This window comes from Medicago sativa, chromosome 1 (genome assembly GCF_051527215.1).
Source record: "Medicago sativa cultivar Bolivia chromosome 1, Bolivia_mono, whole genome shotgun sequence".
Taxonomy (NCBI): domain Eukaryota; kingdom Viridiplantae; phylum Streptophyta; class Magnoliopsida; order Fabales; family Fabaceae; genus Medicago; species Medicago sativa.
Genome location: NC_140749.1, coordinates 80,539,671 through 80,599,537, shown reverse-complemented (window position 1 = coordinate 80,599,537; position 59,867 = coordinate 80,539,671). Strand labels below are relative to the sequence as shown.

Below are 59,867 nucleotides of genomic sequence, written 5' to 3'. Positions count from 1 at the left end.
CAGCAACTTCCTTCCTTGCCAAAGCCACTTCTGGCCTCTTGACCTCTCTCCCAAACTTAGCTATGTTAACCACCAGCTTTGTATCCCCCATCCATACCTCCCTCAGCCTATTACCGAGCATCTCCACGTTAGTAACATCTAGAAACTTGACAAACCCAAACCTCCGACCCCGTTTATCACATTTCAGTGGAACATATACTTCATCAACATTGCCAAAACGCAAGAAGATCGTCCACAACACTGAAACCTTGAAGCCTTCTGGTAGATTCGTAAAGAAGAAGGAGACCGTAGGTTGCTCACGGTTGTGAACATTACGTCTCTTCTCTTTGCCAAACTCTCCTCTCTCATTTGTGACCCTTGTTGTCCCATTCCCCCCCTTACTTTCTCTCTCTACGTTTCTCTCACTCTCTCTCATGATTTAACTTAGCTTTTATTTTCAGTCAAAAGCAAAAAAAAAAAAAAAAAACTAGTTAAAAATTATTTTATATATTTTGTGTGTTAACCCTCCCAAGCTCCAGTAATCCGAAGTGTTTGGCGATAAGTAAAGCATGGCCATAATCTGAAGTTGCCAGTTGCCAGAGTTGAAAGATAAGTAAATCCTAGCAAAAATTGTTTTTGATGAATAATTTATCTATTTTGTTAAGTATTATAAGAGTGAGAATGTTCTTTAGGTTCCCCTAATATCATTAAACGCCCCGAGAGTGAAGACCCATTTTATTCGGTCCCTATCTATAGTAAGACATTGCAATAAAAAATTGATACAATAATATAAAAATTAAATTAATAAACCTGAGAATAAATTGATAAACCAAAATATTATGATAGACCATAATCTATCCATTTGGTTAGAAAAAGAGGAAAAAATTTGAACTATATTGCAGAGCCCTCTATGTAGAGGACTCTTCCAAAAACTAGCGTATGCCGCTAAATATGACGCTGACACGGTATTCTTTAGTAAAAGGCGAAAGAATAGTTCGCTATGTCATCATCACACGGCTCCGAGGTTAAATCAATTGGAGATCACTTCGTTTTATATGCAAGCAGCATAGTTTCTATTATGCATTAATCGATGTGGGACATTGGTCAGAACATAGACCCATTCCCTTTCTTTCTTCCCTCCAAATGCCGTTTTAAACAAACATTTCATGAAATCAATTGCATGGATCAATGTCTTTAATGATATTTCATACAGCAAACTTGAGATATCAGAGGAAGTTCATGAACAGGTAAATTTCAATCTTTTCCTTTCCTGTCATTTGTACAATTATATTCCCTTGCTGTGATTTTGAATTTCTGCAAAGCATTGTTTTTTTGCAAGGATAAAAAGGAAGCATCGATTTATTCATATGATGACTACAAATTATCTGAAAAAGAATCTAGTGACGTTGATCTAATGGTGTCATTTATGATTAATGATAAACTTTGTACTTTCTTTTGCAGATATATGAAAGATCCTGCTTTCAAAAATGGCTTGATGCTGGTCACTGAACTTGCCCTTAATACAATACACGGCAGAAAAAGGAGCATGTTGGTCACTGTACTTGCCCTCGAAGTTAGGAGCATGTTGTTACAAAGAAACTATAGTAAACGTGGGAGACAATTAAGTTTGTTATAGTTGATGCTAACATTTCAGAAGACAATTAACACTGCAAACCACTAGAGTGAAACTAGTAGCATTTCAAGCTCGTTCTATAAAAATATAAACCAACATAAAATCGAGTCTACGCCAGGGGCGCACCTGTTCAAAGGCTATGTGTGGCTAAAGCCACACATCCAACTTCTCTATTTTATTTATTATAAGTATGAAAATAGTTATTTTGGTTTTGAATGTATAATCACAATTGTCCCTTAATGTATTAAAATTTTAAAATAGTTCATGATTTTGTACTTTGTTAGTCAAAATAATCCCTGAATGAAGTGATAATAAGTAAGTATATTGAAGGACTAATATGACAATATTAACAAAGTATTTTAACATTAGAAATTATTTTAACTAACGAAATGTAAAATCATAAACAATTTGAAATTTTGATACATTGAGAAACTATTTTAATTTCACATGCATCAAATGCCTAGATTCGCCCCTATGTAAGTTTTAATCAATATAGTCTTAAGTTTTTACAAGGAAGGAGCACTTGCAATAATATTTGTATATGCATACGTAACCTAACATAAAAAAAGAACGAAAAATAGAAAACTAAACAACCCTGTCGAAATTTGTAGAGTGGGAATAATTAACACGTGAAGGGAACTAACATTATATCAATTATGCAAGGATTATTTTTATTTAGACGGGTAATATTTTAAAGGTTAAAATATGGTATTGGTCCCTGCAAAATAGGTCAGTTTTGGTTTTAGTCCCTGCAAAAAAAATTTATGGTTTTTGGTCCCTGCAAAAATAGGTCAGTTTTGGTTTTAGTCCCTGCAATTTTTTTTTATAGTTTTTGGTCCCTGCAAAAATAGGTCAGTTTTGGTTTTAGTCCCTGCAATTTTTTTTTATAGTTTTTGGTCCCTGCCAAAATTTTTGTTTTTGAAAATAGTCTCTGACCCCAATTATGTGATGATTTGTCACTTTTGTGCATATGTGGCATATGTGCTTACTTAATAAAAAGAATATTATTTTTTATAATTTATATAACAATAATTATTTTTTAATTAAAAAATAATAATAAAACAGATACAATAATTATTTTTTAATTTATAAAAGTGACAAATCATCACATAAATGGGGTCAGGGACTATTTCTAAAAATAAAATTTTTTGCAGGGACCAAAAACTATAAAAAAAAATTGCAGGGACTAAAACCAAAACTGACCTATTTTTGCAGGGACCAAAAACTATAAAAAAAATTGCAGGGACTAAAACCAAAACTGACATATTTTGCAGGGACCAATACCATATTTAAGCCTATTTTATAAATCAGGATTTGCCTAATCTCTTTTAGTTGTAGAAATATTTACATGATAATGTGGTAAAGAGAGTGTTTGAAATACCATTCGAAATGTAGTTTTAGACACCATTCCATTTTGTTTTCTTTTAAGTCATTTATGCAGTGGATCGTTTAGATAGGACATGGTTACAATCTTGTTAACCACATAGGACCGAGGCCATCTGATACCTTTGATTTAGGGACATTAATCCAAGAACAAATTAATGGAAACAAGTTTCTCCCCTTAAGTAAAATTTTCAATTAAAATGAAAAATAAACTTTAAAAACAAGAGAATATGCACCCAAAGCCTAGGCCATTTTGAATAAAGTGCGATGATTTAAGGAAGAAGTGACTAATTAATTATCTAGAACGATCCAGATGAGTAAACAAACATATATCAAAACAAAATCGTTCTTTCTTTTTGTATTTCATGTGCGTTGTTGGAAATAAGATTTAAACATAGTAAATGTTCACAAGCATCTAAAGTACGCCAAATGGTAGTTAATTGTCATTCGGACACTTTTAAAATTGGTTGAACCTATTTAAAAAAATGTTAAACGGTAGTTAACTACCGTTTTGGAGCGAACAACAATTAACTGCGGTTCCGCAGATATCTGTGAGCAAATGCCACCTAGGTGCCTAAAGAGCAATCTTCAGTACATTTTATCCTTACTTTTGGCCTTTTGAGATTCCGTTTTTGTAAGCAACTGTGATTAAACTAACTACCCCAAAGCTTGTTATAAATAAATTTATATCAAATAACATCCTTAATCAAGATAATTTTAATAGGAGAAAAAGTGACACTTGAATACAAGCAGTGCACAAGATGAGCTACTAATAATTGTGGCAGCAATAAAATCTGAAGCCAAGTTTGGTGTGTCGTAGCAGCTTGTTAACTTCCCTACTTATACTATATCAACAAAAACCAGCTTCATTATCAGAACCCCCTTCCAAGATTACAACACCTTTGCTATCATTGCTTGGTCCTTTAGTACCAAATTGGCTCGGCATACTACCAGCGACATGACAAGTCGATAGTTAACTAGAAGCAGTAAATAATGCATCAAATGTCATTTTTTATTTAGATATTTTTTAACAACTAAATAACATTAACCTATTAAAAAAGTAAATAGTAATTGACACGTTTGTCAAACACGTCCATTTTCATTGTGATTACTGTACGAAGCAATATAGTAAGACTTCTTTTTTCCAATAAGTTGATTGTGATGTTGATAATTTGTAATTGTAATGAGAAAGGCGTATATAGACTGTTCAGCCTACATAGACGAGAAAGATTACTTTTGCAAGTGTAGAAGCAAATTGCGAGTCCACTATTACAGCATGTAAAAGCACAATCAATATCATAGCAAACCCAGATTAAAAGAATAGCAAATTGTGAGTCCACTGTTTCAACATAACAAACATACTTTATGAATACGATAAAAAGAAGATGACAGCAAAGCAAACATTAATCAAATTGCCTCAAAGCAATGACTTTAATTCAACCATCAATATTACTGATAAATGACAATACAACTCCACCACATATCTATGTTACAAGAATTGATCCCAGAAGTTCTGAAGCAAAAGACAGAAACATGTTGTAATTCAGAAGTCGTCTAAGCAAAAGTTGACTCCACAAATGTGATTTACCATAGTGGTGATACCAGACTCTCATGATAAACGTGTAGTTTCAACGCAAGTTTGCCTAAAATCGTAGGATAGTTATACATACCAGTATTTGTATCATACCGAACTAAATTGGAACATGGAGTTTTTCCCAAAATAACGCCATTTTCCAAAATGCACAAGGGTCTAAAAGAACGCTGATATGTGGCTTGCCAGCCATCTCCACGAGGGATGATCATCAATTTAGTCCAAGACTCAGTAACTCCATACTCTTTCATCAACCATAGAGTTCCACTCTCGTCAAAACACACACATAGGCAATTACTCAAGACATCTAGTACAGGATTGAAAATACTGCCACCGTTATCTTGTTTAGGTAGCGACAGTTTCCCATAAGTCTCCTTCACCAAATCAAAGGTAAAAATCACCCATTGATTACAATCAAAACCTTCTTCTCTCGCAAACCAATTCAAAGTACCGTTGACATGTTTCCCAGGTCCCGTAGGAGAAGTACCGGGGAAATCCTGAATGGTTTTCCAAGAATTTTCACCGAAGGTATAAAGTTTAGTAGCAGGTTCATTAAAATCACCCATAACTACTAGCACTTTGTACTTGTGATTAACAGGATCATAGCCAAAGCCATAACATCTTATTACAATATCATCAATCACAGCACATGTTTTGGACATCAATCTAGTAGAAGGGTTCCACAATCTAACACAACCTAATTGGAATTCATATAAACAAAGTAATCCATTGCATGAACCTAGAATATGGTACCTGCCGTTCATCTCAACGATAATGGGTACAACAGGGGATGATGGGTTTGCAAATAGCGGTTTAACAGGGAAAGATGTGATTTTGCAGGTCTGGGTGAATGTTGAAGACGCCAAATGTTGGTGGGCTATGGTTGGATTCGCGGTTAAGGGTATGTTTGGATAGAGAGAGGAAAGAAAGTATAAGGAAAGAATGATTAAGGAATGAAAGTGAATAGAAAGAGAAAGGAAAGTAAGATGATTTTTGAGTTGTTTGGAATAAGTGAAAAAGTGAAAGGAAAGAAAGATGTATATCTATTAAATGACAAAAATATCCTTATGAAAAAATGAGTTGATGTATTTATTATTTATTTAATATAACATGATCATAATATTAATAAATTAAAATTGATGTGTTAATATATTACATGAGAATGAATATTTAGTTGTAGATATATATAAAGGTTAATACATATACTATTTATCATATATTTTATTATACATTTTTTAAGAGATATATAATATCATAGATAATATATTATATTATTTATATATATGGGTAATGGGTAAAGATGGAAAACCAGCGCTTCCCAACCTTTCCGCGCAGTAGAGAAGGGAAAGATTTCTTAGGGTGGGTCCCGCCTATCTTTCTTTCCTTAGTTATGGTTCCTTTGAAACAAACCATGGAAAGCTTTCTTGATCATCATTCTTTCCATCCACAGCCTATCCATCCTTCTTCTTTCTAGGGAACCAAACGTACCTTAAGAGTTGAAGTTGGTTTTTTGCGAATTGGGGATCGGAGATTAGGATTTTCCATGATTTGCATACACATCTGAATTGAAGAAGGGATCTCACCGGAAGTCTGAGGAGGATCGCGGCGATGATGTCGTCGGGAAGGATTGGCGGTGATTCATCGGCGATCGGAGAATGAAGATTGTGCCGCTTGGTGGCGGTTCCGATTCCCTGTTGCTTCGGAACGGTGTGGCTTTGTTGGTCGCAGAGAAGCATCATCGAGTTTGTGCTCATAGAGAAGAGGAGTACTGGAGTAGTATTAAGTTTTTTTGTTGCTTAAATATGCAATTCGGCAAACTTGAGTTTTGATACTTGTGATTACTGGTTGTTTCAAACAAATCTTATCTTGTTAATCACTTTCTTCTTAACTTGGTCCATGTGCTCATTTTCTGCTTGCTGATGTGATTTGTATTTGTTGATGTGTCCATGATGATCATGGCGGAGCAAGAAAAAAAATACTTGGGTGGGCCACTAAGAGTGGTGGAGTTAGATTTTTTAGTCAATTTGTTGGTGGCCAATTTATTTAGTACATTAAAATTCATATTAGTTTTCAACTCAATCAATGTATTAGGTCTTTGATCGAACAATTAGGTTATCAATTAAACTGAAAAACTCTTCTATGTAACTCAACTTTTATTATAAAAAAATATAGATATCAAATCATATTGAACTGAATGACCAAGTCTAATTTTTTATTAATTTATTAAAAAAAACTCATGACATACACTAATATCAGTAAAATCATTGCATGATAAATTATATTTATAATCAAGTAAAATAGTGAAATTTGTCCAAAAAAAAAAGAAAGTAAAATAGTGAACAAAGAATATAGTATTTACAAAATTAACTATTTGTATGATATAAACATTATATAAGAATATTTTAACATTTATATTATATGTGTTTTATTATATTACACATAACGTGTTTTTAAATTGAAAAAAGTTGTGTTTTATAAATTCCTATATAAAATGTGTTTTTTTTTTTTACAATCCCTCTATAAAAAGTTGTGTTTAAACGTGACTTCATTAATTGATACCCTATTTCCTCAAAAAAAAAAAAAAAATCAATTGAGACCCTATACATCGCAGCCGATACATCTATATCTGCGATGTATAGGGTCATGGCCCACCTTGTCCCATGAAGGGCTCCGCCCCTGATGATCATTCAAAATTGGCTTAAAAGGATAAATTGTCCTTAAATTTCACCCATAAGTAGGGAGTCTGAAATTTGAACTCGACGCTGCATATTACAATATATTGTTCCATTCTAATTGAGTTATGCTCACATGAACAAATAGTAGTATTATGCTATTGGATTAATTATTTAAATTGACCTATAATGTACTCAAAATCTAAAAAAATAACTTTGTAACATAAAAATCACACATTCTAACTTTATAATTTGAGATTTTCATTATTTTGACCCTATAATATATCGGAAGCTTAAAAACACGGACAATAGGTTGAATTTTTTTTCATAGTTCTTTACATGCATATAAAAATATGGTTTTACACAAACAAAAAAAAATAGAATTTCTCGACTAGGGACGAATTAATTATGAATGTTTTAAGTACCAAAAACTCAAAAAACAACATCGGAAATCTCGACTTACAAATCGAATTTTGAGTTGATTGTTTATAGAAACATCTATAAAAATACATAAAAAAAAGATCTGCAAAGTTCTATAGCATTTCGAAGATGTTTCGATTTAGTTTTAGTTTTCAATCAAAACATGCAAAATTGCAATTTTGTTCCGAGTAGCATATACTCGCGGGTCAAATTTCGTTTTTTAATTTTGTAGACATGGTTAGAACATCATAAGAATCTTCATCATAAAATTTTGCTACATTCTTCATTTTTTTTTCCGATTCAATCATTTATCTTTTTAAATATTGACATTATTGTCCTTTTATAGAATCCGGAAAAAAAAAACTCATAAAGTTATGTCACTTTCATCATTTATCATGTTCAACATCATTTAAAGAGGAAAAATGATATTTGTACAATTATTTTAGGACGATTTTCTCTCTCGTATTTTCATTGTGAACTTACTCTCTCTTCTTCTTTCTCTCTCATATTCTCATATGTTTAAGAGAATGTTTGATTTAGCTGAGCTGACATGTATGCTTTAGGATGGTCAATCGGGGTGGTTATTTGTGTGGGAGGACGAGATGTTTGGGGAATGTTGTGAACTTTTATCTAACATATTCTTGCAGGATGGTTTGGAAGATACGTGGCAGTGGCAACTAACACCTGATAAAGGCTATACTGTCAGTGAGGTTATTGCTTATTCACGGCGGTGGAACCGATGCAACAGAAGGAATTTCACAATTTAATTTGGAACAAATCAGTTCCGTAAAAAGTCTAGATTTTTGCTTGGCGATTGTTACAAAATCAGTTACCAACTAAAGATAATCTGATAAAGCGAGGAATTCTTCAACAATATGTCCGTGTTTGTGTTTCTTGATGCGGTAATGATAAAAACACCGACCATTTATCTTTAGGATTCATAGTCTTTGGAAGCATATGGTCATTAGTTAGATAGCGGTTGGGTATTCATACAATTAATCTTTTAAAGGTATCTGATCATGGGTTATTCTTTGGCGCGCTCGGTGGTTTCTCAATAAAATTCAATAGGTGTATTGTCCAATCTTGGTTTTGTTCATGAAACATTCAAGAAAGACTATTTGTAAAATTATGTCTGAAAATAAGGAGAAAATGTGTTTAAATAATAAAGTTTGGTGTCGTAAGTACGGACGTTACTTTAATGTTGAATGGTAACGTAAGCAAGTTTCAACAAAGTTGGATGAGAAACATACGACAGTATAAATATTTTATGACTTTTAAGATTAAGCATCAAAATAAAATAGTATTCCTACATGATCATAGTCACTAAACGTGATCTTAATTCACAAGAATGATCTAGAGAAAGGAAAGTCACCCTGATCATAGTCAGTGACACGGTTGATCTTAATTCACTTAACACTACTTGATATTAGTTGCGTTGCTATTAATAGATCATTACATTTTTTTGAAGGAATTAATAGATCCTTACATATTTAATGGAATAAATTATTCAAGCCACCATGCTGAAATAACAATATTTTTTTTTTGGTAATAAAAGAGGGCTGACGCCCAGAAAACCAAAAAAACTACAAAGTTACATGAATGTTTTTAGACATACTAGTCCCAGAAATGTCATCAAAAAGAAGACTACAGACCTCACTAGGAGAAGTATCCATAACATGAAGGTTAAAAGAGTCCATAGAAAAATTAAGATTGGCTAGCCAATCAGCATGAAATAACAATATTATATTGGGTCTCATATATAAAAAATTTCTTTTTTAAATTTATTGAATGATTATTGTATTTAATTTACACTACGTTAATTATTTAATGAACCAAAAAATAATATTTTCTTATACGAGACCAGAGACTATATGAAAAGTTGTTTACATCATTGTTTATTGGTTAAAGAAACCTTCTAAGATTAGTGAAAATTTCATTTCATAATAGGGATATTTTAGTCATGTTAGGATGTAAATGAATATTTAAAATGTGTTAATAGGAAAATTATTCAATATTTTCCTTTTTCGGTAGAGAATTAAAAACTGAAGCTTGACTAATCTGTTTTAGTTGGAACTAATCTAACGATAAATCTAATTTCAATAATATAGATATAAAAGGTACCGTTAAATACTCCCTCTGTTTCAAAATGAGTGTCGCTTTAGCCAAAAAAATTTGTTTCAAAATGAATGTCGCTTTTAGTTTCCAATGCAATAATAACTTTTTCTTTTCAATTGTACCCTCCAATTAATACTCTGCACACTACTTCCAAATTATTACTTTTAAAACTAACCAATAGTTAATAAGGATAATTTGGTAAAATAATCATTCTTTTTCTTTTAATCATTGCATTTCTTAATATGTGTGTAAACACCTAAAACGACACTCATTTTAAAACGGAGGGAGTAATAGTTTTGGACAAAGGCAAAAAATTAGTTACTAGTTATAAACTATTTTATTAAACATTATCATATATATCAAATAGACCGACTTTTTCTCCCTGGGCTCTTCCAAAAGTAGCGACGACTCTCTAACACAATATTTTTTAGTAAAAAAGCCAAAGAATATGTGAATACGTGATCATCAGACAAGCACAAATAGACACAGACACACAGGAAAATAAAAATTGAACTATATTGCAGAGCCCTCCATACAAAGGGCTCTTCCAAAAACTAGCGTATGCCGCTAAATGTGACGTTGACACGGTATTCTTTAGTAAAAGGCGAAAGAATAGTTCGCTATGTCATCATCACACGGCTCCGTGCTTAAATCAATTGGAGATCACTTCATTTTATATGCAAGCAGCATAGTTTCTATTATGCATTACTCGATGTGGGACATTGGTCAGAACATAGACCCATTCACTTTCTTTCTACCCTCCAAATGCCGTTTTAAACAAACATTTCATGAAACCAATTGCATGGATCAATGTCTTTAATGATATTTCATACAACAAACTTGAGATATCAGAGGAAGTTCAAGAACAGGTAAATTTCAATCTTTTCCTGTCATTTGTACAATTATATTCCCTTGCCGTGATTTTGAATTTCTTCAAAGCATTGTTTTTTGATAGGATAAGAAGGAAGCATCAGTTTATTGATAATTATATTCCATATAAAATTCATACTTTTTTTTTATTGCAGACATATGAAAGATCCTGCCTGCAGGCAAAGAGGAATGCAGATAACCGAGTATGTATTGCCGAAGCAGAAGCAATACCGCTTCTCAGAGAACTGTTGTCCTCCACGGATCATCGAACTCAGGAGCATGTTGTTACGGCACTTCTCAGTCTTTTGATCAACGAGAGTAACAAAGGAACTACAGTAAACGCATGAGCTATCCCAGATATTGTAGCTGTACTGAAAAAACGGAAGCATGAAGGCTAGAGCAAATGCAGCCGCGACTCTCTTTAGTTTCTCGGTTCTAGACAAGAACAAAGTTGCAATAGGAGCACCAGGAGCTATCCCGGCTCTTATAAAGTTACTTTGTGACGGTACTCCAAGAGGGGAAAAAGATGCTGCTACTGCTATACGTAATCTCTGTGTTTATCAGGGAAACAAAGCCAGAGCTGTAAAAGCCGGGATAGTTACTCCACTAATACGATTTATGAAGGACGTGGGGCGGTGGGATGGTTGATGAAGCACCAGCTATTTTAGTTTACGTTATACCAACTGGATCTCCATGCAACCGGGAGAATGCTGCTGCTGTTTCGTGGTTGGTATGCAAGAGAGATCTACTGCAATTGAAACTAGCTAGCAAAGGAACATGGAGTAGAATTAGCACTTCAGCGATGATCCGAAAATGGAACTGATAGAGCTAAGAGAAAAGCTGGAAATATATGGAGTATAACTGTTATATCGAATTGAAGATAGCTTGCAAAATTCCTAACCTCGTGTGTAACTTTATCATTCAAAGTTCAAATATAGATATGCTTGTGCAGAAACTTCATAGTAATAATGTTTGGATTAATTAGCTTTAAAAATGCTGAGTGAGGATTATTAATAGATTAATTTTTTGCCATTCTCTCTCAACAAAGTTGGCAAGTATGTTATATTATATGCTAATTTTTTTCAGGAGACAATTAACACTACAAACGACTAGAGTTGAACTTGTAACATTTAAACAAGTAATTTCCAATTTGTCTCCCACCAAATTCTTCCCTCCCTCCCACTCTAAGTATGAATTCTAAAACAAAACTAACAGTTTAAATTAAGCAAGGATTTATTTAGACGGGTAACATTTTATAAATCAGAATTTGCCTAATCTCTTTTTTCTTGCAGAAATGTTTACATGATAATGTGGTAAAAGGAGTGTGATTGAAATACCATCCGGAATGTATTTCTAGATACCGTTCTATTTTTTTTTAATTATTTATATAGTGGATCAATCTTGTTAAAAAAAAAAATCCATTTTGACATCAGTGGTATTTGGGTTCAGGATAATGAATATATGATTTTTCTTTTTGTTTTTGGAATAGAGATGTTTAATATTCTATAATTAAGGAAAACAGTGTTTTTTTTTTATAAAGGAATTAAGGATAATGGTGTTAACATTTAAAAAGATAAAGGATTGAATCAAAAAAATAAAGGGTTAAATGTGTTTTTGGTCCCTATAAATATACCAACTTTTCGTTTTAGTCCCTCTAAAATTTTCCTTCAACTTTTAGTCCCTATAAAATTTTCAATCACTACTTTTGGTCCCTATTTTTAAGTTAATTTTTGTATTTTTTAATGAAATTGTGCAGAAATGTGTAGAATATTGAAAAAAAATTCCCCCAAAAAATTAGAATTTTTAACAAATCATAAATTAATTATGAATTTTTAACCGTCAAACATATAAAAATTCATATTAAATTCATGTTTTGTTAAAAAATTCTAATTTTTTTTTGGAGAGATTCTTATAATATTATGAATTTTTCTGCAAAATTTTATTCAAAAATATGTATTCTACATATGAGTTTACTTTAAAAGTGGGACCAAAAGTGAAAATGGAAAATTTTTTAGGGACTAAAAGTTAAGGAAAATTTTAGAGGGATTAAAACGAAAAGTTGGTATATTTATAGGGACCAAAAACATATTTAACCCAAAAATAAATGATCTATTTACAGGTAATATTTTAATGCTTTACCACTATTAAGCTCGAGTGGAAAACAAATCGGTCAAAATCTTAGAAAATTTGAGGAAGAAAATATATTAATTTTGATGTCATCTCGATGTGATTTTGAAAAATGGAGGAAGAAATTATTTGTCAATCTCCCTTCAAGCTCCCATACCACACTGAAGGTATAATTAGTAGAAATATTGTAAAGGGGGATTTCAAGGTATGGAATAAACAAAGCAGCCATTTAATTTTCCAAGGTGGGTGACGGTCTGTTACTTAGTATATACAATCAAAATCAACAACACACTTCCTACAATGTCCAATCATTTGCCATAAACTGAAATAGGCTACAGACAAAAATAGTTCCCATGCAATTCATTCCAGAATCCCAGATGGTCTTATTGAAGAACAAGATTCCTATCTTTCCAATTAAGTGACCCTCTTACAAAATCAACAGAGGAAGATTTTATAGCACCATAAAGCTTTCATCAGAGAGCTCAGTGCTTCATCCTAGACTAGAAAAACTCTTAGGCATAGCATTGGTTTGACATCATCAGATTAACTTGCTTCTCTGAACCAAGAAAAGCCTCAAAAGACAGAAATGCACGCATTAATCAACCTAGCTTTTCCATGAATGTTTCAACCAAGGTTTGGCCATTGACTATTTTTGTTGTTGCAATAATTAAATCATATGCCATGTTTTCCTGCAAGACAAATCATATAAAAAATTAGGAGACAAAAACAAGAGAATATAAACCTAAAGCCTAGATCATTTTGAATAAAGTGTTATGATATAAGGAAGGGGTTACTAATTAGTTTTCTCTTTTTGTATTTCATGTAATAGTTTTCTCCTCTTGTATTTCATGTGTGTGATGTGTTGGAAATAATATTGTGAACTGGAAGATATATTCTATCCCTACTTTGGGCCCTTGAGGTTCTGTATTGTAAGTAACTGCCATGAACTAACCACTGAAAAAAGCCTGTTTGATGATAAACACAAATGGTTTTATATAAAACGTTCGTCCTTAGTCAAGAGTTCCAAATGGTTCAAATCAACTCAAACCACCAGTTTTTTCCTAGTTGATTTTAACCTTCAATATTAGAGTTATATTTACTATCTAGATTAAAGGGTATGCTGGACCAGATGAAAGCAAAATGATGCATACGACATAAGCAATATCATTAGGGATATCTTAGCAGGAAATCATTTACAATAAATAACCCAAACCAACTTGAGGAACTACAAAATCTTGAACCAGCTGCATTCAAGAGTTCTGTTGATCTAATTTCTAATCTAAGTTTAGTCTCCGGGGTTGCCTAGGTTTGTCACCCGTCGTCTCTCATAAATATATCAAGAAATCATTCACGAAAATAAAGCTTATGAGAATGTATTTGGAAATAATTTTATTTTTAAATGAAACTCTCTGTTTGGGAAGTTACAAAATAAGAATTGATTGACTTGATGGTTCGGGTGAATGAGTTAAGGAGAGAGTTAAAAATGGGAAACAATAAACACACCTGAGCACTGAGAAATCGAAGAGCAGAAATCTCCGCAAATGTAACACCCCCAACAAAGACAACAAGCACCAGGGAACGCCTTCCATCGGGTACCCTGTAATATGTGTGGTGTCAAACTAAAAGGGAACTTGACAAAATTCCAAGATTTCTTCATTTCAGATTACAAATTGACACACCAATGTTAAATACAAATCATCCGGTTCTAATAACACTTTTCAAGAACTTACGCCCAAAAACTGAAAGCAAATGAAAATGATAGAAATCATTCCCACAGTTGGGATATTTTTCCAGGCAATAAACCTCAGCTATGATTCTAATAATATCCTCCTCCTCCACAATCACAACTCACAAGTAAAAAGTTTTGGACAATTTTGAAACGTTTAACTTTGCGATATGACAAAGACATTTACACAGATTCGTAAGTACTGAATTATTATTATTATTATTTATAAAATAAAATAAAAAATAAAAATAATAAACATTTTTCTGATGGTTATATTTGTAGGCATTTAATTGATGATTAAGAGAGAGATGCAAAATCTCAAAAAGTGGCATTGTTCGAACATACTTATCTATGCTGTTTGAAACCCCATAGAAAGTATCAAATGATGGGCTGTTTGAGAATCCACCCTGTACGTGCCATAAAGCAAGCAAAACATAAAATATAATTAGGAAAAGGAAATGGAATGTTAGTCATGATGTGACCTTCATTCAAATAAACTTTCAAATATAACATGAGAAAACACATTTGAAAAGAATTGCAGTAGATCAACTTGACAAGTACTAACCCTTCTAGTTTCCAAATGAGGTCCAGGCAACAGTTTCAAAACTTCTTCAACAGGACGCCTGAAAGATCAATTATTATATTCAGACTTGAATCGGTTTCATTATCCAAACATAGAAATTCACTTCAAACTTTAACGCAATTAATTAACTAATCAATAGGCAGCAAGGAGAAAGCAGATAGTATATATTTAGTATCCAAAGCTTCACATTTTCCCTTTTGGTGTACTATACTTAAAATATACTATCTGTTTTCTCCTTGCTGCCTATTCATTAGTTAAATATGATAAAAAGCTTCATATTTTCCTTTTGGTGTACTATACTTAAAATATACTATCAGCTTTCATGACAGATTGTTTGGAGGTGTTTCTCTGTTAGATTTTTTTTATGAATATGCAGTCGTGCAGGAAGAATTCAGCATGCCTTGTTGCAGGACTCTCAGTATCTTAGGCTATGTTTGGGAGTTTAGAAGGAGAGGAGACGAGACAGCTTTCGGAAAAAGGAAGGAAGGAAAATCCCCCAACTTGAAAGGGGGGTCTATTTTTCCTCATAATACAAAATGTCAGGAAAATCCCCCAACTAAGCAACTTGAAAGGAGAACTTCCAAAACATATTTGAGGAGGATTTGCAGGGGTTTGAATAAATTCTTAAAATCCTTTCAATATTTTTATAATACTCTCAAAACTAAAAATATATTAATCATAAGGTGGAAAATCTCTCCCCTCCCCTCCCTTCCCCTCCAAACACCCAATCATAGCCTTAGTTTCTAGGTGTTTCTTTTGAGTTTTCTTGTGAAAATGTATTATCTTCTATAACTATACTCTTCTATCCATCCTTTGCAAAAAAATCCTTTCAGTCAAAAATAATCGTCAGACTTCAAAATCTAAATGAGCTAAGCAGCTGAGCACAATGACATGCATCAAGTAAACATTGGAGTTCACTCTCAACATGCCTAATTCATAGCTCAAAATATACCGCAAACGGTATCAGGTATTGAGATATCATTGTTTGTATATTTACACCAAAGACCTGATTTCTTACTATAATTGAAAGCGCAGGATGTGTAACATTGTAAATTGTAATCTAGAGTTCTTTACGGTCAGCACTTGATAGAGCAGAGATATGAATTGTAAAATTAAGCGATATTAAAAGATGAAAGAGATGAATTTGTATTATTAATGGGTGAAGAAATAGATGAACAATCTGCAAAATGCAGCCAAGAGCAATGCTCCTCAGTGAGAAATTCACAGCCTACCCATATCAGGTTTAACAAACTCAATCCTAACTTTCTCATTCCCCTCACAAACCTACTTATTAGGAGAATCTACTACTATGTGCAGCTCACCACTCACACGTTCTCCACACTATTTTTCTTCTTTTTCCTAGTGTAAACCCTCCATACTTTGGGCCTCTCATTATTAAAGCCCACCAGCACATCACCCTCAACAGAATCCGGCCCAATCTAAACTCCTATCAGCACTGATCCACTGCTACCTAAGATTTCTAGCAGTAACGCATTCAACAAAATTTTCAGTTCCATGAGCTATAGTTCTTTATAAATTTTTAAATAAAACTAAATTTGTAGGTAAATTTTGAATTAAGAAAGTCAAATGCCATGCACAACAAAAACTGGGAAGATCTCCAGTATTAAAAACCGATCATTACCATCCAGATCGAATGGCGTGCTGGATAAGACGAATGCTAAGAGGTGCATATCCCGAGAAGACGTAAGCAATATCGTTGGGGCTGTCCAGTAGAAAATCATTACAAGAGTTAGTAAAATAACTCAAGAAGTAGAAAGTGACAATTTGAAAGACCATGTGAGAGACTTCACAGAATTGTGCGTCTGCATATGAACCATGTTCTATATAAACCTAAACAATTTAATAAAAAAAATATAAGTGCAATAAGCATCATAAATTTTAACAGATATGGACATGTAGAAAGATTTGGAATGCTAAATCCTAAATTTTCTATTATTTCACAATGTACAAATACGTGTACCATATTTTATTTGAGTCACATAAATATCCATCACCATGTTTCCATAAATGATCTAAATGGTGGCCATGAACTTAATACGGAATTTATGAACATAAAAAGCGTCTACGGAACACATCATCTAGAAGATATTACTTGGCTGTATCAGTGTCTTCGACCACAAGCTGCAGGGTACGTTTTATAGTAAGCCAGTTGCTTTTTGACTCCTAAAAGGATCAAGTGAAGATTAATGTTAATTATTAAACAACGAATATATAAATGGATTTTTCCTTGCAAGTAAAAACTAGTGTATTATACCTGCTTTTTGAAGAGTCCGGCTTTCTCTAAATTATTTAGTGTTGCTATGTGCTCAAATCCATAGCTGTGCAGAAGCTCTCTCCTAAATTAGAAGTTACAAATATATAAGGCAACATTAAGTACTTAAAGAAAATCTGATAGTATAGTGTACAGAAGACAAAATGAGAATACAATCATAGGTTAGTCATTCCAACGACCTAGAAAAGTAACAAAATCGATAAGGGCTAGAATTAAGGATCAACAAAGCATGCAAGCTTGCCTGAAGTAGTCAAAATGCTTCTTTGGCAACCCAGCATTAGTGATAGAAAATAGGACTAGAAGACGTAGGACTGTTGTTAAAGGCTCCTGCTTATGGATCAATTCTTCAATATACTCAAAGCATCTGCATACATGAATGACATAAGTTTTATACTATAGAAACTTCCGTACATAAAAAATCTAAGAACAATAATGCATCACCACCTAGTCAACTACAGTAACCTAGATAACAATGTAACATTAATTGGTTTTATCAAACCTTTCATATTCTAAATCCATTCTATGTAATTTCGAGTCCGCATGTAAGTATAAGTTGCTAGATCTACATACAATAGGCTAGAAATTAAATAAATTCAAGTATTATCAACAGAACAAAGAGTTATTGTTTATTATACCCGAGACTGTTATAGAACAACAGGTATTTTAGGCTCTGTTTGGCCAAAATATGGTAAAAATATAAGTTAGGAAATCAACTATCACCTAACTCATAGTGAAGGATAAATGAAAAACATGTGAGAGAGTGGTAGAGTTTATTTTTATTTTTAGTTTAAAAGAGGGTGAAGAGAACTAAAATCAAAATAATAATGGTAAAAGTGAGAAAGATATAGCCATAAGTTACAGCTCAAATGCTACTTGAGAGGTAGCATTTAGTTAAACAAGCTTATAGTCATGCCAAATAGACTACAAAGTAGCTTATTGACCTTACCAAACAGAGCCATATCCAATTTTAAAACTTAATTTATATAAACTACTCTAATTAGCAGTTAGAAGTAAAAAACATAGGATACCGACACTGATACATACTCCCTCCGGTCTAGAATATAAGCAAAAGGGTGCTCATATCTTTTGGTCTAAAATATAAGTAAATATACCTTACTTTCACTCTACTTAATGATGTATATCCTAAAATACTATGAAGCACAGACACCTCTATGTTTATTAACCCATCATAAACTTTAGCATCAGGACCTCCAAAACAGGATAACAAAATTGCCATAGCCCGCTCGAATCATAATCATATATAGGTATCTAAATTCTATCAAATTAAAATACAATACCATACAAAACTAACTCACATGTCATAACTCTGGGACTCAATAATTGTATGCTCCATATCAAGCTGGCCAAGAAAAGAAGGCTTTGACGTGAACGTTGATAGATGCTGAGCGAGATTTATGTGCCTCTGGCAAAAAATGTAAACAATATTATGATCTGATTCTTATTATGAGGATCCTACTAAAGAAATTTCAACATTATAATGATATTTTTTCTTACTGTCATCTCTGGCAATGAGTTTAGCTTTTTTACAAAGTCCTTCAACTCTGAAACTGACTGCGTCTGGATATCATGAAAAGAAATATATCAGAAACTACTTACAAATTGATTTTAGTATTCAAAAGTTTATAAGAACTTCTTTTTTTTTAAGGAAGGAACTTATTTAAATATTGCTGAATTCTAAAGCCACCGAGTTTTAAAGCACAAACACCATATGCAAATCTCAAACAGCAATTTATTTCACTGATTAAATATTGCTTCTATCAAACAAACATACAACTGTATAAAGTATAGCAGTAAAACTATTAAGAGTACTTGATGTCTTAGATCTCCAGAGAAAGAAAAGGAAATACCAAACTTGAGTGGATTCATTGGGATTAATTTACATGAAAAGTGGATCTCAGAATATTTTTCTTTATTTTTACAAAATCAACAGTAAAATCAAGGCTCAAGTGTAAGATCATCTACTCACTGTTGTTGTCATATCTGTATAGTCTTGCTTCATGGATGTTGCTTTTTGACGCAAAATCTGCAATACTGCAGACAGCAACTAAGAAAATAGATCTACAAGGGAACCAAAGATACAGCATGTGTGTGCGTGTGTGTTTGAAAGAGAGATGGGGAGAGAGAGATTAAGACAAAACTATGATATATATGAGGTAAAAATGAATCAACCTGGACAACAACTTCAAAGTTGAGATCCCGTATCTCCTTAAAAAGCTTGTCACTAACACAGACATGCAAGTAAATATTATTTTAAGAAATAATATCAGCAAAAGGTAAATGAAAAAAAAAGAAAAAACGTGTACAGAAACAGAAAATGGATGTCTGACTAAATACACAAGCGCCAAAATAGAACAAATGCCACATCAGCATATTGCTTGTAACTGCCTCAAAGTTAGTTATCAGTGGTGTAGGATTAGTTTCACTGTGGCGAAGGATAAACATCTATATAAACACTCCGTAACTTGATCTTCGAATCAAGATTTTCATATCAATCAATATCAAAACATTTCCTTTACTTTCTCTAATAATAACACAGACCATGCAAGTAAATTTTATTTTAATGAATATTACAAGAAAATGAAAAATAAAAGGTGTAAAGAAACAAAGCGGATTTTGAGCTATCGTTTGAAAGAGGTCTCAGAGAAGAGAAAAGGAGCACATCTAGAAACACATATTTCTTTTTAATATACATATACAATAACATAACAAAGAATAATAGTAATGAAGGCACAATTAAAGGTTAAAATACTTTTTTACTAAATATCATGATATGGAGTGAATATGAATTTCCTTTAATAAAAGTAAAAATGTAAAGGATGATAGAAGTGAAAGCTTCTTAAAGTTAACTCATTTTTACTACAACAATAACATTTACCCAAAACCAAACCTTATCCCATAAGTGGTGTTGTTCAACATAGATTAATTAATGTCATTGGGCACTAAAAAAGAATGCAACATATAGTTGTAATCCGTTTGTTTGCTTGAGTTAGCTTCTGAAACATTGTATATGCATGAGTTTTGGTGCGTGAAATAGTTATGCAGAAAATCATTCTGAAATTAGTCATAATATAGGTATCAGCAGGTATCTAGAGGGATTCAACATTTGACAAAGCAAACTATTGTTTTTTTTGTTTTTGCATGTCTACTCTACAGCCTCTCTGAGTGTCGTTTGCGAAAGGCAGTCATAGGAACGTGCGCTTCTAGGGTTCCAATGATACCCCAATCACACACCTAAGCGTTAAGTGTGAGAATATAGAAGTTGCAGTTAGTAAGGTGACAACCAATATCGCTGTAACTAACTCACAGAGTTGCTGTAGATTAAGTCATTGTTAGTGAATGATAAGGCCAGCTATATATAACTATTGGCACCATTTGTAATTGTAATCAGAATCATTTCATTACAAACGAGGTTCTGAAATTATGACTCTCTTGAGGATTGGAAGAGTGGCAAAAAAAATGATATATACCCCTTATGTCATTGAAAAAATGCATTACATCGCAAACTAGATGAGCAAGCGAATAAAGTAACCTACCTTGAATTAAGTGGGACTTTCGTTTTCTTTCCTTCTTGTTGAAGACCCAAAATAGATGCATCAATCTCAACAGAACCATTGTTGATGTGCAGAAACTGCAACGATACAAATTCAGTAAATAGAAGTAAAACAGCCGTGTTTTCAAACCTATTTGCACGTAGTATAGTAACATTTTTCTCATGACCAACTCATGGCAGTACAATAATCCATCAACCCAGTGTACAACTTTAAAACTCCTTGACCGAACACCGTTAGAAAATTTTCCTTATTCAAACTTGCAATATCAAAAAGGAACAAAGGGAATATTATCAAGAGAAAAGCCTAAAAAAATAACAGTGATAAAAAAAAAAATTATGCAATAAATATTCGTTCCAAAGATGTAGGCTGTTTTTGCATTAACTTGCCTCGTCAATTAGCCCCTCATACGTTAACTGGGAACACAAAGGAGTAACCATGTCCACCTGCATTCAAAGCATAAGTTAAACAACCATCATCCGTGTTGAATCCAAACAAATGTAATAGCAAGACCTTAAAAGGACATACAATTAAAAATGTAAAAGTGCAAGTGGAATTACCTCTCTATCTAAGAGGATTACTGTATTTATCTCTGGCACAGCCATCTGAACAAAGAGAAGATAATAATAGGATTACGGTGTATTTTAAATGACTACAATTTCATAAATTTGCTTTTGTTTATTCTTTGGCTATAAGAGAAAACAGAGTAGTGCATGATTACATCAGATGAGTTAACCGGTTCCTCAGCTTCCATTCGGTTTAAGATGTCTGCAATACGCACAGATGCTTTTCCTTTTGCCCTCACATGTGGTATCACTCCAAAAGAAAACTAAAAGATAAAATCAAATGAAACAATCACAGTTAACAAAACACATTAGAATCATGTTAGACTTCATGTTCATGATATGTTGAATTGAAGTTGATGTTTATTCAAGGGAGAATTCTATTGGACTCTCTCTTTTTGTTTGATGTTAAATGTTACATGGTTAAAGCTTCCGCGTTAAAAAAAACAAACAGCATGATGGATTCAAAACTACAACCTCTAGTTTGTGAATGGCCTTTGCAATATGCCAAAGTGAGCTTGCATCACCGTCAACTTGGCATTCCTAGCACATAGAGAAGGCAAACAAGCATAAATAATTAAGCAAAATACTACATGCAAGAAACTAGAAAGTTAAAAATATAACACTGAAAGAAACACGATAAATCAATCACAAGCAGTAGTAATAGCAGCATACTTTGTAAGAAAGATCAAGTTCAAATGATAGTACATCCTCATCCATTGCCACCATATACAAGGGATATTCCCCTATTGTAATCATATGATGTAATTTTTCATCCTCGAGAACCTGCACACGAACAACAATCATTTTACATTGTCCACGTCAAGATCTCGTGCTTTAAAAAGAAAAGCATTATGCTAAAGTCAATGTAAAATGATTGATTTCCAAGGAAAGCTTACTTTCTCGCAGGCAACAGTGCGTCGGGGAACAAAATAAACATGATATTCTCTTTGTAGTCCTTTTGATATGTCGTCATGAATATTAGAGCATATGAATCTCATCAAATTAAGTTGAGAGCGCACAAGGAAAATCACTTTGTTACAGTCACTTTGAATTGGCTCAGCTGAAAGATGCCGCAACTCAACTCCTTGCTCCTGTTAATGAGTTAAATGTCATAATTCTTTCGAGGGTACACAGAAATGTTAAATCATATTATAACACAATAAAAACAACGAAGGGTCTGTTCGAATTGGCTTATTTGAACTTAAATAGCAGCAAAACCACATGTGATACTGTCTGGGAGAGCTTTTAGAAACAACTTATGACATGTTCATAAGTTGTTTTCAGCTTAATCTCCATAAGCTCTCCATATACTGCTTTATCTTATGTTTTGTTACAGAAATAGCTTATACATACACACTAATAAGTTAAATGCTTAATTACGATATTTATCAAAACATGATGTAACTCTAGCATTGTATTGACTAGAAAATAAGAATTAACAAAATAAAAAACAGTAAATGACAAGTAAGGTAAAGAAAAATGCCTTGAGAATGGAAGTTTGTATGGTAAGCGAGAGAGAGTCACCAAGCTTGGGATCAATCACCAAACACTTCTTTCCTCGAACCTGCAAAATCACAGACGGTTCAGAAATCAATGATCAGTGCCGTAAAATGAATAGAAAGCAAAATCAAACAAATTTCGGAGTTCGGAAGAAATTACATTCTTGAGGATGTTGATGAGTTCCTTTTGAGATTGTTCCCTGAAATGCAATCAAAAAATTAAAATCAAAATGAAAAGTTAGATTAAGATTAAGATGAAAAGTGAAATTGGAATTGGAATTGGAATTGAAATTGACCTGATGGATGTGAGATTAACGGGAGCATTATCAAGGTTCGGAATCTGAGCCATTGTTGATAAACAATTACAAACTTCGTTTTACCAAGCTTCGATTCGATTATTCAATGGAGAATCATTTCAATTTCATCTTCAGTTCTATGTTCAACTCGTGTTACACAAATAGATTCATTATAGAAAAAATACGTAATACTCTTGTTTGAAAAGTATATATAATACTAAAACAAATAACTAAACAAAAACGTCGCTTTGGCCGAGTGGTTAAGGCGTGTGCCTGCTAAGTACATGGGGTTTCCCCGCGAGAGTTCGAATCTCTCAGGCGACGTAATTATTTTATTTTTTGCGAAAACTATTTATAATTTCGGGGAGAGTCTTTATTTTTTTCTTTTACCCAATTTCGTGCGGAAGGAATTTATTAATTTTATACTGAGAGTATAAAATCTTCACCCAAAAAACTTTTTGGGCAGCATATATATTATTATTGTTCTCCACTGAGTATAAAAATAATCACCGTAGGCAATATATATAATTTCACAAAATTAAAATATGTATACATTTAAATATTATTTTACATTTTATTTTTAAAAGAATCAAATCAATATGCATCATAATTGTTCTTTATGTTTTTCATATTTCGATAACGCTCAATGATTTTTTTTCAATTTTAATGTCAATGAAAATCAACAAATTGAGAAAAATTTAGAAGCTCTAGATTCCACGTGTGAATCAACGAATTTAAATGTCTCTTCAATCAACAAATTTGAAAGAATTTGGAAGCTCACTCTTAAATACTTTTAAGCTATTATATAACCTTTATAATTCTCTTAATACAAAGAATCCCTTTATTGGATCCAAATAAAGGGATGTGTAGACCCAAATATAATAACTGAGGAATTCCCCAGTAGAATTACTTCCTTTTTTTCAATTCTCTTAATACAAAGAATCCCTTTATTAGATCCAAATAAAGGGATGTGTAGACCCAAATATAATAACGGTGAGGAATTCCCGAGTAGAATTACTTCCTTTTTTTTCATGCTATCAAGGGGAAGAAAAGTTGGACAGTTTGGTATGGGCATGAAAGAAAGAGACTAATAGTCGAGCCAAATTTCCTGGACAAAACAGAGATGAACTTTCTGGGTTTGAAATCAGCTCACGCGCACTACTTGACGTGGGTGGATGCCTAGCATAGGCAATGTTGGAGGAACGGTTGAGGAAGTATACGGAATCATTGGCTTCGGTAGAGTGATAATGGTAGGATGCTCATTGCTGCAATTTTATTCATAAATATGTAAGGTACATCACTTGTATGCTATAAGTTGCCTAAACTAACATCATTAGGTTATTCAGGCACATTATCACCATTTACAAATTACAATACATACATTTCATAAAGCTACCACCAATATCCCAACCTCATGCATGATCATATGAAAAGCTCATCCGCTTCCTATCTAGTTTAATTTTTTTACCCAATTCTTCTAAAATATGTAGCTATGTTTCATGATTGATTGCGAGAGCCTCTGTGTGGCATGATGTCAAACGCTCTAGAAAGTCTGTGGCTATTCAAAATATTTCCCAAGTAATGCCCCGTGCATCAGAATCCAATAGCTCAAATCAAAAAGGCATTGGCCAACTCATTGATGATAGCTTTAGATTGTCCAAATATGAATAAGCACGAGGATGATTCACAACTCCAACAAATTAAGAATTAGCTTTGTTAACTCTTCCTCCCAATGCTTTTAGATTTGTCGGATTTAGCTCAATGTACTTCCCTAGCCTGAAATAAAAGTACAACAAATGAAAACTTGTTAATCCATTTGTACCAAAAAAAAATTGAAATATTATTGTTGGAATTCTATTTGAATATCGCTGTTACTACTGAAAAGACTCCCTTGAGAACTAAGGAGTAAGGACAATTAAAAGCACAAAATTTACCCAAGGTCTGGTGGAAGTCTAAAACCACCGATGCGAACTCGCTTTAGTGAATGAATCTGAAACATGAAACAGAATCTCGACAAATTAATGTATGTATAGTCACTCATTTATCTTGGGGAGGAGATAAAAGCATTTACTCATTTAGCATGTTATTGATCTATAGATCTATAGACATCATACAAGGAACACAAGTATCTTATTACAAGAAAAATAAGAGAATTTGTGGATTACAGTATCACAGAGGGTTTGCACCTCCTAATGCCAAAAGCCCCCGAATCCAATGATAAGATACCTCACTCTTAAATCTTAATCCCCTTTATTATATGTTGCCATCACATCATGTCAAATTTCCCCTTTCTAACTCTCTAATGCGCCCACTTAGGGCTTCCTATATGCCACACCAAAAATCTTTAAGCTTGATTTTTCTGATGTATTTTACATAAAGCAAGGCTGCTAACAAGAATTTATTCAACACCATAAAATATAGACAATGTCAAACAACATGGAGAGTATTATATTATGGATCTAACAGTTTTGTTAATATATGATGTGAGAAAAATAGCAATTAGCACAATCAAATAAACTCCTAAGAAATGTGAAACACGGAAATATTGTCTAGTATGAGAACTTTGGGGATTTTCACAGTTTTAATCATTCACATTTTACACATGCTCAAGCATTTGAACTTTGGGCATTTTGAGGGCCATTTAACGAAGTATATGTATTAAAGGTTACCTCAAGTCCAGCACTTTTAACAAGTTCACGAACTTCATGCTTCCTTCCATCATGAACCTATGAGAATCCAAATTAAATCAAGCAAGCATTTGTCAACTAAGTTCAACTGTTTTTTCATCATCTAACAATTCGTATGCTCTAACAAGCATATTTAACCGACTAAAAAGAAGCCATCTTGATAATTCAGATACGAGGATGTCAATGGCCTGTATTATTTATTGCTTAAATGTGAACCAATTTTACCATACGACATGCCCATTTTCACGTTAACGGTCAGAGTTTTTTTTAAAAAGGCTATATCTTTAGTGTTGAACATCAAGAGTTCTAGAACAAAATGGGGCATTCAGAAAAAAGAAAAAAAAAATTGAACATTCACTTGGGAGTTCCTTTGCTTTGAAGTTTAAATAAGAGGTGGAAAATTAAAATATTAAAAATCATATAACTATTACAACATTTCAACCTATGACTGCAGTCAAAGAAAATCAAGATATCTACATACATGTGGCAGCATATACTAGAATTGATCCAAAGTAGTGTCACATGAAACATAGTCAATAACTTCATGCTTACGGTATACCATATTCCTAAAACACTAAGTATGGATTAAAAGACAACTTCATTAACGTTATGCATCAAGAAACTATAGTTCAAGATATCATGTCATAATCAGCTAATGTGATGATTAAAAATTCACAACCAGTGTTGGGTAGCATAGTTGATATAGTAGATCAAAAATAGATATATTTACCACAATACGAAGTCGAGATCTTTGTGTATCCGGCATACGTGGAAGTAACTCCACACTATCAGGTACACAGTGGACACCCTCAATTGTTGTTCCCTCACTTATGGCTGTTAAGTGCCTCTTATGAACTAGTCCATTAACTGTTGCAATGTATCTGATCAAATAAACTTAATGTTTTAGAAAATGAGAGAAATCACAGGAGTGGAGAACTTTATTTATCTTAGAAATAATAACACGGACCAAAAATGAAAAATAATATAAGCCATGCATAAAACGTAATAATGTAAGTTACATAAAAAATATCAAATTAGAAAGCCTTTATAAAGTCCTAGCAAAAATCTTGTGAGAGGTATTCTTTCTGTTCCTATACATGCGATACAAATCCAAACTAATGAAAAAGTTCAGGAAAAAAATACACAAATCAAACTAAATAACTCACTCTTTTGAAAAATTAGATGACGGATGTGAAAGTTTTTGAGCAAAATCTCCTGCGAACAAGAACCATTGGATAAAGTATTAGATAAAAATGTTATTTCAATTAACAGAACCACTATTCACTCAACAGAGATAAAATTGCTTTCACAAGAAACCACATACCATCATTAGTCACAATAAGTAACCCAGTAGTTGCAACATCAAGGCGCCCTACAGTAAATAGTCTTGGTGGGGGTACTCCTGGATGCTTTTTATCCTGGAAATAAAATTGTTTTCAGGTGATGGAGAGAACATTATTATAAATGGAGAAATATAAAACTACATCCTAAAAAGACAGAAAATTGTACATCATCTCAAAAGATTTCTACCAAGTAAAAGAAAAAATAAAAAACACTATCTTTAATAAAATATTAATAAAGCTCAAAGTGACACATACCCAACTGCTCAAAAAATCATCAAATAGACTTATAACAGATTTAGACTCCTTTTCCCCAGATGAGCATATGTACCTGTGAAAATGTAATTGCATCACTTATCAGGATAGGATATCATATTACATACCCTTTTGAATTCATTTGCATAGGATATCATATCATTTTACATACCCTTTTGGTTTGTTCAAGGCAAGATAAACTTTGTGAGGCTGCCTCTTGGGAAGGCGGCTTCCATTGACATAGATATTATCCTTTGAGGGATCCACTTTAGTCTACACACCACAAAAGTGTTTTTCTCATAAGCCAAAAACATTAGTTTCTAGAAGAAGAAAAACTGAAAAACAAAATCATATAGCTTTTTTAAAAGCAATGTTAGATATAGTTAGATATTAATTAAAATTAGTAGTCAATATTGTTTAAGGTAGTATTCTAGTTAGCTATGATTGAATGAACAAGTTGATATGATGACGTAGGATGCACCTTATATAGTGATCCTAATGTATAACTAATATAACCAACTTCTAACTATCATAACTAATTAGTATACTACCTTAAACAATCTTAACCAATTCTAATTAATATCTAACGGGTTAGATAAAATGGACATAAAAGCTCTAATCCATGAAGTCATGGTATGTTACACTAACACTATGCTGCTAAAAAACCTAATTTGGAGAAATTTCATAATGGCAGGGAACAAACCTGAGGTGTATTACAGACAGAACCGTTAACAGTAACCTTGCCTTTAAAAATTAGCTCTTCGCAGCTTCTCCTTGATGCAACTGAAAGCAGAAGAGCATAATTAGACGTTTAGTTACACACATTTAGTCCAGTACTTTGGATCATCAGGTGTATTTGTTGATTCAAATAACTAAGCCTCTCTACTTTTCAAGCTAAACAAATTTGATTACATTGTTATTTCTGTTATTTTTTTTTTTGGAACCCCAGACCTTGCATATATTATGCATTGTTCTTACCAATTGAGCTAAGCTCACTGGGACTGTTATTTCTGTTTTGTATAAAAGCATTAAATTCTGATATAATCCTAATATTATTAAACAATTTTGAAAAGTTTACAACTTTACACTTTACAAAATGATTTAGAAGTTATGAAGCACACGCAGACAGCATACACGATATTGACACAGAAAATGACATAATTGAATGTAATCAGAATAGCCAGTGTGGTGACGGAGTCAAACACCGAACACGCTTTTAATAAAACTGGATAGAAATTGAAAGTAAATGGTAACGAAATATCACCTCCGGATGCGGCGAGAACCTTACTGAGACGAGTACCGGAGTCCTCCTTAATATTTTCATTATAGAATCTCCTAGCCGCTTTAGAATACTGTGGCGGCGCTGTCACCGCACGAATCTTGGTTTCCTTTTCACTCTTTTTCTTGTTTTTGGTAAGTTGGTCCTTCTCTGATTTTTTGGTACCGGTTTGAGCATTAGCCATTTCTTTGAGAAAACTGGGAGGAGGCTCTGATAGAAGCTTGAAGTTGCCATCTTCGCCGCGAACAATCCACGGAATCATCAGAGGACCTTCGTCATCGTCATTGTCGGGGGTTTGGGTTTTGGGCTGAGGAGCGGGCTTAGGTTTGGGATTAGACGGAGAGAAAGAGATGTTGAATTTGGAAGAGGAGGAACAAGTGAAGCGGGGGAGAGTGCGGAAGGTAGAAGTAAGTTTGGTTGATTTGATGGTGGTAAAATAGAGTGCTGTCATTGCCATTGTTGCCGCTGAACCCATTTCTTCTTCGAATTGCTGCAGGGAATTAAAACTGGGAAATGTATTTGTAGCTGCTCTAGTTCGTTTCTATCTTATCCCGTTGGCTTTGCATACCCGGAGAATAGTATGTATGGGTTCCCTCTCAGTAATACTATCTTTTTTTTTTTTTAGGAAGTAATACTACATTTTTGATAGCTCTCAATTGAGTTATACTTACGCCACTTATTCAACATAGAAAAATATTATCGTTTAGTAATTGATCATTAAACACTACTAATATTTTTTATTTATTTATTTATCATAAATCATAATGTAAAGATAGTCAACAATTTTGGTAGATTAGTTTATCTTATTAAAAAAATGTAAAATAGCCAAATGGAATTGCGCGAATGAATAGTACTACATTTCAATTGTGATTATATTGTTATTACTATTTATACGACAACTAGTAAAGAATATTACTAGTAAAAGACAGTGAAGAGTGAACGCATTATAAAGTTTCATAGTTTATATGAATGTTATTATTGTATACGACTAAAGAAACTAACATGTTTTTCGTAATAAGCATGATGATATTTTTTACGTATATTGTTTGTTTATTAGAAAAGATCTTTTTAGGGACAGATATGGCATGCCAAATTATCATTTTCCATAATTTTGTTTGATTTTCATCTTTTGTTTCTCCGTTGTTTTTTGAGGGTTTTGGTTTGGTCCCCCTCTCTCGTACAGATATTCCTCTTTTTTTAATAATATATGAGTGAGTGCCAGACCTAATTGGGATGTCTAAGTTTCTCCATGATGTCTTGCTCACTCTTAGTTCGTAAAAAAAAAAAAAAAAAAAAAAAAGATTAACTTATTTCAGTTTAATTATTGACATAAGTTTTGTAAGACTTGAAAGAATTTATGAAAATAACAATTTTCATAAGCTTTTTTCAACTTATTTTATACTCTCTCCAATATAAAACAACTTACAGAATATACAAAAACAATTTAATACTATTTTTGTCTTGTTATAAAAATAGTTTATGCAAGCTTATACATAAGCACTTACAATGATAAGCGTTTATGCAAATAAGTTGTTTAGCCATCCAAAATCCTGTTTCCTTACCATAATAAAAGAACCTAGTATCTTTTTCTATTGTATGTAATGTAACACAGCTTAACATGCAGATAATCTCGATCCATATAAACGTATCATGAAGCACTTCTTCGCTTAAGTAAATTTTCAATGTTAATAAGCATCAAATATTATGGAGAAAAGGACAACAAAATGTACAGATCAGAGTCAAACCAAAAACATAACCCTGAAGTCCTTATCTCATGGACAACTTTGGCGACGTAGAGAGTCTAATCAATCCCAAGAAAATTATTTTGGCAGGTAACTGTGCAAAAAAATCTATCCAACTTGCAAGCATTATTTTTGCAGGCAAATTTGAGACAAATTCGTGTAGAAGTTTGATTTTAAATGTGTTTAGCCACTTTCTATGGCGAGCATTGATCAGCAGAAATGAATACCAAAATGTTTGTCAAGTGAAAACTTTCTTCACATTCATCAAAGTCCTCAACCTGAGAAAAATTACACAAAAATTAGATAACACTCTATCAAAGTGTATGGTATGTGACTGAAGGCCGCCATCATCAAAATATCGTTAGCAGATATGTGTCGTTTTTTGCACTTACTAACTGTGCTTCCCATCATGAAATTGGGCATTTTTTGAGGATTTAAAAGTCTTCAAAAAATCTGTAGCCTTCTGCAGCTCTTCCTTCTGCCTTGATTTGTCCCATTTGTGCTCATTTGCCAATATTTCGATCACACGAGGCAATGCCCTTCTTGCTGCATCAGTTTCAAGGAAAGCAAGACGAGTCCTCCTTGCAATGAAATCGATAGCAGATTCACAGTATTCATTACGAGCACAGTAGGCTACCTCTGCCTCCAGATATGGGTAACCGTGGGCAAGTCGCTTGCCCAAATTTTCATTCTGAAATACAAAATATAGAGTCAATTTTCTGAAACGAAGAAGCTGACTAAACTTCTATAACACCCATGAAGCTGATAAACATTATTATTATTATTATCATAAATAATACTACAAAAATACCTCAAAAGAGGATGATGTAATATCAACACCACTGCTCCCAAAGAAAAGATAAAAACGCAAGAGAATTGAAATGAACGGCCTTACTATGGTTTACAAGATCTTTTGCATGATCTAGAAAACCACATCAACCCGTCACCAGACTGTAATATGAAGTCTTGTGACTTGGCAAAATGATACACCTTACAACAATAACAGCAGAGTTTTTTTTTTTTTTTTCCAATTGCGTGGGATTGGTTATTCTTTAAAAAGATCATGCCTAATGATTAACAGTTTAAATCTAAATCAATTTTGATGGTTCAACATACGATTTTTTTAGTTTCCCTCAACCTTAAATTATCAGACTACTCTTCATCTGATGCAACCTCCTCACCAAGGCTTTTTAAGCTCTTTTCAACACATGCCCAAATCACCTAAGGCAAAATTCTATCATCTTTTCCATGATAGGTACTACCTCAATTTTCACCTGATGCATCATCATTTGTATCCAAATTGCATGCAAAAGTGTTTTCAATTTTGACCATGGTACTAATGGTGTCATTTAGGCAAATTCTGGTTTTACCGACTTTGAAATTCTAAAACAATGCAAACAAGTTCAACTAAAATAGAAAGCCGTTGAACTATTTTAAACCAAAATTATAGCGACACAAGGATAAAGGTACATCATCATTAAATATAAGAAATGGAAAGAAAAACACAAAGCAGAGCACTGTGTTCTTCTTTAAGTGTGAGAATCCCAAGCAGTAACTGAAAAGTTGTAAACATAACTCCAAATCGAAGATGGTACAAAATCACCCGGTCCATTTTATGTAAGATACATATGTAAATGTTTTGTTGCTTAATGAAAATAACAATAAGAAATAGAAAGCAATAAAAGCAAACCTGAGCAATGGCAGCCACGCGCTCAGCCAATGTTCCATATGCATGAGACAAATGCCTTGCAGCAGCAGAGTCCATTACCCCAGGAACAACTTTACCACTATATGTACTTTTCATGCGCTTATACTGTTGAGCAAGAACTGTAAAAGAAGAAGGCTCCCACCCTTCACCACCAACAATGCAGAGATTGTTGGTCACGCATCCATTGACGGGGGTCAGCTTTCCAGACTTTATAGCTGCATCAACAGCATCTTCTGCCATGCTGAAACACATAGAGATCATAACAATATTAATGTGCATAGAAACTTTTGTGTGATGTAAATATAAACTAGAGTAAATAGATTCCCAACACAATGACATATCATGCCTAGTCAGTGAAACCACATCTAAACAAACTTCAACAAGCTGCTGTTAAATTACCTACGATAGGTAGTCCACTTGCCGCCGGTGATGGTGACCAAACCAGGGTAATCCTCACAGACAACATGATCCCTTGAGATACTCTCAGTACTTTTTGCTGTTGGATCCACTGCTAATGGGCGAATGCCACTCCAAGCAGAAAGAACGTCAACGCGGCGAACCTAAAAAATTTCCATCGTTATTTATTCCCTGTTAGCAAACAGTGTAAGACCGAAAATGCAAAACACACACACACACACACATATATATATGCTAGCTCCGTCCCTAAATATAGGATCTCCCCTTGAGTAAATCACGGGAATTAAGGAAGTTGGTTGGTGTATTAAATTTGTTAATAATTGGTATTGTTTTTACAAGTTCATAATTCAAGATAAAGAATTAGTTGATGTTTATATTAGAGTATTTATTACAGATTGCAGAAAAAGATGTAAATTAATTAGGGGTATGCTAGTTAATAAATAATTAAAGTAGTTGAAAATTCAAAGATGGGGTCTTTTAAAAAGGAACAAAGAAAAAACCCATGAAGGTCTTATACTTAGGAACAGAGGGGGTATATTTAAAATGACATCTAGATTGATTGGCAGCTCAGCAGCATCAGTTGGCTTGCATTTAATCAAGAATCAAAAGGACAATCTAACATACTTACAAATAAGTAATATCTCAGAGAACTTGTAGTTATTAATCTAAACATCAGAAATAAGAGTAAAAAAACATAAAAATAAAAAATAAAAATAAAACTACAGCCTTTCGTACTAGGTGGGTTAGCTGCATGAATTAAACAACATCGTTGTGTTTTATCCATACCAACTCTTCAGAAAGTAAGAACACATAATGAGTTAAAAAAAATTATCTATACCGGCGGGTACAACGTACCTTAACATTAAGGTAATCAGATATTGCATCCAAAATAAATTGTATTTCATCTTCATGCGGTTCTGGAAGATATGTAATGCTAGTACTAGAATCTGTAGTTCCAGCAATGGTTCGTCCCATCCATGGAAGCATGAAAACAACACGTCCATCCTTAGTTTTAGGAACAATTAAGCCCATTCCCTCAGGAGAATAGTAATCAGGAAGTGTAATATGTACACCACTGCTAGGAGCAATCATTTCTTTTGCATTTTTATCGACCATTTTCCTTACAGCGTCACAAAATGGCCCGCTTGCATTCACAATCACTTTTGCATATGTATCAAACTCTTCGCCTGCATTACATAAAATAGCAAGCAAACGTAATTAATTATCAAGGTAAATTAATTAAATTTTACTTTTTATTCTTAAAAGAAGCTGCATTTATTTTATCATGCATCCCACACTGACGGGAAAGTTATCCATCTTTCAGTTCATATTAACTATAGTATACCTTTTGTTAGATGACATTGGTCAATTGCTTAGTAAGTGAAAAAACCCTATCGATAAAACTAACAACCTTGTATAGAAAAACTATTTTGAAGTATCCACAAAACCAAACACTGGTGTTTCACATTTATTTTACAACATGACCAACTGTTCTACTCCGGCTGCAGAGGTTTATTCTCTTATGGGATGAGGGTGTGGTAACAATTAGAAATTAAAAGAAAACTTACCAGTTAAATTATCTCGAACTCGTGCGCCAATTATTCGTTCTTCAGCATCATCCTTCAGTAAGGATACCACTTCCGCATGGTTAAGCACTGCCGCGCCAGCTAAAGCAGCAGTGCAAGCCACTCCAACATTAAGACGTGAATCATTCATCTGCCCGTCATAATAAACAACTGTGCCCCTTAGGCTTCTATCCTTTCCCTCCCTTAATAGAGTGGGGAAGAGGTCAACAGATTCTTTTGTAGAATAATATCTTGATAAGTGCAGCAGTTGTCTTCCTGCGACCAAATCGTACATTTTCAAGCCCGCCCAGTAGTACACTACTTCAAACCAGCTAAAACATGGTGTCATGCACGGCAATGCATGGCATAGGTGTGGTGCATTTTCAATAACCCGTTTACGCTCATCAAGTGCATGAAGTACTAACTTGTATTGTCCAAAGTCAAGATTAAAGACGGCTTTCTCCAAGTAACGAACTCCTAACAGTTCACAAAAACAAGACTGATATTAGAAATGGGAAACAAGGGATCAATTATTCATAATTCATTTCAAACAGGGTTCAGTTGAAAACCAGAGGTAAAATAATAAAAATTCTAGTCATCAACCTTCATAAAAGCTTAAACTATTAGGTGTAGAGTTCATGAATGGTTTTATATATAACATGTTTCCTCGCACAAAAGCTCTTTTGACTAAAAGCCTGAGCAAAGCATATATGTCAATTTCTCCACGTTCTGAAATTCAAATCTACTTAGAAGAATGGGAGCCTACTTGGTCATAGAATCTCTAATACCATGTCAAAAATCAAGTCTCCTAGAAAAGCTAAGCTATTAGATGCAGGCTCATGCCTGATTTACCTAAAGCAAAGAGTTGAATCAGAAGCAATGTCCGATCTGGAAAATACTCAGTTCAAACACAAGTTCGTGCTTCTACATTTGCATATTTCCACACCACATTGTGCAATTTGTATCGTTTGCTTTGAAAAATTCGTTTTCAAAACATCAGTCGGCAAAACACAATATTACTAGGCACAAGATCCCAAAACAGACAATAATATGAAGCACGGACACAGACATGTATAGGACACGAAATGGACACCAACGGATCGACATTGATGATAATTTGAAAAAATGCATAATTCAATGTGATCACAAGTGTCAGTGTCGTGTCTGTCAGTGCACGTATCTCTGTCGGAAACTGACATGTAGACACTGACACTAGTCCTAATAGGTATTCGATCAGAAGTGACGGTACTACATGACAATGTAGTTGGTTTTATTCGGTTACAGATATTTATATATTCACAAGTGTTGCACTGCACACTCATACACATAAATTTAGATTCATAAAATAGATTAAAAAAAGAACATGTTGATCTATTAAGCAGAAATTATATTATTATATACAATTGAATATTTTAAATTGCAGACTTCATCATAAGTCACAATCACAAGTTAAAACTATTTGTCAAATTAAAAACAAATGAAAATCCATTATCTAAAAACGCATGATTCATTCATTCATTCATTCATTCATTATAATTATATTGTAAATTTGCAACCAAACTTGCGCACGTTACGTACCTCCATGAAGAAGCTTCGTGGATCGCGACGAAGTTCCGGAAGCGAAATCCTCCCGTTCAACAAGCCCAACCTTGAGTCCACGTGTCACGGCATCAAGCGCGGCACCGGCACCAGTGGCACCACCGCCAATGACAAGAACATCAAGAGGATTCGTCTTACTAGCAGCTATCAACACCGACTGTTGCGTTTCCCTCGACGGAACGACGGCGTCCGGAGAGTGTAGCTTCTGCCGAAGAGCTTGAAGGGAACCGGAGTCGCTGGAGGAGATTGAAGGATTTTGAAGGATCAAAGCGCCGCCGTATGTGGTGGCGATTACCGCACCAGCGGCGAGGCTGAATTTTTTCATTCTCGTCATGGCGGTATGAGAGAACGGAAAAGCGCGTTTGGAATAAGCGCGGTGACGGAACGGTGATTTGTTAATGTTAAATTAAAAGTGAATGAGAAAACGGTTATTTAAGATTATGAAATTGTGGAGCGGTGAAATCACGAGTGTGTTGAAAAGTTGAAAGTGAAAGAGAAAGAGAGGATATTCGTATTCATGTGTTCAACATCGGGTGTGTTTGTGTGACGTGTGAGTGTTAATACATTTTGTAGGGTCAAAAGACAAGAACTAAAGTGTAGGAGTTAAGACAAGTGTCACACACTTTAAGGACAGTTGTTTTTTGTGTTTTCTACTTTTAAATAGGTCAATGTTCATTTTTTAACCTTCAAATTGTTGAGAAAGTCAAAAACTCATGTTTAATCAAGCTTCTTTATTTCTCTTTCATTTTTTTTTTTAAGTAACAAGCATAGTTAAAAATTCATATTAAAGTCAATAACGAGAGGGCGCAAAGTCTCTTTTAGTTTAATCAAAGTTCATAATCGAATTTACTATTGAACATGCAACAGTGTTAAAACTTTTAGGGAAAGTTTGTCCAAAGGATATAACAATCGGAACAAAAAATTAGCTTTTTTTCATTTTTCTTAATAAACGGTATAGCAATCTGAAATTAACACACACTTAAGACATTCGACCTAATAATTTTCATATTTTTATCAACTGAATTAAAACTTGTAGACTATTTTTCATTACTTTATTGAGAGATTATGATACTTTTTTTTTATATGAAACGAGATTATGGTACTTTGATTTTTCTTGATTTTGATGGTATGGAGAGGTTAAAAAAGCTTAATTACAATTTTAATCCCTCCATTGTAGCTATTTCGTCAATTTGATCCACCTTTCGGGTTTCAACACTATTCATAGTATAAGCACATTAGGATTTTTAAAATGTTCAAACCCTACGTCACAATGTCACCTTAATCTCTTCCATTATATCCTCAAATTACCCAAATTATTCATAACCCGTTTCTCGTCTCCTTTTTCCTTCCTTCTCGGCTCCAACACTCGCAATGAACAAATAAGTTTGGAGGGGTGATGAAAGAACACCCCAACCACTCCATGACCCGCGCCTAGACCATTTTAACCACCTCACAATGAAGAACAAATGCAACAAAGATTCTTCAAGTCTATTACACAACACACACTCAGTTGAAGCATCCATAGGTAAAATGCTTCACCTAGCAAAACGAAATCTAGTGGGAATCCGATTGAGAAGAAGTTTTCACGAAAAAGCTATCACTTTTAAAGGTGTCGGGCTTTTCCACACATGGCCAAAAACATGTTCCTCCATTGCGCTCCTATCTCCCTTCAAAACCAACAACCTTTCTAACTTCCTATAGGTTGAGTTCACCGTAAAAACTCCTCCCTCCTCGGCCCTCCAAATGCAACCATCCTCCTCGTGAGACCACCTATGACCCTCCAAATCTTCCAATAATTTTTTTAAGAAGGTTACCCTCCCAAACAAATAAATTCTGCCGCCTTATAAATTCCAATTTACTATTCACTTATGCAATCCCCTTCACCTCCTCCACTGTTGCCTCCTTTTGGTTCGATATTGCAAAAAGTCTCAGATATTTCAAATACAAAGGTGTTCCCTCCTCAGGACTTTCCAAAAACTCGTATTCCTTCCATTCCCCGTCTTTCATACCACTTCGTCGTCGAACCAACTTACTCCAATGTAATGTAATCTTCTACGTTGACAATATCATTTCTAAAAAAAAAATGATGAATATCCAGCTGAGCCTTCAATTAAAAAGTACATTATCCGTGATATATTGCCAAAAAAATAACTATTTCACACACGGGAAGGAAATGCATTGAACTGACAAACCTAGAAACACTTTTTCAACAACCAAAAACAATTCCTCCTGCATCCCTTTATCAATAAATTATTGACTTTTCAAAAAGTAAAAATTAATTAATTCACATAACAATTAACATATGTGTGTGTATGTTGTGCACATCACTTAAAAACTAATGCACTGTGAACATCACTTGTGTGAACTTAGACTAGACTCAAAGTTAAAGATAATATCAAGTGCCTGGACAAATAAGAGTATTAATAATAAAGTCTGATATTTTGGATGTCTGTGAATGCACCACTTTAAAACTAGTGCACCATAAATGTCACATGTGGCCACCAAAACATGAAAAGGAAACACAAACAGAAATAAATCACTTTGCAAATCATATTATCGGGTCACTTCTGTTGCAACTGTGGTGTCTATCAATGACTAAAACAAGGAGGGACCCCTGAACATTTCAACAACAATATCATATAACAGGGTCAATTTTGCTATTACAATTTACAAGACTCGAATCTCCCCAAAACGCTAAGGACTAAAATGTAATAATCCTTTGAAATTGAGTAACATGTTACAACCAGGCTTATCTTGGTGGTTCAGGGCTGAACTGCATGCAATAGTACTTCACCTTCGAATCCACTGTTTCCAGTATTTATCTTCTCCTCGTTCTCGAGAAGCTTCTTACCTGTTGACATAAGGAAATCAACATTGAAGTTTCACGAAAAAAGAATGCAGTGCGATACATTGATTAATCCAATAGCGTATCATGTTTGTTCAAAGAATGTATTACAGCATAGCACTAGCAGATCATTTGATGAATGTGTACGCTGAAGTTTTCGTCAAGTGTAACCAAACTAACCTCTTTCTTCTTCATCCGTGTCGCAATAATCATCACGGTTGCTAGTTCCTTCAAGCCACTCCTCTAGTTTAGCTTCTTTATTAGCTTTAAAGTCATCAAACCTTTCTGACAATGACAACAACTTAATGCTGATATCACTTTCATTGGTCTGTTCGTGTTGAGACTCGTCTTCAACCTGACTCGATATAGGCAAATCATCAGGTTCGGTTCCCTGTAATGATGAAGTTCTGCCATCTGATGTGATTGACCGTGGCAAATCAGGATATCGTAGCTTCTCTTCGTTGGAATCTACTGATCCTTTACCATCAGGCTGTTGCCACTTGAAACTGTTAACCTTCTGTTTCGCCGACTTTAAAACATTTGAAAAATAGTTACTCTTTTTATCATCCCCTTCCTGAGCATAAAAAGCATGATTGCCCCAAAAACGAGTTCTTTCTGTCTGAGAATTTGGTGTTGATGTTGATGAATGGATTGGCCCTTTTTTTGGTTTTTTTGTTTTCAAAATTTCCAGAGATTTGTTTATGTCACCTATCATCTCATTGACTATGGAAAATCCACATTCTTTCATTGATCGAACGGCTGTAATAGAGTCCTCCAAGTCTTCAGTGTGCAAAGTTGTTTCATGAACCTTTTCGACAATATTTTTGTCAGCTTTAATGACATTTGGCACTGCATTTTGAGCATGTTGTTGGATAAAGTAAAGCCCCACAGATGGTTCGTTAGCCACGTATTTGATCATATCCGCCATGCATTCACTTATCTCCACAAAACCATCAACGGTAGAGAATTCATGCATCTTCCTGAAGACAAAATACAGTTCATTACTGACCAAGAAAGAAACATAGTAAGTTGACTAGGGTAAAACAAAAGACTTTAAAAAGCCTAATCAACATTTACTGATACAAAAGGCTAATTTAGACAACCATTGGATTGATACATTCAATTGTTAATCTCGATTCAACTCCTAACGCGTATTGCAGCAGATGAACAAATTCAATTGAATGGATCATATTATATATGATGATGATGATGGAATTTTAAACTGATAAGGATTTCACGTTTTAGTGGAGTGATTGGAGGATAACTTATCGTAGTAAGCTTCACTTAAGTTTGACTAACGACTACAAAAAATTTAATTCAGACACACATATATCTACACGTGAAAGAATTCCATAAGAACTTTATCACTCTAGTGAGATTGAGCTGAAAAATTGAAATCAAAGTTCTTAAACTTAAAACACAGATTGAAATATGCCTACAGCTGCCGCATCGTTTATGTGTGAGATTGAACAAATGAATGATTGACTAGACATAAAGAGGAGTATTTATATAACTATTGACCACACACCTAATAGGATTCGCTTTTCCAAAAGGAGTCTACAAAGCCAAAAAAAGATTCCAAATCATAAATCTCGACCCATGAATGTTCTAAAAGAACTGGAAATTCCAAAACAGATTCAGGACTTCGGAAAAACAGAAACAGCAAATAAGGACATTATACAATTCAGAGAGATGATAACGGCAGAGGAAAATATTTGAAAAAAGAAGACTCCCCTGAACAAATATCTTTCCATTTACAAAAATGGGAATCATCCCAATTGGCAAAGAAAGCAAATAGGATATGAAAGTAAGGATATACCTATCACCTAAGATATAGATTTCCAGAGACTAATGTGAAACTATCATCCTACTTTATCAATATTTATTTTCACAGTTATAAATATTCAAGCTGAAGTAGCAATGATTATCCTTTTCCTTTTTATCCATTTACCATTGACTCCCGAACAAATGACGTACACTACTGGCTTTCAGTACTCTTAAGTCTTACAGGAAAATACATTGGCTGACAAGGGTTCTTTTTTTAATACACACACGTGTAAAAGGTAATTCAAATTCTCTAGTCCACGACTTTAAACACAGCCAAATGAGTTTTTCGAGTCACACTCACACCAACTTAGTAGCTCCATTCAAAAAACATTAGGTTCCCGGGATGAAATCAAAATAATCATGGTGCCATGGTGGGAACTAGAGAGATATGCAAACTCCTTTAGCATATTATTATAGTTTCAGTCTTACTCCCTTATCCTTGCTCTCTTCCATTCATACAGATTTTATGTTTGTTAATAAAAATGGTAATTGATATGTACTATGCCACAAAGTGTGAATTACCAAGTAGTAGCTACTATTTCAAACTTCAAAGTTACCATACCCACATTTCTCTGCCTCACATTTTCTTACATTGATGTATAAAGAATTCATAACAACGTTTACATATGCTTTAACTTAAAAATAAAAAATAGTATTTGTAAATATTACAGGGAATTAAGGCTAAAAAGATGAGAAATCAGTCTAACCTCTAGACACATCAATTAGGGAAACACCTTTAAAAAATCAGGAAGCAAACACCTACAAGAAAGTCCACGAAGAACAAAATCATATCATGTCTGTAAGAGCAAATAATTCTGCTTCAACTATATACACTAAAATAGAAAATGTTACAAACAGATAGTGCACAATTGTGAAAGTCAAGAGACAAGTATCTTCAATGAAATCGTCAAATAACAAAAATGACTTGGAAAAGGCAAAATAAATTAAGAAAGGAGTGTTTGGTGGCTAATGAATAGAGTGTAGAGACAGTAGAAAAGTCAAAATTAAGTATCACTATTCAGAAACAATTTATTTAAACCCACATTCAGATATAAAGCATAAAGAATTATAAGCATTTGAAATCAAGTCAACAAAGAAAAAATAATAATAAATAAATAAAGGCAACCCATGTTCCTCTTGATAAATCACATAATTATTATAAAGGGGGAAAAATAATGATATGAGAATGAAAGAACATTGATTTAAATACCCTCTCAAGGAATTTCAGCGATGAAGAAGAAGGAGAAAACGTACTCAGAAAAAGTGAAGATAAGATGAGAGACTCATGACCCTTCTCTTCGGTTGTTATTATGGTATGGTTTTTGTCCACACCAAAGAACAGTCCCCCACACACGACACGACAGTGACACACACACGCCCCAACAGCAATAACTTCGATTAGCTCGCTTTGTCTTTGTCTACTCCCTAATCTATCTACTCCTTTGAATTCTTTTATTTTAGAAAAATCAAAATATAAATATTATTTAAAGTTTTTTCTAACCAAATAGTTTTATGCGAAAGTGTAAAAACTAATTCATTGAACCGGATAAGATCATAATGGAACGGATAGAAAATTCTATTCAAAAACTTTAACGCTGTTGCATTTTCAATGTTGAATTTATCATTTTATTCGAATACTTAGGTAAAATAAATATTTTCTTTTATACCTTAACACACACAGATAAGCTTTATTTAATAAACCAGTTGATAATGGATGAACTTATATCCGATGGTGGATAAATTAGTTGATAATGCTCCTTAAAAAAATTGATAGTGGGTAAGTTAGCGAATTGAGCTTGTGATGTTTGTTAAACATCGGTTAAATTTGATATTCTCAAAATGAATATAAATTTGACATACAAAATTGTTAGATCGAATATCGTGACAAGAACTCGAACTCTGGATATTTCTTATCTGCTAAAAAAATTATATGTGCTACAAGTCGGACTATCTTGTATGCATACTTTTTTTTTGTGGTGTACGGAGTTCGAACCCCGAACCTTGCATATATTATGCATTGTCCTTATCAACTGAGCTAAACTCATGGGGACTTGTATGCATGCTTCTACGTATTTGTATAAGCTTTGATTTATTTATCTTTTTAATATAACTTTTTTATCTGATCTACATGTTTCAAATTCATTTTGGATCTGGACTAGTATAATTAAAACACATAAAATAACCGTGTAATTTAAAAGTATTTATGTAGTTCTATTAAAAAAACATTATATAGTTATCAACTAATTGTTTTAAATTGTCAACTCACCATCATTAAACTTTTATTTGAAAGTGTTAAAAAATTATTACCCATGTTTCTTTAAATAAAAACTAATCTATCTATATATAAAAGTTAACCCATAAGCAAATGTTAGCCCTAATTTTAACCTAAACTTAGGGATTAAATTTCCTGTTTTACCCCTAACCTAAATTTTACCCCTAACCTAAATTTCCTGTTTCACGAACTATACTGCAAGCAACATCATGCGTTTCCTTTTCATTTCCTCCCTCCTCTCATCGACCAAACATGACTCGCCGGCGACAACACCTACACCTCCTCTCTTCTCTCTCACCACCAAATCATTAGTTTCCTTTTCATTTCCTCCCTCCTAATCGATTTTGAATCTGCGATTTGAAGGTATGTGTCTGCGATTTCAATCTCTTTCAATTTCGATTTCCGTCGTTCCTTCATGTAAATAATTTTCCTTTGTGAGATTGTAAACCTCCGACGTTTGTTCAACGTTCCTTCAATTTTGATTTGTCTTCTAATCAGGTAATTACATTTTTTTCATGATTCTGTAAATATTGCACAAATCATTCTCCAAATTGGTTGATTTAATTTATATTTTATTGTAATCTCGCAAAGCAAATGGAAGAATCACATGTCACAAGTCGCAACCCAGTGGCGCTGACCTAGGCTGCAAATCCATGGCTCCATGTCGCAAGGCCACAGTGAGACAAACATAATACGACGATTCGGGAAGCATTTTGGAATGAGTCAATTGCAAAATCTCTCTTCTACATCCCCAGAAGCATTTCAGCGACGATTCGGTTTCCACTGTTTAGGTAATTCTTAGATGTGCTTATCATATGGTATCAGATCATTCTTTGTGACTTTGAGAGCAACTAATAGTTGGGTTTGATTTGTTTTCCAATTTATGGATTTTTAATTAGGGATTTCCTAAATCAAAGTAATTTTTCTTTTTTCTCATAATTTTTTCAGTGGCAGTGTAACTTTAGCAATTGAAATGCTAATATTGGTGCAGCCGATATACATTTTATGGATGTATGAGGTCCAGTAATTGAATATGTCAGGTCTGAATTTTCATCCTTTTTGGTTGAAGGTACTTTACTTTTTCCTTATAAACCCTGTTTATCGTGAGCCAAGTCTTTGTTTTCTTAATTGTTTTTCCTTTGAACTTCTTAATTTGCATTATCTTGTGGAATAGTTCTATATGGAATAGATTATGAAATTCAATTAGTTACTTTTGCAGGATTCAATTGCAAGAACTAAAGAGTGGAGCAAAACAGCCATTGTAAAGATTACTTCCCATATGCCATCAATTATTAAATGACACGGATTATACAAAGAACATGGTAAATCACATGCTTAAACACAAATTCTGAAGGTAAAGTAAAAATGAAGAAGCTATAAATTTTTATTTTATGGTATTGTTTATGTGAGTAGTTATTATTGAGATTTTTACTATTGAGATTTTTATGGTTGTGACATTGCTCGCTGAGGTGCCAATTAAAAAGTAGCTAAAAGCACACATATATACGAATGATAATGCTTTTCTTCTGTCACAATTTGAGTTTAGGATAAGTTTGATAGATTTCATGTGAATTGGCTATGTGAGCTTGATGAAGGAAACGATTTTGTTAGAATATGTCTACAACGTAATCCACGTGTTCGCCCTTCAGCGAGTGAATTATTGGACCACCCTGTTGTAAAAGGTGCTACACCTTTGGAAAGACCTATTATGGTTCCCGAAGCTTCAGACCCTATTTTTGGAACTACACATGGAACAAAAGCTCTGGTGTGTAACCTATTTCCTACTTAAATCGTTTGAAACTCACTTCAGTTGTGTTTATGTGGTTGTCTATGTTACCATTCAATGATATTTTGTTTGTCTTTCACTTTATGTGAATATCAAACTGTTGCAAGATACGAACGATGTTTTGTGCAGGTATGATTAAACATTTCTAAAAAAATGTCTTATGAATATCAAACTGTCGCAATGCCTTACCTACACAATAGAACAAAATAGGGGACAGTCTGCTCTGCTATATGAAAATGTCATGTGAACTTTTTGTTCTTCATGTTTTCATATTTCTCATGGTTGAGTTATGTATGTCGTGTGTATATTTTATAGGCTATTCATGCTCTTTGCAAAACTATATTTCTCATGGTTGAGTTATGTATGCTACTTAATATTTCAGATCGAATTCATCATTGGAATTTGAAACCCATCCCAACTGATAAGGTACTTTTTGTTCTTTGTTCTGATCTATTTTCGAAAAATAAAAAGCCTTGCTTTTATTATATGACGAATGAAAAATTGGACTTTTATTTGTGTAGTTATCAGTAAATGAGATTGGAGGCATATCAGGAGGAAATTAAAGGTGAGTTATTATTTTAATAAGTGTAAACCAGAAATTATACCGCCCTTTACTTTGATGGTTTTCTGAGCCATAATCCGTAAAAAAAGTGACTTGGGATATTACCTTTTTTTAAATGTTTTTTTTGTAAATGCTTCACTGCCTGTTTTCCATTTATGCTTAAGAAGGTTGCCAATGGCCCCGTTAGAATCTGACCGGAATGGAAAACAATATTCGTACGAGTTAGAATCATTTATACCTAACTGGGATAAGATAAACCGCACTCTACATTGAATGGTTTTATATTGTGTTGTCTGATTTGTATTTGTGAAATTATGTATGAAAATTGGCTGCTACAAAAGATGGAATGATGCAATTTTGTTTCGGAGATATGAAGTAAATCTAAAGGTGTTTGACAGTTGCTTATATATGGAGATATTGTCTATTCAGATTAGAACTCTTCATGACTATTGAATTAGTTAGGAAATATCGATGCTCTTATTTCTCAAGCAAATTAAAATGATTTGCTGCTTACTTTTGATATTTTGGATGGCTGGTCTGTGCTACTCCTTATGCTGCTGGTCTGTCAAATAGCTTATGTATTTTGTTTGTTTTAGTTTAGAAGGTGTGGACATGTTTATTTCATTATCTGCTTCCCTTAGTTGTAATTGTTGACTGTTGTGTACTTCAAACGTATCGTCTTTCCTTTTATTGGTATTGAATTATTGTGGGATTTAGGATGGAAAAGGGAAGATTTTTCCACAATAGACTCTTTAGAAAACACAAGAGAGTGGCAGAAAGATTAGCTGCCACAAGAGAGTCTAGACCAATTTGTTGTGTATGTGCTTCTATCTACCCACTGATGGTTGCCACTTTAACTAACATAAAAGATTTCTCCACTAAACTTTAGGCTGATTCTTCTATTGAAATGTTACTTCAGTATTTTCCTCAATTTAGATATTGCTTGATTTTATTGTCAAAATATACCATATGAAAAACATATTTCTAAAAAAATGTCTTATGATTAAACATTACTCTTTGAGCAGGTATGATGACATATAATTCATTTGGCATCATGTAATTTCTTTTTTTGCAGGTATAAGTATAATTTACATGATACCATTTAATTTCTTCAACTCCCACATGTTTTAGCATTGTCTTTTTATGTTACTTTGGGCTGCTTGAATTGTGTTTGCTATTGATATATATATATGGTACTGTCAAAATATACAAGAGAAATAAGAATTTATGATATTGCTTTTCTAATAGTTTAATGTTTATTATAAATAGAAAGCAGCAAAGTTACCTGCATGCTTTACAAGAAAGTTACTTTACTTTCAGGGAGACTTATGATATTGCTAACCGATGATAAATGTGAAGATATAGATGTTACAATCAAATGTAGTTTACATAGAAGTATTTTGAAACTTCGAGGAACTCTTATTCACAATAAAGTAGGAAAATCTGCAGGTTATTTGAAGTCAAAACTTTGAGGAGCCTGTTCCGGAATGACTCATATTGTAACAGATGGATGCTTATGATTTTCTGCTATGTAATTTACAGCTTTAGGCATCAATCTTGACACTGTAGTGTGTTACTGAAGTAGAAATTATTCAGCTTTTAGTTTTATTGATTAAGTTTATAAATTCTTGCAGGTTTTAATTTTTTACATCTGGTATTGTTTTAACTTTTGAATCTGCAACAGTTTTTTTGCCGGCTGAGATTTCTAAAAAGGCTCACCTTGGTTTTATTTTTTAATCTAGATGTAGCAAACTTCATTTTTACTTGGAATTTGACTATAGGTTTGATGACTATTTGTGTAGTTAATACAAGTCACATGATTTCTTTGACTCATAAATGGACTGTCTCATTTTTAAATCTAGAGGCATTTGATCAATTTGTTGATTGTTCAAGTTGAGACAACGAATTTTGTAAGCGTGAACAAGCATAATGAACATTTGTACTAGAAGTTGATGACATTAAAATTATAAGTTGTAATTGAGCTGCTCAACTTTGCTTTGGCCAACTATATTTACAATGTATATGACCCGTGCGGCAGCACGGGTGGAATTTTTAGAAATTGGAACTTTAGAATATAATTGTTCTTGAGGTGTGGCGGTACTTGAAATTTTTAGAAATTGGAACTTTAGAATATAATTGTTCTTGAATGTATGATTTAGGGTATCTCTATCACCCCTAATTTCCCAAACGTTGTTGGCTTCTACTTGGAAATAGGAATAAAACTTAATAGACTGATCCAATCAATATGCTATATTTATTATTATAAAAAAAAATATGAGTGGATGGTAAGAAAAAAGAGAATATGAGCGGACCTTTAATTAAAAAAAAAAATTAGTATAAGTGAACCAAGTGGATATGAAAGCATGGGTGGCGAACGGTTAATATGCACGAGTCCATAGGGGTCCTATATATTTCATGGGTGGTGGCTGCCCTTTTCATTAGTACCTAGCTCCGTCCCTGTACTTAACCTATAATGCTACGTTACAGTATCAAGGACGATGTCATGAAAAATTATGTTATGGTACAGTACCGATATCTATGTTTCTTAATATTATGAAATACTATATGACAATCATGACATTCATCTAAACTATTTTGTTATTTATTCAAATATTACCTTCCATATGACCCGTGCGTTAGCACGGGTCGATGGTCTAGTAATCATACGCACAGGTCGATGGTCTAGTAATCATAGTTTTTTTTAATAGAAAAACTAACAATCATGGATGATCGGTCACAAAAGTGTGGATAGACAAATTATTGTGAAATTTTAAAGTGGGTTGAGTGGGTTATTTCTGACGGCAACTTTGCTCGGAAACAAGCAAGTAGGTTGCCATCTCGTGAGTAGATAGATAATAACACTTGATTTTCAAACTGCTAGATAGAATAACCAACCTATTCTTTTACGTAAAAAACTACTACTATTTTGGTTTTTAAATGAATGCCACATAATTCATTAAAATATTAAACTTATAAGAAATTTGAATGTCTTTTATTAATCTATTTAGTCATCTTGTGTCTTTAGTTTGAAAGAAAATATATACTTTATTGGATCAATGAAGTTTATATTTGTAAATTGTGATAATACTTTTTTTATTAGTCAAATTAGTTCTTAGTTTTTTTTAGTTGGGTTCTTGATGCTCAATAGATCAAGAAAAGTTTAAAGACTATTATAAAAATAGTTACATATTATATTACCTATGGAGAAGATCAGTCTTCATTAATACATGAATTTTGAGATTAAAATCCAAGTCCATGTAGAATTTGAATAGAACCTTTACCAAATAGATAAATAATCATTAACGGTTCTAAAATTAATGATAGAAGAAAATAAACTCTTAAATGTTTTTTATTTTTTCTATTACGATTCTATGAGTTCGTTTGATGATCAGGATAAAAAGACACGATTAATATATTTTGTGATTTTAATATTTTAATTGATGCACCGATGAGATAAAATAAGTTATTCATATTACTTATCCTGTCATATCACTCTTTGTAATTTCTATCATAAGTTTAGGTTGGGTTAAAATTAGGACAAAACTTAGGTACAATTCTTTAGATGTTTTTCGTAACTTCTGCACCCTTGACACCATTGTTAAAGCCTGATGGTGGAATACACCCTATTGTAGTAGGTACTATTTGGAGGGGCCTGGTATCCAAAGCTGCTATGAAAGGAGTTGGTAAAGATATGGCTAAGTATCTCAGTGACTTTCAGTTTGGTGTTGGGGTTTTAGGTGGGGCGGAGACCATTTTGCACAGTGTCAATATAGTGTTGAACCTGCGTCATGGAGGTGGTTCCTTGACTTTGCTTACAGTAGATTTCTCAAATGCCTTCAACTTGGTAGATAGGTCAGCACTACTGCGTGAGGTGAGATTGATATGCACATCTATTTCTTTATGGGGTTAAGTTTCTTTATGGCCAGGCAGCGAGGTTATACGTTGGCGATCGGCAAATTATGTATGTTACTTGAGTGCAACAAGGTGGCCCATTAGTGCAGCTCCTTTTTGCTCTTGTATTACACCCTTTTACTCATATCAGATAGTTGCAAGATTCTTCTTCATGTTTGGTATCTTGATGATGGGACCCTTGTAGGTGATTCGGGGGAGGTGTCTAAAGCTCTGGACATCATTCATGTTTTCAGACCAGAATTGGGTCTGGTATTGAATATCCGTAAGACTGAGATCTTTTGGCTTTCATGTGATGGTAATCAACATCGCGAGGGGTTGTTTCCGGTGGATATTGGGAGGCCGACTTTGGGGGTGAAATTGCTTGGAGGGGCTGTTAGCCGAGATAAAGGTTTTATCGAGGGTTTGGCAATGGAGAGAGCTTCCAGGGCTGTTGAGTTAATGCACCTTCGTCCACAGTTACGAGATCCTCAGAGAGAGCTTCTTCCACTTTGATCATGCATGGGCATCGCCAAGCTTTTCTTTGGCCTAAGAACGTGCAAACCGATTCACATGGAGGAGGAGGCTATGTTGTTTGATAAAGAGCTTCGTGGAGTGGTTGAGGATATTGTGGTTTGTGGATGTCCTTTCTTTGGGGACCTTCAATGGAGGTTGGCTTCTTTACCTATAAGGTCCATGGGGCTGAGTTTATACTCAACAGTATAGGCTTCCTCGTACGCTTTTATGGCTTCTAAGGCGCAGTCTTGGGTGCCACAAGATCATATTTTGAGAGACAGTGGAATATGCGGTATGGACTCGGATTTTGATAATGCTTCGGATGGTCTTCGCGGTACGATTCCAAATTTTGACGTTAGCAGTTTTACTTGCAAAGACACCGTCTCTCCTAAAGCACATCATGTTTTGGCGAGTGTTCTTTTTAGTAAAATTGTTCAAGATGTGGAAGTTAAGTTTGACATGACCACTAGACAGAAGACAGTATTTGGATGTTTGCAAGCTGCACATGCTCAAAATTTTCTTCTAGCTATCCAAATTGATGGGTTAGGTCAGCATATGTCAGCAAATTGATGGTGGAGTACCGTACTATCCTTCGATATCGTCTTATGATTCCATTATTTCCTATTGATGAGGTGTGCCCTGTTTGTCGTAAGGCGTGTCTGGATACTTTTGGGGAGCATGTCGTTCATTGCAAGGAGCTTCCCGACTTTAAGTACATGCATGACTTTGTTAGAGATGTACTTTTTGATATATTTACGCGATTGAGAGTATCAGTGAAGAAGGAGGCACCTATGAACTTTATGACTGACCCACTAGATAGAAGATCGACACTTATGCCTGCGGTTGTTATGGTGTACGGATGGGTTGGAGGAAAACATGCATGTGTGGACTTGACTGGGGTTTCACCACTTGTGGGTTTAGGGGTCGGGGCATTTACGGTAGGACAAGCAGCCCTAAAATCTGCGTCAAACAAAAACATTAGAAAACGTGTTCTGACAATCAACATGTTTTTATACCATTTGTTTTTGACACTCTCGGCTTTCTAGCATCAGAGGCTGTTGACCTTGTACATAGAGTCCAAAAGGTTATACATAACAATGTTATGTCTCCTAGGTCCATGAATGTTGTGTTTACGATGGTTGATTTTGCCATCAAAAAGATCTAAGCCTGTTATCCGCTTGCCTCCTATTCATGTGTAAGTAATATTGATAGTAAATATATACAACCTCCGGTCACTAATATAAGCGAAAATCCACTTTTTAGGTTCATTCAATTAATGATGTATGTAGTCTATAATAAAGACTATATACATCATTAATTGAATGAACCTAGAAAGTGGATTTTTGCTTATATTAGTGATCGGAGGGTGTATAATGATGTATTAAAATTTCAAAAATAAAATAAAAAAATAGAAAGAATCGTATATGTGAGAAAATGATGACGATGTTTATAATTTGCGAGCAGTGCATTTTATTCAAATTCTTACGCACGCTCCGTTCTGTTCCGTGAAACCAACGGTAAAATAATAATTAAAAAATAATAAAACCTCCCTCTTCTTTCTCTCTCCATCTCTATCTCTTTCATTTTCTCTGTTGCAGTGTTTTTGAAGCGAAGATAAAAAGCCAAATTGCACTTGCACGCTCTTTTTCCTTTTCTTTTTTTATTATATTTCATTTCATTTTCATCTTCATCTTCCCTCTCGCCGGCACTGCACCTGCCGATTACAAATCAAAACCAAACCACCCAACTCTCTCTCTTGATTCTCTCTCTACAATTCGTTACGCATTCTTCGAGATCGTTAGGGTTTGAGTGCGAACAACAATGTCATCAGAGGAAGAAAAGTTGTTGAAGGAAGCAAAGAAACTTCCATGGGAGGATCGTCTTTCTCACAAAAACTGGAAAGTGCGAAATGAGGCGAATATCGATTTGGCTTCTCTATGTGACTCCATCACCGATCCTAAGGACCCTCGCATCCGTGAATTCGGTTAGTTATTCGTTCGGTATCTGTTTAGTTAGGGTTTTTTTTTTTGTTTTGCGTTTATGTTTATCGATCTATGTATTATGGATCTGGATACGGTTTTAATTTGTGAATGTTGTTGTGGATTTTGAATTGGATCTTGATTTCTGTGTTTTTTTATTTGAATTTTGAAATTTGAATTTGCTAGGTCATTTTTTTAAAAAGACGGTGTCGGATTCCAATGCTCCGGTGCAAGAGAAGGCACTTGATGCATTGATTGCTTACTTGCGAGCTGCAGATGCTGACGCTAGCAGGTGATAATTTCATAATGTTTATCATTATTTTTCATATTAAATTGCATGTTCTAGTGTGAGTTCGAATTTGAATTTGAATTTTGGAGCAGGTTTGGGAAGGAAGTATGCGACGCGGTTGTGGCTAAATGTCTGACGGGAAGGCCAAAGACAGTGGAGAAAGCTCAGGCAGTGTTTTTGCTCTGGGTGGAATTGGAGGCTGTGGATGCGTTCCTGGTACTCTTCTATATGTTTATTTTCTGTTAAATGATTTTCTACTGTTTTTCTTCCTTTCTGCTCGGTGTTCGTGTCTAGGTGACTAGTGGGTTGCTCATATGTTCTCAGTAGTGAGGGTTGCACTTTTGATTCTTAAAATGTAATCAGTTTTAGTGATTAGAATGTACGTGGAAAACTTGTTGCATACGTGATTACGATACAAATTTGTGGTTTGTATATTGGTTGTGTACTGGTACGTGGGCAAGTAAAGTTAGTAGTTGTTGTTTAGCATGTCGTCTCTTAGTTTGTTTGTTAGGGGAAGATGTTTGTTCTGCTTGAGCTGATTATTTCCAATTTTGTTTTTGCTTGTGGCATTTGCACAATGACAAAATCTTCCTCTATCTCCTGGCAAACGGGTAGTCTTGCGATACTATTACAATATTCAATGAGGACTTCATTTATCATTTACAATCATGGTGTCGGATATTCTTATTAAAATTATAACTTAAGTTCTTGCTTCACTTATGATTGAATTGAGTGATTGGTCTTTGGTAATTGGTTTTTGCGAAATGTGTAACTTGTATTTCATATCGCGTAGTGAAAATATATTGTTTACTGGTGCATTTGATTTATTTTGTAATTTTGTTCAAAATCTAGAGTGTTAAAACTGATGCGAGTTTTGGAATTGAGTTTATAGATCCTTAAAATGGAAAAAGTTTATTGTCTCAGTTCTCTAGAGAGGCAGTAGTGGATGACATTGTTGAGGTTTGATCCTCTTGAGTAATAGTTGTTAGTCTCAATTAATAATATGGCATTTCTTTTGACGAAAATATATATTGTAGAGCCCCATTTCTGTTGGGACACACATACACACACAAAAAGCTCCCCTTTCTGTTGCATATTTACAAGGTTATACAACTTTTGAATTCAATTAGTCCTGTTTCTCATTACCCCGATATGACAATTCTTTTCCATGAAACCATATATTTCATGGCTCCATTTCTAGAGACTAATGACTTAGGCCCTGTTTGGATTGAGCTTATTTTGAGCTTATGAAAAAAAGCTTATGCAAATAAATAAGTTTTTATCTTAATTCATAAGTTCTCACTAACGAAAAGTGTACCTTCATAAACTGTTTTTTCACAAACTTACATCAACAAGCTTATAAATAATACATAGACATATTTATTTGTATAAGCTGCATAAGCTGTAAAATAAGCTAATCCAAACAGGGCCTTAAATCGAAATGTGGTTTATAATAGAGCATGAAGGCGTACTTTTGTCCATGTAGCTCTATGTCAGGGTTTTCTATTTTCGTTGTTTTGGTTCATAATATTTTTGATATGGTGAATTCTCTTTGGGGCCTAGGAAGAAATGGCTTTGCACCTACTTGTCACATATCTCTTTCTCTGCTTTTCTTAAGGTTTTTAGTAATTTTTACGATGCAGAAGCGAACAATTTTATTTAATTTTAAATCTTAATAAGTTTCTACATAAAATTACTGAGGCTCTGATCCCCCAAAACTGTTGAATTCATATAGTCTTTTTCCACCTTTACTGTTTTTTTAGTTTATTCTATGTTTCGGGTTATTAAGATACTTTGGGGGTTTAGTGTACATACCAATAACTTCACATCTACTAGTCATGCTTCTCGCCCTTTCATTATTAAGGCTCTTGGTAATTTTAGGATGCAATGGAGAAAGCGATAAAGAACAAAGTTGCTAAAGCAGTGGTGCCTGCAATAGATGTTATGTTTCAAGCTTTAAGGTTTGGAATCTCGTTGCAAAATCTATAGTAGCTGTTTCTGTTTTGTTACTCTCATATAATGACATACTTATCTGTCTTCATACTGCTAGTGAATTTGGATCTAAAATTGTGCCCCCAAAAAGAATTTTGAAGATGCTTCCGGAACTCTTTGATCACCAAGATCAAAATGTTCGCGCATCCTCTAAAGGGCTGACTCTTGAACTTTGTCGCTGGATCGGTAAAGATAATGTTAAATCAATCTTGTTTGAGAAAATGAGAGACACAATGGTAAGCTTATCTGTTCCTCTTAGTGATTTGATTTATTATATTCTCCTCCTAATATAAACTGTAAATTTTCCAATTCCTATTGATTTATATATTTATTTTTTTCTGTAGAAAAAAGAGTTGGAAGCGGAAGTTGTAAATGTTACGGGAATAGCAAAGCCAAGCCGCAAAATAAGGTAGATATCTGAGTTTTCAGTGCACTTAGAACATCCATTCTTGTTCTTTTTTTCTTCATATCTTCAAAAGATTTTTTTTTCCAGAGATTTGTGGATGTCACAATGCTGTTTGGACCCTCGAAACAATTTTTTAATGCTAGAGCTGAACATGAAAATATTTTACAGTCTTCAATCTTTTTTTGTCAATTTAGTGGAGATCGAGCAATGTGGACCTAAATATAGATCATACTTAAATTTTAGTACTTTAAATTTTTTGTGTATCTAGGGTAGATACTAAAATATTCTTTAAAAGAAATGGAATAACTAAATGTTAGACCACCTGCTGCCAATGAACAAAACTTTTAAAAAATACTTTCTTGCTGTTTTAAATGTGACATTTCACTCGAGCCCGATTTCTGGCGTGATTTTTGTTTAAGTCTCAAAATTTTTAACTTGCTCCCTGACAATTGAAACTCATTTTATCTAAGCCAGATAAGGGTTTAGCATAGCTGATTACAGGATCCACTGGATTGTAATCACACATTTGTCTAATTTGAATCTTTTGCTTACTATGTTGGTGTATAATTGTTAATCACCGTATGAGGGTAATACCATCTTAATATATATTCCACCGTTTTTTAGATCTGAGCAAGACAAGGAACCTGAACAGGAAACTATATCTGAGGTTGTGGGTGCTGGCCCTGCTGAAGAATCTGGGTCCGATGGTATGTAAATTGATGTTTTAGATGGAGCATGCTCTCTTTTATCAGATATGGTTTGTTTTTCATCTGTGACACTGACATACCTACCTGTTTGCAACTATTATGTTGTCAGCTCCTCAAGAAATAGATGAATACGAGCTTGTTGATCCAGTTGATATTTTGACTCCTTTGGAGAAATCAGGATTTTGGGATGGAGTGGTCAGTTCTTCTCTGCTACATCTCTCTCTCTCTCTCTCTCTCTCTCTCTCTTAATACATAACTTTTTATCACATCAAATCTGTCTCATTTTTTTCCCCTTTTAATCTTATTAAATTTTTAGAAAGCTACCAAATGGCTTGAAAGGAAGGAGGCTGTTGGTGAGCTGACAAAGCTTGCATCAACAAAAAGAATTTCCCCTGGTGATTTTTCTGAAGTTTGTCGGACCTTAAAGAAGGTATTACACATGTTTTACGACAATGAAAATGTTTGGCCTTTTTCTAGTTACATTGATGGAAGGATCTACATTTGCACTCAAATATTGTGTCTGATTTCTAATGAATCGGACTATAATTATAATATATATTGGCCACTGAAATATGATCTAAAGGATTGAGACAAAGTATTTTAATATTAATGTGAAGTTACTACATCATTTTTCTTTTAATTTGATTCTATTTATGTTTCGCTTGTGTAGAGTACTCTGCTATTTTGTACCTTTCCATTTTTATAATTGCTGTGCTGTTTCTTTTTGAGAGCCCTTTCTCTAAAATTAGCACTTGTCTGTGTTAATGGAAGCTTTGAACTTGTCTGGGCTGAAATGCTTTAAAGGTTGTTTGTTTTGAGTGCACCATAATATTTTGGTAGCAAAATATTTTATTCTGTTCTGGCTTTTCATGCAAGACAGAGGTTATTTGAATAAAAGTGATCATTATTGTTGCTGTGTTTGTACTTGCATCTGCTCTGTCATTGATGCATGTTTCTAGAACTAACCCATTATATTTTGCTTGCAGCTTATTACAGATGTGAATATTGCTGTTGCTGTTGAAGCTGTCCAGGCAATTGGCAATCTTGCTCGTGGATTAAGAACCAATTTTTCTGCGAGCTCTCGTTTTTTATTGCCTGTTTTACTTGTAAGTACTATTCAATAGCCATTTTTATTTTGTTATTAACATTACCGGTTGAGTATACTTCTCTACTAGTTTTAGAAACTTTAACATGTCTTCGTTGGTTCTCTATTTTGTACCCATATTGTTGATGTGTCGTAATTATATTTCTGTGTAATCAATTCATTTTTTATTTTCAAACAATTGGTTAATTGGTTAACGTGATTGGTTTTGAGAGTATGATATTTTCATTTTGATTTGAATTGCTCACCGGCATACAACCCCCACATGCATTACCATGTTGAATCTTGTTTTTGGCTTTGAGAAAGTTGATTGTTTTTCTGTCTTGAACGCCTTTAGAGGTGGTAACAGGGGAATTATGCATCTATCGCTCATGGAAGTTTTTGTTAAAATAGTTATTTTGTTGCATGAATTGTTAATTCCTCTGTGTTAAATAATGTCTACTTAATGTGTTTCTTTCTTGAATAGGAAAAATTGAAAGAGAAAAAACCTACCATGACCGAGGCATTGTCTCAGACTCTTCAAGCGATTCATAAAGCTGGATGCATTGGTCTTGTTGACGTTGTTGAAGGCAGGTTCCCCCTATCATGATTATTTTCGAGCTTTATACTTGGCTTGGAATTCAAATTTCAATTTGTACTAGTTAAATTTTGTCAAAAAAAAAAAAAAATTTTTACTAGTTAAATGATTGATTACTGTATTTACAGAAACTTAGAACCTGCTGCTTTCTTTTTTCTTCACAAACCCTGTCCATGATTTTGCCATTTTTTCTGATGAAAATTAGTTCTGAAACCGAAGTTTACATTATTAATCCTACAATTAACCCCAGAAATTCAAAGAATATCTATTTTTGATGTATGTGCTCCTTGGAAAACATGATTGTAAATTCCTATCTGTATGTATATATTCTATAAAATTATATTGCTATTTTAGTACCCATATCAATCATTCTGATGAGTGTTTCATGTTATTGTTTGTATTCTGTTGGTTGTGTTGTGCTTTAGGTTATTGTGTCGTTGCTTTCTGTTAGTGTTGTACTTTTGCTTCTTATTGAGTATTTTGTGTTTGATTTGTTATAGATGTTAAGACAGCCACAAAAAACAAAGTTCCCCTTGTGCGATCATCAACGATGACATGGGTTACATTTTGCATTGAAACAAGTAACAAGGGTATTATCACAAAGGTGCATAAGGATTATGTGCCAATCTGCATGGAGGTAAGTTTTGTCGTGCTTTATATTTTTGTTCTGTTGACAGGTTATGATTTTCTTGAAAAATGTTGTTCAGCAGATTAAGTCCGCTTGATTTAAATGCTAGTTTAATAACCCTCCTTTTCATAGTGTAGGACTGTTCATAAATATATGTATAAACGGTTTGATTAAAATTGTGTTCATATGTCTTGTGGCTGGTAATTAAAGTTCTGTTAAACTCAGCAAACTGTAATTGTTTCTGTTTGGTACTTTTGTTTATTACTTTGCAAACACTGAGATTTGAATTTTGCAGTGTCTAAACGATGGCACTCCGGAAGTGAGGGATGCCGCCTTTTCAGCATTGGCAGCAATAGCAAAGGTAAATTTTTTGCCATTAGCATGCATGTTTATTAGATTGCTTTTGCTATTGAAGTTTTGAGCAATTGTAATGTTCATTCTCTTGCAGTCGGTTGGCATGCGACCTCTTGAGAGGTCACTGGAGAAACTTGATGATGTTAGAAGGAAAAAGCTTTCAGAAATGATTTCAGGTTCTGAAGATGCTGTGCCTGGTGGTTCTTCTACAGGTTTGTAACTTTTTCTCACAGGATAATGAATACTATTGGATGGGAAGGGGAACAGGCAAAAGAGGACTATGCAGATAGGTTAGGTTGCCCGATAGGGGTCTATGCTTTAGTCTACAAGCCATGCTTATTTATTATATAAACCAGGCGACGACTTTCCAAAGTTTATTTATAGGTAAAAAAAAGTAAATGTAAATAATATTAAAATTATATTTTTAAATATGTGAAAATCATATACTTACCCTTTTAAAGATTTATGCATGTTGGCCTGCATATAAGACTTGAGGCTATAAGTTTATCGAACTGAAAATTTATGTCTTATTTGAAGACCTTTGTGCAAAAAAGACAGATTAGAGACTTTTATGTTATGCTAGAATTTCAAATGGGTAGGATTGATCTTAGCCCTGTATTATAAATAAGACAGACCATGACTTTAGAAAGATTATCCCACTTTGAATTTTGTAGTTTGATGTTTGTTTGCATAATTTATTTTGGTGGTTTGTTTTTCCTTTTACCTACATTTAGATACGATGAATGACATATTTAAATGCCTATATATGAAATAAGTTTTCAAATCAGCTAACCGGTTAGACCGTGCTTTTAAAGAAGTTTGGCCTGGCGCCCAGGCCTAAGATAAACATATGAAATGTAACATGTTACAGGCCTTGCCTTGAACTTTTAAAACAGTTCAGTCTATTCAAGCAAAGCCTACATCCATCACAAAGAAATGCTTGCAAGGCAGGGGTATCCTATGCAATTTACAATCCTTTTTTACTAATTGATAATGGATTGTGTATCTGAGGTGAATACAGATGGAATTTAGCCTTTCAAATCAAACTCCCGCCTTCCCCATCATGGGCCTACAAGCAGTAGTAAAACCATTGCCCAAAAGCCTCCTTATTGGCAAGAAATTTCAAGGGAATTAGATTTGAAGGAGATGCAGAATAAGATACCACCACAAGCTCCAAATTGCCCCACTTTTGTGTGAAGTATCTTTTCCGAACTCTTAAATTGAATTTAGAAGCTCTATATTGTCCTGCATCCCCTGAAATATGTTCTATGATGCACCACCTGATGTAGCTGAGTTCTCTATCAAAATAGGGAGATGAGATTCAGAGTCATTTTGAGTATCACTTACTAATAACCTCGGGCTATTGGAGTATACAAGGCCTAGTCCCTTTGATCACCGTGTGTGCCTTTTCTTAGGACCACTTTCTCAAGTTGGAAGGTGGAACAAATTGACCTTTATTGTAATGCCTTTTAATCCCTACGGAGTGAAGTTATTAACAAGTATTAAGTTCTTAAAATTATTCTGATAATCACATTTCAAAGTATTCCTCAATCTGACATTAGGTACTTGTAAATGCGTAAGACAGTTCTTGTCAAATTGTATGCGGCATTGGAAAATGAATTTCACTATATCTTGTGTGACTGGAATTTGTTTTAAGCTTCCGAGTTTATCTTTTTCTGTAATTTGCTTGATTTTTAGTTGTAATTTAATTTATTTGCTTCGAAACTTAAAAGTACTTGTTGGGGTTTTTTGCTGACAATTGATAATGCTCTTTCAGTTTCTGTGCAAAATACACGTGCAAGTGCATCATCTACAGAGGTGGGTGTATCTTTTATCTTTTAGTTTAATAAATCTGGGTTTTAATTTCATTTCTTTAGTGCATTGTACTGGGTGATTATTTTTTGACATGAAAGATGTTTGTTTTTCAATATGTTATTTAAAGTATTCTTCTGTCAAAACTTGGTACCATGAATAAAATGAATTGCGAGACTTTGCTGTTAACAGTGCTTGGGAAAACAAATGCTAGTTAGTTGTACAGGAATTTGTGGAACATTCTAAAAAGAGAAAATGAACAATTTTACAAGCGTAAAGGTTTCTTTGGAGACGTACAATCATTATTCCTTGATTTACATACAGACTGGTGCACCTGTTAGAAGTGCTGCAAGTATGCTTAGTGGAAAGAGACCTGTTCAGGCAGCGGTAAGTAGCATCTTCTTGCTTGAT

General features: G+C 33.8%; 6 protein-coding genes, 1 long non-coding RNA gene and 3 other non-coding genes across 19 annotated transcripts in view; 3 read left to right on the top strand and 7 right to left on the bottom strand.

The window, feature by feature from the left end:
• Positions 1-879: 879 nt before the first annotated feature.
• Positions 880-998, bottom strand: LOC146957990 (U5 spliceosomal RNA). Its single transcript, XR_015025069.1, has one exon. It is a non-coding gene; the product is annotated as a U5 spliceosomal RNA (small nuclear RNA).
• A 3,383-nt stretch (positions 999-4,381) lies between these two features.
• LOC146957989 (F-box/kelch-repeat protein At3g23880-like) lies at positions 4,382-6,653 on the bottom strand. Its single transcript, XM_085739652.1, has 2 exons — positions 6,081-6,653; positions 4,382-5,486 (listed from the first exon to the last, which is right to left on the bottom strand). Exons 1-2 carry the CDS (start codon positions 6,338-6,340, stop codon positions 4,580-4,582), a joined length of 1,167 nt encoding a protein of 388 aa, XP_085595778.1. The 5' UTR covers positions 6,341-6,653; the 3' UTR covers positions 4,382-4,579.
• A 3,664-nt stretch (positions 6,654-10,317) lies between these two features.
• Positions 10,318-10,434, bottom strand: LOC146957988 (U5 spliceosomal RNA). Its single transcript, XR_015025066.1, has one exon. It is a non-coding gene; the product is annotated as a U5 spliceosomal RNA (small nuclear RNA).
• A 2,564-nt stretch (positions 10,435-12,998) lies between these two features.
• ATVPS33 (Sec1/munc18-like (SM) proteins superfamily) lies at positions 12,999-23,454 on the bottom strand. The gene is made up of 22 exons (XM_085739651.1): positions 23,323-23,454; positions 23,187-23,226; positions 23,011-23,091; positions 22,424-22,618; positions 22,200-22,310; positions 22,002-22,067; positions 21,683-21,790; positions 21,522-21,566; positions 21,351-21,407; positions 20,947-21,041; positions 19,583-19,634; positions 19,380-19,436; positions 18,908-18,970; positions 18,709-18,815; positions 17,634-17,756; positions 17,375-17,456; positions 17,213-17,283; positions 16,742-16,822; positions 15,082-15,139; positions 14,862-14,923; positions 14,294-14,387; positions 12,999-13,479 (listed from the first exon to the last, which is right to left on the bottom strand). The coding sequence occupies exons 1-22, from the start codon at positions 23,373-23,375 to the stop codon at positions 13,390-13,392; spliced, it is 1,791 nt and encodes a 596-aa protein (XP_085595777.1). The 5' UTR covers positions 23,376-23,454; the 3' UTR covers positions 12,999-13,389.
• A 110-nt stretch (positions 23,455-23,564) lies between these two features.
• Positions 23,565-23,646, top strand: TRNAS-GCU (transfer RNA serine (anticodon GCU)). The gene has a single exon. It is a non-coding gene; the product is annotated as a tRNA-Ser (tRNA).
• Positions 23,647-24,570: 924 nt separating this feature from the next.
• Positions 24,571-29,435, bottom strand: SVR1 (pseudouridine synthase family protein). The gene is made up of 10 exons (XM_085739637.1): positions 28,869-29,435; positions 28,308-28,387; positions 27,777-27,877; positions 27,608-27,680; positions 27,334-27,427; positions 27,176-27,224; positions 26,740-26,890; positions 25,992-26,048; positions 25,257-25,312; positions 24,571-25,098 (listed from the first exon to the last, which is right to left on the bottom strand). The coding sequence occupies exons 1-10, from the start codon at positions 29,356-29,358 to the stop codon at positions 25,023-25,025; spliced, it is 1,227 nt and encodes a 408-aa protein (XP_085595763.1). The 5' UTR covers positions 29,359-29,435; the 3' UTR covers positions 24,571-25,022.
• A 1,094-nt stretch (positions 29,436-30,529) lies between these two features.
• Positions 30,530-36,314, bottom strand: LOC146957984 (glycerol-3-phosphate dehydrogenase SDP6, mitochondrial-like). Of its 2 annotated transcripts, XM_085739635.1 has the most exons (7): positions 35,894-36,314; positions 34,319-34,792; positions 33,606-33,937; positions 32,733-32,893; positions 32,316-32,574; positions 31,018-31,316; positions 30,530-30,903 (listed from the first exon to the last, which is right to left on the bottom strand). In XM_085739635.1, coding segments are annotated over exons 1-7 (1,881 nt in total). In that variant the 5' UTR covers positions 36,249-36,314; the 3' UTR covers positions 30,530-30,902. The 2 variants fall into 2 exon arrangements, with proteins under 2 accessions (XP_085595761.1, XP_085595762.1); XM_085739636.1 differs by lacking the exon at positions 30,530-30,903 and having other exon boundaries at positions 31,017-31,316.
• Positions 36,315-38,430: 2,116 nt separating this feature from the next.
• Positions 38,431-41,880, bottom strand: LOC146957983 (uncharacterized). Of its 3 annotated transcripts, none has more exons than XM_085739632.1 (4): positions 41,841-41,880; positions 41,294-41,345; positions 38,940-39,739; positions 38,431-38,765 (listed from the first exon to the last, which is right to left on the bottom strand). In XM_085739632.1, exons 3-4 carry the CDS (start codon positions 39,733-39,735, stop codon positions 38,677-38,679), a joined length of 885 nt encoding a protein of 294 aa, XP_085595758.1. In that variant the 5' UTR covers positions 39,736-39,739; positions 41,294-41,345; positions 41,841-41,880; the 3' UTR covers positions 38,431-38,676. The 3 variants fall into 3 exon arrangements, with proteins under 3 accessions (XP_085595758.1, XP_085595759.1, XP_085595760.1); XM_085739633.1 differs by having other exon boundaries at positions 41,797-41,867; XM_085739634.1 differs by lacking the exon at positions 41,294-41,345.
• Positions 41,881-43,083: 1,203 nt separating this feature from the next.
• On the top strand, positions 43,084-47,147 carry LOC146957982 (uncharacterized). 4 transcript variants are annotated; one of them, XR_015024501.1, is made up of 8 exons: positions 43,093-43,356; positions 43,450-43,649; positions 43,807-43,927; positions 44,078-44,623; positions 45,027-45,070; positions 45,166-45,209; positions 46,232-46,281; positions 46,656-47,147. It is a non-coding gene; the product is annotated as an uncharacterized LOC146957982 (long non-coding RNA). The 4 variants fall into 4 exon arrangements; XR_015024502.1 differs by lacking the exon at positions 46,232-46,281 and having other exon boundaries at positions 43,084-43,221; positions 46,527-47,147; XR_015024503.1 differs by lacking the exon at positions 46,232-46,281.
• A 4,036-nt stretch (positions 47,148-51,183) lies between these two features.
• Positions 51,184-59,867, top strand: part of MOR1 (ARM repeat superfamily protein) — a 19,630-nt gene continuing 10,946 nt past the window's right edge. For all 4 annotated transcript variants that reach the window (XM_085739648.1, XM_085739647.1, XM_085739649.1 and 1 more), the window contains exons 1-16: positions 51,184-51,594; positions 51,776-51,881; positions 51,971-52,094; positions 53,760-53,839; positions 53,929-54,106; positions 54,215-54,279; positions 54,901-54,983; positions 55,093-55,178; positions 55,300-55,413; positions 55,970-56,089; positions 56,552-56,654; positions 57,163-57,299; positions 57,586-57,651; positions 57,739-57,856; positions 59,422-59,462; positions 59,781-59,843. In XM_085739648.1, coding sequence (XP_085595774.1) covers positions 51,432-51,594; positions 51,776-51,881; positions 51,971-52,094; positions 53,760-53,839; positions 53,929-54,106; positions 54,215-54,279; positions 54,901-54,983; positions 55,093-55,178; positions 55,300-55,413; positions 55,970-56,089; positions 56,552-56,654; positions 57,163-57,299; positions 57,586-57,651; positions 57,739-57,856; positions 59,422-59,462; positions 59,781-59,843 — 1,647 coding nt within the window. In that variant the 5' untranslated portion in view covers positions 51,184-51,431. The remainder of the gene's footprint in view (positions 51,595-51,775; positions 51,882-51,970; positions 52,095-53,759; positions 53,840-53,928; positions 54,107-54,214; positions 54,280-54,900; positions 54,984-55,092; positions 55,179-55,299; positions 55,414-55,969; positions 56,090-56,551; positions 56,655-57,162; positions 57,300-57,585; positions 57,652-57,738; positions 57,857-59,421; positions 59,463-59,780; positions 59,844-59,867) is intronic.

Coding starts and splice junctions, on each gene's coding strand:
- SVR1 (XM_085739637.1), bottom strand. CDS start 29,358: ATGGGTTCAGCGGCAACAATGGCAATGACAGCACTCTATTTTACCACC. Junction 28,388..28,868: donor GGTTCTCGCCGCATCCGGAG/GTGATATTTCGT, acceptor TTCTGCTTTCAG/TTGCATCAAGGAGAAGCTGC. Junction 25,099..25,256: donor AGACTTCCACCAGACCTTGG/GTAAATTTTGTG, acceptor CTTTTATTTCAG/GCTAGGGAAGTACATTGAGC.
- LOC146957983 (XM_085739632.1), bottom strand. CDS start 39,735: ATGCATGAATTCTCTACCGTTGATGGTTTTGTGGAGATAAGTGAATGC. Junction 38,766..38,939: donor CACGGATGAAGAAGAAAGAG/GTTAGTTTGGTT, acceptor TTATGTCAACAG/GTAAGAAGCTTCTCGAGAAC.
- ATVPS33 (XM_085739651.1), bottom strand. CDS start 23,375: ATGGCTCAGATTCCGAACCTTGATAATGCTCCCGTTAATCTCACATCC. Junction 23,092..23,186: donor TCATCAACATCCTCAAGAAT/GTAATTTCTTCC, acceptor GTGATTTTGCAG/GTTCGAGGAAAGAAGTGTTT. Junction 22,619..23,010: donor TACAAACTTCCATTCTCAAG/GCATTTTTCTTT, acceptor ACTCATTAACAG/GAGCAAGGAGTTGAGTTGCG.
- LOC146957989 (XM_085739652.1), bottom strand. CDS start 6,340: ATGAGCACAAACTCGATGATGCTTCTCTGCGACCAACAAAGCCACACC. Junction 5,487..6,080: donor GCAAAAAACCAACTTCAACT/CTTAAGGTACGT, acceptor TCCAAACATACC/CTTAACCGCGAATCCAACCA.
- LOC146957984 (XM_085739635.1), bottom strand. CDS start 36,248: ATGACGAGAATGAAAAAATTCAGCCTCGCCGCTGGTGCGGTAATCGCC. Junction 34,793..35,893: donor CACGAAGCTTCTTCATGGAG/GTACGTAACGTG, acceptor GTGAACTGTTAG/GAGTTCGTTACTTGGAGAAA. Junction 33,938..34,318: donor AGTTCGAGATAATTTAACTG/GTAAGTTTTCTT, acceptor TATGTAATGCAG/GCGAAGAGTTTGATACATAT.